This window comes from Polistes canadensis, unplaced genomic scaffold, assembly GCF_001313835.1.
Source record: "Polistes canadensis isolate GaletaPanama2010 unplaced genomic scaffold, ASM131383v1 scaffold_44, whole genome shotgun sequence".
NCBI classification, from domain to species: Eukaryota; Metazoa; Arthropoda; class Insecta; order Hymenoptera; family Vespidae; genus Polistes; species Polistes canadensis.
Genome location: NW_014569591.1, coordinates 16172 through 72641, shown reverse-complemented (window position 1 = coordinate 72641; position 56470 = coordinate 16172). Strand labels below are relative to the sequence as shown.

The following is a 56470-nucleotide window of genomic DNA, read 5'->3' as shown; positions in this document are numbered from 1 at the left end:
AATATTAATAATAATAATAATGAGACGATGACTAGAATGATGATAATGATAAAAAAGAGAAATAATGACCGGGAAAAAAAGAAGATAGGAAAAAAATTTTGGAATATAACGCGGGACTTTCGGTACGCACCATTTTTTTTTTTGTTATGCGAGCGATAAATAGATTCTTTCAATCGGTCTAATATATATATATCTCTTTCTAATACCTCAGGGGCATCGCATACAAATGATAAGGATTTTGTTAACCTTCTATAACAGAGTTATCTCTTTTTGTCTCTACACACAAAAATCATATAATACCAAAGTTCGGCTTTTACTTAAACTGATAGACAGTCGGGGCCAAAAGTTTTGAGATGATTTTCATAATCCATTACTGTTTTTCGAGATTTTTAAATCTTTCAATTTTGTTTTCATATTGTAAAAGAAGAGTTGAAGCCTAGCTTGTAAAATTACAAGCCTAATTATAAGCCTAAAGAGTCTCGAAATAGAGTAATTCATTTTTTAAATTACCTAGAAAAATGTCTGGCCCAATTTGAAGAACTTTTAGCCCACCTTTTATAATTTTATTATATTATAACATTATAAATTCACAGCTTATACTTAAAGTATACGAAATATATACATATATGTATATACATATGTGGCTTCACAGTTTGCATGCCGTTATAGAAGGGTTTAATATATTATTATAAAAGAATAATAATTTCAATTTGTTTTTTCTCATTTCGTGGCACGTGAAAACGTACACATTAAAAGAAGATCTCGCTTTTGAAACTTGGCTTGTCCAATGATATATGTATACAAAGTGATTTTAAACTTTCTACGTGATATTAAAAGTCTATTACTTCAGCTCGAAACTTTTTTTACACTCGCATTGGGCTTGGTAGTCTTACAATCTTAAATAAAAACAACAAGGAAGTTAAAACTCAGTTTAAAAAGTCTCGTAAAAGAGTGTAATTGATTTTTAAAATCACTTTTGTGCCACATAGAAAGTTTAAGCTCACCGTGTGTATATACATATGTCAGTACCTGTCCGAAGATTTTGTCAATTAGCTTTGAATATACACAAATGGAATAACAAGATTTAAAACTTAAAAGAAAGAAACAAACAAACAAAGTAATTATGACAATTAAAATGATTAGAAGGGCATCGAGGCACGAGTTTTATCTCGAAAGTATATTTTCGAATGATTTGAATTGGTCGTCAAATTCGTATATATACACACGCGTCTTACAATATATATATATATATACATATATATATGTATGATAATCGACCCATTCGAATGTTTATGCTTTTATTTTTTAAGAAAAGAGAAACTCGCAACCTCGAGTTCCTAACGATAGCAATAAAAAGACAAAAATCCAAAAATACGAGCAGAAAATTTCAAGTTTTCTTGTTAAGATTGTCAATTCGATCAATTAAAATTATTCGACGACGAATGAGCGAAATATTATCGTAATTTGAGAAACACTGTGGTACGGTGACGGAGAACGATTTTGAGAATAAATAGTTCAAAAAGAAAAAAAAAAAACAACAATTTTAACAAACAAAAAAAGACAAGAAAAAGAAAGAAGTAATTAAATGTATGATATTAATTGTGTTTCGTTCTCGTTCAAATAAGAACTATTTAAATAACAAAATAAAAAAAGATACGAAGAAGAAGAAGAAGAAGAAGAAGAAGAGATAATATCAACAACAAAAATAAAAAGATCGTTTGACTATTCATGGGAGAAAAAGGAAAAGAAAGAAAGAAAGAAAGAAAGAAAGAAGACACCTGAAATTAATGATATAAAAATTAAAAAAGAAACAAAAAAAAACAATCGGTATCTCTTATTCTATAAATGTTGGCTATTGTTAAATGTTGAAAATATTGTTCTGCGGAGAACTTGCGTTTTTAGTTGAGTGGAAAGATGATTAATAAAGTAAATTGACTTTTTCGTTAAATCGAAATATATATAAATATAATAAATAAATACATAGTTACATATACAGAGATATTTCGATTTGCGTTAGTTTCGACTAGAGCTAAAGTTAGATCGACGTTGAATTTTAATTAGAATTTGAATTGTGTCACATTTTATACCAAATTATTGTGATCCCAAACAATACCTCATATTATTTATTTCAAGACAGAAGACGAATTTTGAAATGTTAGAAATTTAAATATATATCCACGTTTAAAAAACGAGGCTCTCCGCATTCTGATCGTAATCTTAACTATCAATAGAAATCGATATAGACGAGTCAGATCTATCGATTTCTACAATTAATATCACTGAGCATCCTTGGTCAAGAAAAAATATCTATTAATCAAAATCTCCCAATTTTTTTTTTTTCCTTTTTTTCCCTCGCTCTCCTCCCCTATTATCTTCTCTATCATCCCTTTAAATCTTTTCGTTTTACTTTTAAACAGCTTTCCAAAAGCTTATCCTTTCGCTTTTAATTTTTCCATTTCTTTATTATTCTTCTCTCCTTTTTCTTTTTTTTTCTTTTGTTTTTTTTTTACAGAATTTTCTAAACATGTACGTTACCACGTGAGACTCGAGAGAGAGAGAGAGAGAGAGAGAGAGGGAGAGAGAGAGGGAGATTTCATGTTTCTCGAAAATATCGGGGTCCACTTATATTTTCTAAGCGTCAGAAAAACCGGAATTTACGAGAAACACGAAAAAAGCGAGGATTAACGTTACAGTGAATTGTATTTTATCTTCTCCCTCCTTTCCTCTTTTTATTCCACTTATATATATATATTTATTCTTTGTTTCTCTTCTATCTATATATATTCCTCTCTCTCTCTTTTTTTCCTTTATATTTATGAGCCCTTTCGTTAGCCGTCATAACCATGTTGAAGAAATACAAAATAATAAATATATATATATATATATATATAAACAAAAGAGAGACGGCCAGTGGATGCGACGCAGTGATACTTTCAGACAATACATTACAATTAATTACACTTATATTGGTAAATTAATCTATTACGATTATATAAAATAAAGTCAAATACAAAAGAATATACGATACATAATATATATACACATATACATATACGTTAACGTATACATATGTATATGTGTATGTATATATATATATATGTATATATAAATATATTCGATTTCGGTCAATGCTAAATGATTATTATCATTAACTAAGAAATAAAGTGTGCTCTATGTCATGGCGTTAATTATTTTTCTCTAATACTAATTATCTCGTTCCCTTTATATTTAATCCTTTTCCTTATTTCTTTTTTTTTTTTCTTTTTCTATTTTTTTGTTGTTGTTCTAAATATATTTCATGCGTTAAATGTTAAAAGATCTAAGAGATCATTTGCAGAGTTAACCATGCCCAAGAAGACATGATTTACTATCGTGCAGACCGCACATACATAATGCATGTTCTCTCTTGTTCCTATAGACACATAATTGTATGCGATATTACCCTAGGGAAGGGCCATTCCTCTTGTGGCACCTCGGTAACAAGCCATACCATCGGCATATCAACCTTGCCATTTTCCCACATGACATTACAACTTGAATATCGTAAACTTGTGCGAGCAGCACTAACATTCTCTCTCTCATTCTCTCTTTCTCTTTCTCTCTCTCTCTCTCTGTCTCACCCTTCCAAGCCCTTCTTTCTATTGTAATCCGCAAGATCGAGCCTTCGTTCTATTTTACCTGCTCCTCGTGAAAGAAAGGAAAAATATCGGCTTTCGATGCCCAATTACAGACTCGCATCTCTTCTTTATTTTTTTCATATTTTATCTATACGAATCATTTTTGATCTTTATTTTGCCATCATCGATCGATAACGCGCACATGACAATTTATTTCATCTATTAATTTTAATATTTTCTTTCTTTTTTTTTTTTTTATATATATTGATTTACTTATAATTAAAAATAGAAGAAAAAAAGTATTTAGAGTTAAATAGAATTATATATTGACTGGAATATGGGAAATTATAATGAGATAAATCGACTTTATTTTTTTGTTTTTCAATGAATTTTTTTTCTTGTTTTTTTCCTGTTTTTTTTTTCTGTTGCATCGTGGGATTTCTCAGCTTATTTTTAACTATAGCCAAGGGAGAAAATCGTTTTCTTTCTCTAACCTTGGCGACATATTTTATCGAAAGAAGAGGGTTAGGAAGAATAAGAAAAAGATGCGACCTACATACTTTGCCATTCTTAAGGGGCCCAATGCGCATTCGCGCATCTCTCAGCGTACGTACAGTCTTCTACTATGCTATCCCAGAACATGAGGGCTGTTTTTATTAACGTACGCAAAAGAGGGCTACGTAAGCGGCTTATTTCCTGCAATTAAAATGTTTCTTTAAATATCCCCACCTCCTTTTCTCTTGTACAACCCCCCCTTTTTCTCTCTTTTATTCTTTCTCTCTCTCTCTCTCTCTCTCTCTCTCTCTTTCTTGCTCTTACACCTATTTCATTGTGGATATCTCGAGTTTGAATTTAATTTAGCGACTTATTGTTGTTAAATATATGCGATCTCAATTAAATAGTTAAATTAACATTAAAACGTATAAACCGTTTACAATATAAATTATATTTTCTTTACGTTATTATCTTATTTTATTATATGATTTTTGAAAAATAAAAAATATACTTTTATAATTAACGTAAAAGTCTATTAAAAAATAATAATACGATCAAGAAAATTTATTATTAACAACTATTAATTTTGTAGACAATGAATGAGTCTGTTAAAAAAATTTGTAGAATCTTTAAGAATATCGATCGGTTGATCCTTGAGATAAATCTTATACTAACTAAAAAATAAGATATATATATATTTTTTCTCTCTCTCTCTCTCTTTTCCTACTTACGTTCACAAAAAAGAAAACACGGGTGGTCGTTTCGTCGAGACGTGACGTACTTAAAAGAGACAAATCTCAAGTTCTCTATATAAAACGCAAGATTTCTCCCGAGATAGAGGAAGAGAAAGAGAGAGAAAGAGAGAGAGAGAGAGAGAAAGAGAGAAAGAGAAATAGAGAAAGAGAGAGTGAGGAAAAAAAAACGTAAAGTTTCCTTCTGCTTGCCAATTTGCCGGAACATTAGCCGCCTGCTGCGCTGCTTCTGGTGCGTATATATACCTATACCTATGTACGAGAACAAATATTATTGACAATCACTCACAATCAGTTCGATGATTTAAAAAGATGGGGAGTGAGTATCGATGAGAAAAAAATTCGATCTTTGCGAAAGTAAATTTGTTTTCATTATTTCTTCTTTTTCTTTTTTTTCTTTTTGCATTTCTTCTATTTTTATCTCAAAACTCATAAATAACGAAATAAAAAAAAAAATGCGAAATTATAATATTTTAGAGCGCGGATCTGGAAAGCTGAAATTTTGCTGACAATCATTTTTTTTTTTTTACTACGATCTAAAGGCAACGACAAATCTTATCGAGATATTCTTCTTCCTCTTTCCCTCTATTTCTTTCTATCTTTATTTCTGTTAAAAAGGGCTTCTGCTCACTGAACCGTCCTTGCGTTCTTACTATTCGCGGGAAGGCTCCCCAAGGATCTTAACAGTGAGATATATCCATCGAGCAAGATTACACAAGTGCGTTTCCACGATCTTCCTCCGGTAATTGAAAAAGATTTGTTTTTTCTGTCTCTATCCTATATTTTTATCTCCTCTCTCTCTCTCTCTCTCTCTCTCTCTCTCTCTTTTTCTCTGTCTTTTAGTCATAAATCAGTGACCAGCTTCGCAAGACATTTACGAATCTATTCTTTAAATATAATAATAATAATAATAATAATAATAATAATAATAATAATAATAATAATAATAATAATAATAATAATAATAATAATAATAATAATAATAATAATAATAATAATAATAAAGGTGGGTTATATAATATAGTTGTTAATGTTATTTCGAATGAACGTCATTTTATTTTTATTTGGAATAAATGAGTGCGTTTTACTTGACTACGGTTAACAGTGCTCTCTCTCTCTCTCTCTCTCTCTCTTTCTCTCTTTCTCACTATCTTCTTTTCTCGCCCGTCAAGAAGAACAAATAAAAGTATTTTCTTTTCGTTTATTTGTTTCTTGTTCGGTTATTTTTTTTCATCTAGAAATACTTTTCCCTCATCTCTTTCTCTCTCTCTCTCTCTCTCTCTCTTCGCTTCCTTACTCTTACTCGCTTTCTTCTAAAATTGTCGATTAATAGAATAATCGTAATAGTGCGCGAGATAGAGTTAGCATCTAATTAAAATGATTACCTTTTGCTAATTATATATAATTATATTATCATGATACAATATAATTTTATAATACAGAATAAACGAGAGGAGGTGTCGAGAACGATTACGAGTGAAGAAAATTCGCGAGAATTAATAATGGTAAAAAGAAATGTATCCGCGATTTCTTTTCATATAATATTCTTCTTTTTTCTCTCCTTCTTCCTTCTTCTTCTTTCTTGTTTTTTTTTTCTTTTCTTTTCTTATTTTTTTTTTTTTTATAATAATGAACATTCCAAATCTCTCGCGAACAGCAAGAAGAAAGCAATAAGGATGATGAAAAATTGATCTTATTTTTCTTCTCTCGTTCGTTGGTTCGGGCTGAGTACGGCCTTCTTCCTAAGTCGGTTGAATTTAATTTGTTGGCGCTGATGGACTATGCATCTGTCCGTAAAATATACCTCGTGGACGACAAGCCGAACAATCTGATGTTGCTCTCTCCGTTGATTCGTTTCCTGTAAAGATTGACAAAAAAACAAAAAACAAACAAGATGAACGAAACTAAACAAATCAATCACGCACAATCTATCTAACGTGTTAGATCCCCTTTTAAAAATAGATCAAATATATATATACAGAAATATAGATATTACATGAAATCGTCGTAATTCGTTCGACTCTTTTTTTTCCCCTTCTTTTCCTTTTTTCCTTTTTTTCTTTATTTTTTTTTTCGAATGCTTATGAACAGTTACGTCAATTATCCGTTAGTCAAAGTACCTTCGTTCACTGCCAATGATCCTACATTCGCATTCACCACGAAGATACCACATCAATGTATCTCGTTATTTTCGGCTTACGCCTACTTTGTATGGAAAGACCGGTATTCTCGAAACAGCATATCGAAATAACCAATACAACATTAAATTCTCTCCAACTAACGAGAAGATCTCTGTACTTACATATTATTATATACATTCTCGATTAATATTCAAACTAAATGTCATCTCGTATATACTTTATATGTATTAGAAATAGAGGAAGAGGTAGAATTTGTTATTATTCTTGATAAAATATCTATCGGGTAATACATTCTTTTTTCATTAATTTCATTTCAAAAAAAAACCTATGTAATAATTTTATTCGATCTTTTGCTCGAATATTTATTTTTATCTCTATATATATATATATATATATATATATAATAAAATGCTCTGATTGGTTTGATAATAAATTAGAAAATATATTGATTTTAATACTACCCGTATCATTATGAAAAAAGATAATAATTTGACTTTAACCGAAGATAAGAATAAAATCGGTCAAGTTTTAGTGTCATAGGTCCTCATAACGCGTGTCGCGTTCCATGTTTCGTTCAGTTTAGATATGCGCAAGCGTGAAGAGAATCACGCCCCTTCCTAGCGACGAGAATCCACCCGCAACCCCTTTCCGTATTACCATTGCCCGAAACAGACACACACACATACACACACACACACACACGTGCAGAGATAGAGAGAGAGAGAAGGAGAGTGAAAGATCCACCCTCCGTCTGATATCAAGGCAAACCTCGTTCCCATTTAACACTCCAGTCGCGACTAATTACGCTAATTGATTGGAACTCTCTTTTCTCTGTCTCTCCTTCTCCTTCCCTATCTCCTATCTTCGTCTCTTTCCTTTGAATCAGGCTAATTACTAAATATCAAAGTTACACGCGTACCGATATTCACTAGGTTTAAGTACCAACCCGCATGGTCCTTTCACGGCTACTGTATCAAACTGTAATTTGGATCTTTCTCGTCTAACGGATGGTGGTAACGTTAGATCATTGCTAAAAGACATATTAGCTCTTTCTTTCTTCGATATCTCATTTTTCCGTAACAATATCATTCAATTAACTTTAACATCTATTTTCATATAGAAGGTTATTCTAATATATTGGTTAAACAATCAATATTGGTTCGTACCCTTAAGTATATTTAAGTGCCGATAAAATGATGCACCATTCCAAGTTTCAGGATTTCTTGTTACTATTGGTTCAGCTTTCACGTCACGCAGGGATCCACTTTCTTCAGCTATTTTCTCAGCTTCTCGTTCCTATAAATAAATTTATAATATTCATATTATATTTATATATTTCATTGATTTTTCATTCCAATTCTTTTTTTTTTCTCCCCCTTATTACGTTTATGAATGTTTAATGATATTGAAATATATTACTTCATCACCTGTCTCTAATTAAATAAGTTTTCTATTATCGTTATGATTAGATGATAGGAATGACCGAAGAAAATTTTGTTTGCATTAACGTTAAAGAGAGATGACTCGATATATGAAAGGGCTAAATGACATTGGAGAACTCTGTTATGCAACGATGACCACGATCGAGTTCCCAACACATATCCTGCTGGTTATTCTAACTTGAATAGGGACACGCGTTCACAGGACAGTTGAATTTACCTTGCTCGTTCCTGCTTTGTTTAATGTTTCCGCTGATAGAAATCACCGAATTACTTAAATTAATTCCCTTTTTGCTGCGCTGGAAAGTAAGTACGTGTGTGAGAGAGAGAGAGAGAGAGAGACAGCTTATGTCGATCGATTGTTGTGAATTATTTATAAAGACGAGTCACATCGACTCTTCTGTCCTCTCTTTCTCTAACTTTTCTTTTTTTAAGAGACAAGGGACCTTTGTCTTTACATCGAAATCGATATATAAGTGGATTAGTATTGCTTAGTAATGAAAAGTTGTTAGTTAAAAGTCAATCTAAATATAGGATTAAATTGAAATGATGATAATGACGCACAACGAAGTATATTATTTCGATGTTAAAAAAAAAAAATCAGAGGGAGATTTATTTTACCTCTCCGTCGCTTACTCTTTATATCGTGTGACATATTATTCGAGAAGTAGGGAAAATTGGAGGAAAGAAAAAAAAGAATATGTATAATTTTAACAGTAGAGAGAGAAAAAGACAATAAGGTTGGTAGGTATAGCGAGCTTGGAGAATTTTGCACGCGAGAATGCATTTTTAATAAAACTTTGATGCCCTTACTTTTCGACTATAAAACACGATCGTTATATTATCCTACGCTACCTGTAGATTTTAAACAATAACAATGTATACGATGAATAAACGTAAAAGAAAAAAAAATATATATATTTATTTTTTTATTTATTTATACTCCGTCCCTTTCGTGTTTGGACGGTTTCCGATACAATTTTCCTTTTTACAAAAATTTAAACAAACAACTATTATATATTATATATTATATATTCTATCTCAATACATTTAAACTTTTATATATATATATATATATATATATATGATCAATAATTCAAGAGAAAGGAAATGATGAATGAAAAGAAATGAAACGAAATGAAAAAAAAAAGAAATTAAATGAAATTAGAAATTGAAAGGGAAAGAATGAATGTATAAATCGTAAGAGGAAGGAAACCGATTGGAGAACATCTTAATCGATGAACGGAGGTGCTTACGAACGTTAGAATGGAGGTGGTAGGTAGGTTTTTGTCAAAGCATCCTAAAGATACGAAATGGTAGATGCACGAGTAGAGATAGTATACGTTCGAAATGACAGTCGGAACCGATTGTGTAGCGCGTAACATTACTAGCAGACTATAATAAAATATTCATCCTATCGTGCCGTTTACGTTGTCACGTAACACACGACGACGCTACGATGATTACATTTACTTTTGCCTGCTTTTTCGAGATATCGTCTAACGCAATCGTTTCGTGTATATATTCTTGACATTAAAAAAAAAAAAAGAAAAAAAAAAAAGAAGAAAATTTAATAGGATTTTTCTTCCTCCACCCTTTTCTCTCTCTCTCTCTCTCTCTCTCTCTCTCTCTCTTTTATTTCCCTTCTAAAAGAATTTTTATTTAATTCATTTCGTTAATCGACTTAAGACACGTGATTTAATAATAATTATCCAGTATCTTATTCACGATACAAATTCTTGTTTTTTTTTTTCAAACATTCAAGATTATCTACGTTTTGTGTGTATATTTATTTTAATAAGATATCTCTTATACTTGTTCTCGAAAAATATTTATTTAATTAATCGATTAAGAGACGTGATTTGATAGTTATCGGTCATAAAACAGCATAAACACCAACATCTTTGCTTTTTACGCTAATGAAATGAAATGAAATCAAATCAAATCAAATTAAATCACTTTAAAATCGAATAAGATGGCCGATATTTCGAAAGTTCCCTTGTGTATTTAAGAAGTCCGTGACATACTTCTTCTCTTTTTCTTTTTCACTCTCTCTCTCTCTCTCTTTCTTTCTTTCAAAGTTTTCATTCTCATATGAGCAAACATTAATCATCGTCCAATAGCTAATGGTTCGCAACGAGTAACTTCGCCGATGAAACTTTTATGCTGTTTGGGATTTGAAGTAATTAGGTATGTTTTGTGTATGAAAGAATAAGGGAGAGAGAGAGAGAGAGAGAGAAAGAGAGAGACGATTCGAGAAAAGGGGGGTCTGTCTATTGTCGAGTAATTCGACAAAGAACCGAGGTGGTAAAGAAGCAAGGGATTCAAATTCGATAATCGTTCTTCCTTCCCAAATATACCTATGTTTTTCATTTTATTTTATAATAACGTTTGATTAACGCTTTAAAGCCAAATTATATACCTTTTATTATAATTAATTAAATAAGTACATATATGTATTTATTATTATATACTAGTATCGCGATCTTTTTAATTCGTAACAGAATTACATACGAGAAGATTTCACCATAACGAATTGATCTATCAAGAGTAACGAATTCGTATCGTTACGCTCTTGGAGTAGTATTCTAAAAGGGAGTTAGAAGTATGGTTATTGTAAAGAAACATATGTGCTAAAGGATATATATTGACTCGAGTTATACCGACCACCTGCTTTTGATAACTACAAAAAAAAAAAACAAAAAGAAAGAAAGAAAGAAAGGAAAAAAGAAAAGGGGTATACAAAAAATAGATAAATTGTTAACACTATGGTTATCTAAAGTTTGAGAAAGAATATCTCGATTATAATCGAAAACTAGGGTATCTTTGGATTTTCTGGATTACCCTTGGGTATCGTTTGAGTGACAGATTACACGAGATTACTCGTATAAAAGAAGATAGAAATAGAAATAGAAATGGAGCTACTAAAATTCCTAGCATGTAGGCCTCGTTACGAATCACATTACGCGATCCTTGCAATCCTATGGTTGGAACGTGACGTATATCTACTACTCGTGTTTATCGCGTTTACGATAGAAACGAAGAAAGAAACAAGAAAAGGAAAGAAGAAAGATTGTTGAAACAATCGTCATCATTTTTATTCGAAACAAACTCTTATTTCATTTTTTTTTGTTATCCTCTATACAAAAACAATATCTTTATTTCATTAATATAGATAAATAAAAATGTCTATACGATTAAAAAAAAAAGAAATAAATGAAAAATAAAAGGAAAGAGAATTTAAATTAATTTTTCGTATTCTTAAAATGAATTTCTCGCAATTTGTAACTTCGTTGAGACACGGTAAAGTAGAAATCCTTAGCCATTTCCATCATTGAAATCCACCCCTGAAATATCCAACAATTCTCTTTCTCTTTCTCTTTCTTTCTCTCCCACTGATCCTATCCCGAAAGTACGTAAAACCGAACGAATCCCTGGCTTCAGAATATCGAAACCAGGAGAACCGAAATGCCGACATGGTCGTTTGGGGGCCCTCTACCTGACGCAGTTACTGCTGCTATCGTGTTGTGTTACTGCCGTTTCACCGGCCCATCCTCGCGTTATGGCTCGCTCAATTGTTTCAGCCCCGTTGATCCAATAAAGGATTACGGCGAAACAATTGTAGCGTGCAGAACCACCCCCATCTGCTGCTGCTGCTGCTGCTCTCGCAACCCTACCCCTCGCGACCCCTTCCCCTTTCCCATACACACACTATGTTCACCACTCGTTTTCGAACAAACTCGTTCCGTTGCACGATGGATTTTACCTAAACGGCAAAACTTTCCACCAACTCCTCCTCCTCCCTCTCTCTCTTTTCCATTCAACTATTCACTTTTTTCTTATCAACGTCGAAACGATGGGATTATCGATTTCTTTCCCCCCACCCACCCCTTTTATGTTTTTATTTCTGCTTTAATAAATATTTTATTTTCGAACGAGGGATGTGATTAAGAAGATCCTTTTAATGATCGAGATTTATTAATAAAAAAAAAAAAAAAAAGAAAGCCATAAAATCGGATGATTGGTTTGAGATCGGATCGTTGATTTTCTTGATCGGTAGGCGGACATTGAGTTAGTTTCGAAGCGAAAGTAGAACAAGTTGGAATCGAGAACGGGGAACTAACTGTTCGATGGGTGTAAAGTTAATACGCAATCGCATTAGTCGCATTGCTTTCGGTCGAACGATCTCGTCGACGAATCCGTGCACCATCGGAATTATGCCCGGGAAATTGATTATACTCTCGATAATTCCAGACTTATATGCTAACGTTATCCGTTATCCGTTATCCGTTATTCGTTATCCGTCCCCCCTTCGATATGAATCTAATTCTATTAAAGTACATACTCGTCACTTTGTCATAATATATTAACTTAGTCGAGTGTCTACATATTTTTCGACAATCTATTCATTTCTTTATAATATAATATATTATAGTATCTTTGTAAGAGAAATTATAATAAATTAGAAATTTTTGTTTAATATGAATTGCCAATAATTATTAATTCGATCATTATATTATTTGTATTCTATTTATAATAATTGTTTCTTATTATTTTTTTCTATGTTAAAAAAATGACTCTTTTATATCAAGACATTTTCTTTTATATCTTTGATAATATATGCGAAGAAGGAAGTTCATTACGAATCCTTCGTCGTGTCTATCGTAAACGATTTTCTTCAATGAATCGACAAATCTAATTTCAAACAGGATAGAATTCGATTGGCAGGTCTTGTAATCTGTTTTTTTTTTTTTAGCATCGAAGAAATGGTCTTTACTTCTTTTCAAAGAAACGATTTCTGTCATATTATCTACTTGGAGTTTCTGGGATTTTCACGTATTTTCACGACGCAATGCAAAAAAGATTGAATAAAAATACAAAATACAACAAATTCGATGCCCCAGTCGATAGATTGAAATCGTAACATTTACTTTTAATTACGTTTTCTTATCTGATTGAAAAGAATGTATTTAATAGGATAAATAGCTATAATACATTTTTTAACACTTCTTTTTCGTGATTTTCTCTACACAAGTAATTTTATATATACAGGGTGGTAAAAAAAAAGGATCCGATATTTGAAGGGGTTGTAGTATTCACCAAGACGAGTTAAAAATGTTTAATTAACATCGATCTTAACATGAACCCTTTTCGATGTAAATAAACTTGTATTATTTATGAGGGGGGTTCGACATCGTAAGCAATCTTTTTGACAACCTATTGAATGTACACGTAAGAATTAACTTATATGTAACGTAATTACTACATACACTTATATATTTACTTCTTTCGTTCACCGATACCTACACAAATTCTAATAATTACTATCATTAAATCGTTTTGTAAGAATTCGGTCTCCTCGGGTTACTTTTCCGAATTATCGATAATAAGAACACTTATTTGTAATAATTTTAATATACGTTTTTTAGTTTCTTTTAATTAATATCTATTTAAAAAAAGAGATGAAAATTCCTTCAATTACATTATCAGCCCTTCTTTAATACAAATAATAACAAATCTGTAGTCATCTTTCGTGATAAACTTAAAAAGATAAAAGATAAAAAAGAAGAGATAGAAGATATTCGTATTGGATTTGAGGGCTTGCAGGGCGGAGCTGGTCCGGACTAACGATAATAATTAAATCAACAGTCACCGCCCTCGCTTTTCATGGCGAAAGCTTCGTTTCATCTCTCTCCTTCGTATTTCGACACAACGAATTCCCATGGAAATTGAAACTGAATAAGGTGCGAACAAAACGTCTCGTTTTTCTTTCTCTCTTTCTCTTTCTCTTTTTCTTTTTCTTATTTTTTCTCTCTTAATCGTTGACATTTCATCGACCATAATCATAAATATGATTCGAGGACATTGCATTTCTTTGTAAAATGAATTGAAAATGTTACGAGGTTAAACGAATCTCTCAACGAGCATGAGACAGAAAGAGAGAGAGAGATAGAGAGAGAGAGAGAGAGAGAGAGAGAGAGAGAGAGAGAGACGCATACACAGACCATAATATAATATATACTACATACTGTATATACACACTTATATATATTTATATATATATATGTACTTAGTATGTCAGTTCAATTTAATCACAGAGTGTCCCGAAGGATTTCTCCCTTCGTATCTCCGGATAAAAGGTCAACTAGTGGCATTTCCAAGTAAGAAACTTCAGCTTTGTTCAACGACTCTTCAAAAAATGCCAGATGCATGTCTTTATTTAACGATTCTTTGAAAAGAGAAAAATAAGAAGAAGAAGAAGAAGAAGGAAGTAGATATCGCTTATGAGTACGAAGATATTTACATTATTCGGATGCATGCAAGAATCTTATTTATACATTCGTTTTCAATTTTTACTTAGTTTTAGTCATATATATATTTTTTTTTGTTTTTAGTATCAACAATAATTGTAGAATAATACCTAGTTGAATTAAAAATTCGGCAAGTGGATATATTCTCAGAATGTGATTTTGTTCTTCGTTCATAGGTAATATCCGCTTTTTTTTTTGCACGTATCCACAAAATTACGTAGAATTCTTGAAAATCCATTTTATACGGGAATGGATCAAACGATGTGTTAAAAAAGTAGATAAAAGAGGAAAGGAAGTGAGGAATTGGGATGGGAGGGTGGTTGTCCCGGTAAAGAGGGAGGAAACGCAGAAGGTCTCTTTAGGAAAGCTAATGACTCTCCAGACGGTCGAAGCGCAATTAAAAGTTGCGGTCTGAGCTAACTAAAACGAGTCGTACTTTGATTTAAACGTTTCCGAACCTACCACCCCTCTAACCTTCTCCGATTCTCTACGTGACGTTGCTTAATTGCATTTAAATGAATGTCCGATCTCGTGAATGTACTTTTATCTACAAAAAGAAAGAATAAGATAGATAGATAGATGGATGGATAGATAGAAAGAGAACGATGGAATGAAATCTCATGTATTTGGGAAACCTTTTCGTCTTCACGAAAGATGTAAAATCGTCCTAAATGTCCAAGATTAACTTTCTCTTTTTTTCTACCTCCTCCTTTTTTTTTATTAACGGGAGAATGAGAAAAAAAATAGATCAAAAAATAAAAAAAAATAAAAACAAAAACAAAAAAGAAACGTATATGTATATATATATATATATATACAAGGTACAGATAAAAGTTGCTTTCACAGATGTCCCGAAAATGAAAACGTTCGGAATCCTCTCTCTCTCTCTTGTGCGCGCGTGCTTCTCAGTCGGTCCAGCGGAGCGAGAAATAACTGCAAATAACGTTCGGGGATTACTTAGTTACCGCAACATCCGAGTTGCGGTCCTACTAACATAGCCTCTCTCTCTCTCTCACTCTATCTACCAATATATCGCTGTATATGGTTGGTCTGAGTAACTGGGTTTTCGCTACTCGTACATACCGTCTATCCGTCCGTCTCTTTCTGTGGATAGCTTTGTGACAAGGATATAGAGGAGTTCTATAGTAGATGGTACTACACGCGTTAACCATCTTCGACAGAACCACTGACTGACTGACTGACTGTGTTAAAGTGAGTTAGAGAGAGAGAGAAAGATAGTCGAGAAGGGCTGTGAATCTCTGCACAAAATACGGCTCTGTCCTCCACTCGACACGTTCACCGACAAGGGGGAATTGAAAAGCTGTCTGGCAATCCGGATGGCTTATCCAAGCCTATCTCTCTATCTCTCTTTCTTTCAACGTCCCATCCTTCACTCGCAAGGTCGATCCGTTTTCCCAGTTTCCTATGTTCTTTTCACTCTTTTATCTTGCACCGGACCCATCCTTTCTCTCTTCATCTTCTTCTTATTCTTCTTTTTTCCCTTTTTCCCCTTTTTTCTTCTCCCCCCTCGCCCCCCCACATACCCCGCACATACCCCGCGTGCCCTTTTCTTTTCGCCAATATCTGCATGTCCTTTGTTGATATTTTTTATCCACTTTTATCCTTTACTTTGTTATCCCTTATGCGTATATGATTGATGTGATAAGCAATTAAGATTCTTAAGGATTTCTTCTATCGCGAATGACTTTATTCAATTTGAATTGAAATATTTATAAACGATTACTAAGAATTAGTTATTAATTATTAAGAGTTACTCCATATAAGAGGAGACTTTTTAGATGGCATTTAAATGATAACGAGTCTGCTAGTATGTCTCCGTGTTCGACGATCGTTATCGCATGCAATTGTAGGATTTTGTCATGCAAAACTCATGTTACGGATCGATGAAAGAAGATTTTCTTTTATTATTGTCGTCTATTTGCTGTTTAACAAAATATATAAAAAAAAATAAACGTTATAATTTAAAAAAATAATATTTAACTTAATCGATAGATATTGTTTAACCTAAAGAGTGTACGATACAGTATAATATAGTAGGTATATAAAAATGAATTTTATCGTTATGACTGCTTGGGGTGGAAATAATATTGTTCATTTAATTATATCATTCTCTTTCTTTCTCTCTCTCTCTCTCTCTCTCTAGTAGAAATTTATATATACCTATATATCATCTAGGTGAGTCTATTACGGATCCCACCAATCGGCATCGCACGAGCCGTTGAGTTTGTAATGGTTACGGAGTATTTACTGACACAATAATTATCGCGATTGACGAGGGCTGCCGTACGAGCAGTCAGACCGCAGAGCAAATTCTAGGGACGTCGAGTAGTATTACACGGGTAGACATCCTCACCCCTTCTATTACCTACCTATCGTATCTACCTATAACCCTTCGTCTCTCTATCGAGCCTATGGCAACGTCAAATCATCGATTTTCTTGATAATTCTGATATCCTATTGAGTCAATTCCAATGATTATCTTTTTTTTTAGATACGTTCCATCTTTTTATTAGCTAACTATACGAATATATTTGAGCCTACGTTAATAGAAAATTAAAATTCATTTCGGTAATCAAAACAAAATTTTAATAAAAATAAATGAAATAATAATAATAATAATAATAATATTATTATTTTTTTGTTTAATTTATATTTACGACGGGTCAAGTTAAATAATTTTCTCTATTTTCTTTATTCCCTTTCTCTCTCCTTCTCTATTCTTTACTTCCTTTCTTCTTCTTTTTTTTTTCCCCCTCTAGAAAAAACACGGAGAACTCATTTTGTAAGTAATGTTGGAGAAAAGCAATTCGATTAACTCTACGACCAAAACCGTTTGTCCGGATCAAGTTACGCGAAGACGTCGTTCGTTTCGTTTACAGGGGAGCGTGGGATCTCTCTTTCTCTCATGAGTTGGGTGGAGTGTTCTATCGCTTCATTTACAACGTAAATATACTCCGTTATTAAAGTCTACTGAAACATGGAGCTCTCTTTATTCACCATCGAATGATTAACGATCGACGATCATTCTACGATCTCATTCTACATACTTCTCCATAAATAGTCTTTGTAACGTTTGACAAAAATATATATATATATATATATATATATATATATATATATGTATGTTACAAAAATGGAAATTAGAATAGTTGGACAGATCGGAGGACATCCCTTTGATCCCTTTAAAGTTGCGTGTTAGTTGATGGAGTAAGCGATTGTACCTACCCACTCGTATATAACTTTGCACGCACTATTTTACCACGATATTACATGCTCATCGACGAGAAAAGGGAAGAGAGAGAGAGAGAGAGAGAGAGAGAGAAATCCAAAAACGAAACTGGTTAAGCACGTTATAACATATTTCTAGCGTGGTCCTAAACTCAATAAGGATTGACACAGAGAGAGAGAGAGAGAGAGAGAGAGAGAGAGAGAGCGTGTCGAGTGTTTACCAGTTTACGTGCCGTGTACTACCATTTGTAACCTGTTTCTCCCTTGAGAACGTAACAATGGTCACGTGCCATTTAAAGTACACAAATAAATATCACACAATCGCGTACGTTATCCTCGATTAACGAGATGCTTTCTTTTAACCTTCAAGAGATTTGTTTCAGGAGAGAACTTGATCAAAAAAATCAAAACTATCATTGTGGATAAACTTTCTATTAGATAAATGAAATTATTCTTTTTTTCCCCGACAAAAGTTTGTCTCTTTGAAATATTTCTTTTATGCAAGCAAACGCGAATTAGATAAAAAAAAAAATAAAGGAAATTAATTGGAAGAAATGTAGGTACAATTAATTGACTCACCGTCTCCCGAGGTGGACTCCAACATTGAGGAGATGCATTTCTTCCTGTAGCATGATTACCAATACTAGAATTAGTAGCAGAATGTAGATTGTGAAGCGTCGCGTTAAGCGGAGTAGCTGGATCATCTTCCGTCGTTTCGATGTCGACCTCGTCGTCAGAATTTTCCTCTTTACTATTGGAATGAGCGTCTTGAGATGTTTCTTGAATAGCGAGTGCTTGTTCACTGATCGGTGGACCACGAATCACTGGTCGGAATGCGGATTGATGTAACGGAGGATTCATCGTCGGTATCAGGGGAGGTTCGGTTGGGCTGGAACCACTTATTGGTGGTGCCATTGGTCCTGACCGAAAAAATCAAATGTCAATGTTTTTAATCGATTGACAAAGACTGAAAATAGACAAATTGATGACGACATTATTTTCAATCGTAGGGATAAACCTTTATATTTAGTTATCTCTACCTACCTATTTGAAATTAGACAAAGGAATGACGACGAGTCATTACCTGGAAACAGGACCGGGCTCCTCTTAGCGAGCCAAGGTAAAGCATAGGGTGGAAAAGCAAATCCTGGTGTCTTGGCTACGGCTACGGCTGCTGCTTGTTGATGTTGATGCCAAACATAATCCATGACGAGACTCCTGGACAAAGGTAAAGGTAATTCCGGGAATGGTGGAACTCTCGGATGAGTTGGGGAAGATACGAGAGTAGAAACCGGCATGGTCGGCGATGATCTTGGTTGTTTAGCTGGACTAGGTGATTCTCGGGCATTCGGATTACTCAATAATCTCTTTCTGGTGCCACCATTGAACATGGCTTTAACATCTTCCCAAGCGTGTACCACTTCGTCCGGTGGATTACCAGAAAGTTTCATATGCCGTCGCCACGAATTAAAATTTGCCGCGTCCGGTTGTACGTATTTGTCCGACGGCCCGATTCTATGCGAATGGAAGATGAATTTGTTCGGCGAAAAGAATAGACCGCAATAAGCACATTTGATACATTTAGCTCGGGAACTGTTATAACGTGCTGGTAAGAACGCACCCCGGCAACCCCAGGCACACTCGTGGTGAACGGAGAATGCAAAATCCTCTGGTAACCTGCGATCAATCCCAACACTTTTCTCTTTTCTATATTTCTTTTCTAAATTCTGACCAAATAAGACAAAATAATGGCAAATAACAATTAAACGTACTAAGATAATTACTTACCTAGGTGGAGCGTTATCGCCAAGAAAAGATTTACAAAGCCTTTCAGCTTCTCTTCGAGTAATCATTCCGCATCTTCTCGAGGACACTGGCATTGCACCGGCACGACGAAGTATCTCTAACTGAACCGGTGTACATTGCACGCAAGTAATACCCAATGCAACTCGACGATTATGAATTTCATTATAGCTGAATTGCTTCAACAAGGTATTGCTTATTTGCGCGAGGCAGAGTCTTTCTTGTCCTTCGATGACCAACGAAACGATGTGAATCCCATAAAGCGATACCGTACCAACCTGCAACTCCTATTGTTTTAGATGTACCACGTCGTCCAAAAGCGATAAAAACTCATCGTTCGGGAGATAATTTTTCTTACTTGATTCGGCTTCGAATGAGATTGCGATTGAGATGACTGTGCTGTCGACTTTTGACTTCCGGTCAACGGTGGCATCGACAACACCGCTGGACCGTCCATCCTATAACCAACAAACCAGACGAAACAAGAAAGATTGCATTTTCTTATTGATGCATTTATTTATTTATTTATTTCTATCTTTTATATACAGAGCGAATCTTCTAACATGACGACTTCAAATAACTCGTAAGTTATTCGTTGTACGAAAAAATGTTTCAAACAAAAGTTGCATAATATCTATAAGGGGGGGGGAGTCATACAGTGCTCTTATCTCTTTTCATTACTTCACTTCTTTATTAAGATATAAGGGTCACCTTCAGTTTTTTAAATGGAATGTCAAATATCTTTTTTCTTCGATATCTTGACAACAGTTGAGTTATATTACCTACTCTTGGGGTGCAGTGTATTGTCTTAAACGACCCCTACAACTGTGTAAAGTTTCAAAATTATAAGGATTTATCATATTATATCAGGCACTTGTAAGATACTAAATAGACAGTTCATGTTAATTATTTCTAACATTTAACAAAGAATATGTTTACAGACATGACCACCTGTAATCATAAACAAAATCGTGTTAAGAATCACGTTGATTAAACGTATTTACCAATAAAAGATTAATAATTTGAAGATATTTCAATAATTATATATATAATCATTTTAAATTCTCCTTCATAATATCATTATTTAATTCAAGAATAATCCTTCATAAAATTTGATGATTTTTCGGAATTCGAAGAAAATTATTAGACATTACGTTTAATAATATAAAGTAAAATAAAAAAGTATGCTAATAAAATAATTAGAGCACTATATGTCTCCCTCTGGATAACGTGGAACTTTTATTTGAAACATTTGTTCGAATGACAAATAATTTACGAGTTATTTGATGTCGTAATGTTAGGAGACTCACCATTTATATATATATCGTATATACGTGCATATTTCACATTCAAACTAGTAAATTGAAATAAAGAGTTAAAGTAACTCACACCCATACGCGTTTCAACGCAATGGCGACTGGTCGGTATAAAAAAACGAACTGCATGGATGGGAGCTCTTGCTCTCCATCCCCTTTTCTCTTTCTCTCTCTCTCTCTCTCTCTTTATTCTTCCAACATTCCCTCCCCCACGCTCGTGTAATTATATTTATTACATTTTATCGATTACCTTGTCCGCTCGAACGAACGCAAAGTCCGCCGCCATTAAGCGCGTTCGCGCACATTTAGCTCAATTAAATCGGTTTCGTCGGATTGCCAGCATTCTCTGTTTCTCTTTCTCTGTTTCTCCCTCTCTCCTTTTCTCGTAAATTCATTTTCTCCGATTTCTCAAACGCGACTGATAGTTACAAAAAAAAAAAAGATTGTAATTTGTGAATTATGGAAAAGAAGTTTTCGAGAACGATCAAGTCACGTGACTTGTCTTTAAGAGAGATCTTAATTATATGATTAGATGATCCATTTTTTATTATTTTCCTATAGCTTTATTTATTCTGACAAGTATTATTAGATTTATTAGACAAGTATTGTCTGAAAATAACGTTTGATAATCTCGTGGAAAAAATTCATTACAAATGAAATATTCGCGTATGAATTTATTGAAAATTATGTGTCCCATATAAAATCATATATCTTTTATTTATTTCTAAGAAAGATACTTAGTATGTGTTCGAGTAGTCTTTGATAAAAATATCTTGTATATTTCTTTCTTGTCTAAAGTAATTTGTCTTATTTGATATGAGACCAAGCCGAGTTCCTTTGAAAGTAAGGAGGTGACTCGGTGCTAAACTTCAGTGTACCAAACAAGACTCAGTTTGCCTCTATCTATGAATAGAATTTAACGGTGGATAAAAGCTAAGATAGAAAATAGTAAAAGATGAAAACGGTGATAGGAAGTTTGGAAATAGAGATCCTTATCCTCTTAACTCATGAAGATGCCTTCGAATTCGGTGAAGAAGATGATAATGAAGATGAAGAAGAAGAAGAAGAAAGATATCGAATATAGCATAGGTTCTTCCTTGCTAGATGAACAAGATCTCCTTCCATTAATTTAACACTCGACGAAGACTTTATTGGGATTGTGAATTTTCTAAGGCTAAGAAATTAAGTGTTCTCTATTGGATGAACGAACTTGTGTGAGAGGAAGCAAGTGCCACGTCGAAAAAAGGTAAGGAGATAACGGGTGCAAAGGAAGGGAAGGCAGAAAGGAAGAAAGAAAGGAAGCAAGGAAGGAAGCAAGGAAGGAAGGAAAGATATACGAGAGAGAAAGAGAAAAGATATTCCCTCAGTGTTGATTTTAATTGAAAACGCTTCCATGAAGGTACACGTCGTGCTAACCGTTGTACGCGTGCGTGACTCCTCTCTCTATCTTCAATGCACAGAGAGAGAGAGAGAGAGACATGCACACGAATAAAGTGAATCCGCCGCAGTGAGGGAGAGAGAGAGAGAGAGGAAAGGAGGAAAAGGGGGGATGGTGGACGCCAGCAAACGTCCCTGGGGATGCTGGTACGCGGGGGTAATTCAATTTGACACCCCCACCCGCGCTTAAACAAGGCAGCACCCATCCAAAGCTCTCTCTCTCTCTCTCTCTCTCGCTCGTTTCTCCTTCCACTCCTCTCTTCGTCGTGCAAATTAAATTCTCATCCACCGTGAAACAATGTCGGTGCCCGACCCGGAACAACCCCCGGCCATCCCAGCTCCGGTGCACCCCCTTTATCCCTCCTACCGTGTCTCTTTCTCCTGTTCCTCCCATACTCTTATACGTATAGTCAGGTGTACCATCTGAACCCAATTGAAGCTCTTCTATCCTATTCTCGTCTCTCCTATTCGTATAGGAAGGGATCTCTGTTCTCTCTATCTCTCTTCATCAATCCACTGATCAGCGGTCGTATGGATCGGATTCGAATCGACCGCATTAATTACTGGCTACTTACAATTAGTTCGAACACCAAGATACATTGCTTCTATCTTTCTCCCACTCGATGTCTTATCTCGATATATCTACCTATCTATGTATGTGTATGTATATTCTATCTCTCCTTCATTGAAATTTATCTACTCTTTTTTTCACTGATCAGTCAATTTCTCTCTTCCTTCTTCTCTCTCTCTCTCTCTATTTCACTGCATATTATATAGATATAAGATTTAACATGTGTCATCGGTGATAATCCCTCGATATACGATGTCGCATGTGTATATAAACGTAATTATATATATACATATATATCGACATTCATCAGGAGCTCGTTAAACGTGGATTGATCAATCATCTATAAATGTTCGTTCTAATTATAACTGATAAGTCAACGATCGAATTTAACAAATAAATACTGTCTATGAATAAAATTTATATATATATATATATTAAAGCGACAGATATCACAGTGTTAACTGTTATTAATTTCTTGTTTTAAATATAAAATTAATAGATACGTGTGAAATACATATATATATGTTACCGTCAAAGCCGGAAATCAGTCATTGCTAGTAATTCTTTGGCATTAATATGAATGCAAAGAGCCTCCAGACGAAGTCGGAAATTGAAAAATTCCTCCAGTTTTTCCTAGGCATCGAACATAATACTTTGATATTTTATAGAATATCAATTTACTCTTTAAACAACGTTGAAAAGAATACATTCTCGGGCACAGACACACACAGCCATACGCAACTCCTACCCCCCAAAAACTGTTCAAAGAAATATCAGAGATTGCAATGCTATAAATTGTACAACTTTGTAATTTCTTTGGAAAGTTTTGGTACATATTTTTTATACTAAAAGTGAATAGATTTTAATGAAACTTATATTAAATTAAAGTACACTCTTTTTTCTACGCGTAGAATACTTTGTCGAGTTATAAATGAATCTGTAAAGGTTCAAAAAATATCAGAGAATGCAATGCTGTAAATAGTGCATCTTTGCAATTTCTTTGGAATGATGGCCAGGCATTGTTAACATTACCGGCCTTGGTTCCAAACCACCCCCGGCAATGTTAACAATGCCTGGCCTTAGGCAATGTGAACAATGTCTGATCCGCTAATTTTTCTTTGCCATTTTTTGAACCTTTGCAGATTTATTTATAAGTCAAATTTGTACTCTACGTGTAGCTAAAAGAGTGCACTTTATTTTACTATAACAATCATTAAGATGCGCTTGCTCTAAGTATAAAAAATATTTGCCAAAACTTTTCAAAGAAATGGCAAAGTAGGAAAAATTTGCAGCATCGCATTCTTTGCTATTTTATGAACCTTTGCAGATTGATTTATAACTCGACAAAGTATTCTACGCGTAGACAAAAGAGTATACTTTAATTTAATATTAGTTTCATAAAAATCTATTCGCTTTTAGTATGAAAATTATTTACCGAAACTTTTCAAAGAAATTGCAAAGATGCACACTTTACAGCATTGGATTCACAGACATTTTCTGCACTTTACATTTGATTTTCATAACTCTACAAAGTATTCTACGCATAGAAAAAAGAGTGTACTTTAATTTAATATAAAAATCATTAAAATCTGCTAGCTCTAAGTATAAAAAATATTTGCCGAAACTTTTTATAGAAATTGCAAAGTAGGAAAAATTTGCAGCATCGCATTCTTTGCCATTTGATGAACCTTTTCAGATTGATTTATTACTCAGAAAGGTATTTTTCGCGTAGACAAGAGAGTGTACTTTAATTTAATATAAGTTTCATTAAAATCTATTTACTTTTAGTATAAAAAATATTTACCAAAACTTTTCAAAGAAATTGCAAAGATGCACAATTTATAGCATTGCAATCTCTGATATTTCTTTGGAAAGTTTTTGGGGGGAGGGGTTGCGTATGGCTGTGTGTGTCTGTGCCCAAGAATCTATTCTTTTTAACGTTGTTTAAATAGTAATTTGATAATCTCTATAGAATATCAAAGTATTATGTTCGATGCCTAGAAAAAAGTGGAAGAATTTTTTAATTTCCGACTTCGTCTGAAGGCTCTTTGCATTCATATTAATGCCAAGGAATTACTAGCAATGACTGATTTCCGGCCTTGACGGTAACATATATATCAAACTATATCATTTATCCTATGCATGAATCCGAATAAAACGAAAGTTCTTTCAAAGATAATCATATTATAGAATAATCCATAAGATTCGTTTTTTTTTTGAACGTGTTATTTTTATCGATTAAATTTTGATACGTAAGAGAGAAAGAGACAGGAAAGTGCAAACATAAAAAAAAGAACGAAACAAGACAAAAAATAAAAAGAAAAAACAAATCTAGCGAATAGAAAGAGATGATATAATGGGGGAAAATAATTGTAACGTTTTGTGGGCGATATTTTAGCTCGCGAACGAAAAAACTCGGCCGTTTGTGACATATCCTATCTAACCGAATGCACATACGCATGTTGCAAAAGATGAAAACGAAAACGCGTTTTTTCCTCTCTCAACTTCGACAAAGAGAGAAAGAGAGAGAGAGAAAGAAAGAGGTAGGAGAGCAAAAAAAAAACAAAAAAAGAGAAAGAGAGAGAGAGAGAGATAGAAATGAAGTCGCGGAATATAAGCGTACCCGTGGGCTCGCAGATTATTTAAATGCAAACACTGTGTTGTAGCGAGGAGCATTGTTCCCCTCTCTCGGTTATTTTACAATTCAATCTGCGATCCTCCGCTTCTTTCTCTCTCTCACTCTATCTCTCTCTCTCTCTCTTTCTCTCTCTTTTTGCATCAGGCAGGCACCAGGTCCATGCGCGCGTGCGCGCGCACGCAAGGACCAAAGTGGAACGGGAAAATGCTTCTCGTTCGTTCGTTCGTTCGTTCGTTCATTCGTTCATTGTAACGTTGTTAAATCTCCGTCCTTCCATCACGACTCTATTCCCATTCTACATCTTTCTTCATCTTATTGTTAGTTCTAGCCGTCTTTTCTATCTTTTTCTCTCTTTCTTTCTCTCTCTCTCTCGCTCTCTCTCTCTCTCTGTCTCTCTCTCTCTCGGTAATTGTACACTCCCCTCTTTTGCATGATTTATAAACCCTTAAGGATTTCCTTAAATTCGATGATAGCTTTCCAACTTAATCTCAAAGTTATTACATTTATAATATCAAGAATTAAAAAGTAGATATATAATAATTACGAATGATATTGTGTAAAAGGTATTAACCAAATGATAAATTTATTCTAGTTATTCTAGACGTTCGTTATAACGTTTCTACAAATCCTTGTTTGTCTATTTTTCTCATTGTTAATAATAATAATAATAATAATAATTGTCATTTCTATATTTTAATATGGTATTTATCTTTATATATTATTTTTTTCAAGATGATATCGATAATATTTTTTAATAATCTCTCGAGATAATTATATTATACAAACGAGCAAAAAGCAAATTAAATTTCAAAATCATATATATGCGTGATGAATGATAAACGATTCAATGTAATATTATATATTCCTCGTTCGATAGGAAACTAAAAATTAAAACAAGAATTGTAGCGAAATTGAAACAAACATTTGTCTACAACCTTTTTTTTTTTTTTCAAATGATATTCTCGCAAAGTTATCCAAAAGTAGGTAGGTACGCGCGCGTTACGCGCGACGAAACGTTAAAACGATCAAATAAATACAAAAGGGAAATGGAAGGGTTACGTGTTGTAAAATTTCATTGGGATTCCCATTGTAACGAAGAGAGAAAAGAGGTTTTTGTAGAAGAGCGGCTTTGTCGTAGATCGACCGGCAATTATCCTGATGAAAACGTCTATCGCATTTTAATTCGTTCTCTGGCAATATACTAACGGGGGTGGCAGGATTTTCCTTCCCTCTCTTGTACCCTCTCTCGTACCCTCTCGTACCCTCTCGTTCTCTCTCTCTCTTTCCCTTCTCGTATACCGAGCTACCAACCCAACCTCTTTCACCATAATCATCATCCCTCCTACAGGTCTCGCGCGTCGCTCGCTTTCCCACGTTAAATGCAATGTAATCTACAAATTTGCACGCGTGCGTTGAGTACCTGATTGCCCCGTCGAGTGCTGATTGCTATCGCAAAGTCGATCGTCGATTTTGTGAAGTCATTTTGAGCGTTAACTAACGTTCCTGTTGACACTTTGCATATTAATCGGACACCACCTCCAGCTCCCACCTCTATTAAAACGTATCAATGATTTTAATTACAATTTTTTTTCCCCTTTTCGCAAATTTTTAAGAGGGAAAAGCGAGGTTGCGGGAGGAGAAGAGGACTGGTAAGAAAGAAAAAGATTAAAACATAGTTGAGATTTCTTTTCAAATATGATTGACATGTTTTTTTTTTCTTTTCGACTCGACTTTTCTTGTTTTGTTTGTTTGTTTGTTTGTTTTTTTTCGTTTGACCTTTAATCGATATTTCACATATCGACAAGCGTTAATACTCGAAAGCAATTGAATTCTTCAAAAGTAGTCGAATTTAATAGCTCAATCGAAAAATAATCCACCGATCGTCCCACTCACGCATACATATAAATCTATATATTCCTATGTACCTATATATGTATATATATATATATATTTTATTATACCGTGTGGACAAGAGAACGTTTCACGTTTTGAAATCTACCCTCTTTCTCTCTTCCCCGCTCTACTCGAATGCGTTAAACAACGCTGCAGGCCACCGGAATATCTCGAGAGGATTAAAGAGATCATACGTCGTCACTCGTGTCATCAATTTAATAATCGAAATGCACGCGTCCATAACAGAACGAAACAGTCTCTTGAGAAAGGAGCTTATCTCGATTATGATGTTTGGCTACGTTAGGAAAGAATTAAAACAATCATCGGACTATTTATCAACCCCTTCTTTTTTTTCTTCTTTTTTCTCCTTTTTATTTTTTTTTTCTTACAAGTGGATAATATTAAGACCTTTTTATCGTATTTTAAAAGAAAGAAAGAAAGAACGATTAAAATGATGTTTTAATTAAACGATCCAGTATTATCATAATTTGCGTGTAATTCTTGATAAACGAATTTATTATTATTATTACTTTTATGGTTTAAATGAAACACACAAAATTTAGATATTTGGAAATAATATAATCAATTATTAAATATTTCTATTATATAATAGATTATATATTTTTTTTAAATTTTATCTATTCTAAATATTTCAAGTTGATCTCAAGTACATATAAAAATAAATTAAAAATAATATTCATCTTATCAACAACACCGATTATTCTACAATAATGAATGTCATCGAATTAAAAAATAATATGTGAAAAGGAAGAAAGAAAGAAAGAAGAGAAAAGATAAGACGACTTATGTTAGTTATTTGTAAAGTTTTCCTTCCTTCGAGGGATGAATCTCTCGATCGGTTAATCCTAATCCAAACAGTTTATGGCATTTGTTCGCCGAGCGTACGTACCGTCGCGTATCTACGTCTGGCTAAAGTCTCCCCACGAAAAAAGAGAGAGAGAACGACCCCTTGTGTCCCGCGGGACCAGTTTACCCCTCTACCCGTGAATCGACTATCAATTTATTTACCAACGATCTGTTTTTTAAAGAAGCACTTTTTACGACACGTTCCAAAACACTGTAGACCGAACTTTTTTTCCAAGGAAAAAAAAACAAGAGAAAGTATCTGAATATATATATCATTACAAGACTCACTTCGAGATCAATAGAAAATTGATCGATCGTTCACAATGTTCTTTGATTTATAATTAATTCAACTGCGAATTCGAGATGCTTAAACTAAATTAGAGATTATGATAAAAATATAGTTTACGAAGAGACTATGTCAGAATGAATATATATAGTGTAATCATCCCTTAAAACATCACAAACATCATTATAAATATTTTTTATCGAAATCAAATATCATATTATATAAACCAATTATCGGTAGAAAGTAATTGAAGAACGATACTTTTTTTTATTTTTTTTTTAAAAAAAGAAAACAATATTAAGTAATCATCGAAAATAACATACCTGTATATTATGATAAATAATAATTCCCGCGTAGAGAAATGACACCACCAACAGCCCAAGAGAGAGAGAGAAAGAGAGAAAGAAAGAGAGAGAGAGAGAATCCTTGGAGGAAATGGAAGAAAAACAGAAAAGCAACAAAAAAAAAAAGAAAAGAAAAGAAAAAAAAAAGAAAAGGAACGGAAGAGAAAAAGTTTTCCAAAGAGAGAAAAACAAAAAAAAAAAAACAACAATTGACGAGAAAAGAAAAATATTCACCAGAAAATTATTTCTCACCTTTTCGATTTAATCTTTCTCTCCCTCTCTCTCTCTCTCTCTCTCTATCTAATTATTTTTTCCTTTGATATCACTGATTATTATTTACTACGACAAAAAAGAAAACAAAAAATATAACGAGAGAGAGAGTGTGGGACGGGATTAAAAAAAAAAAAAGGAAAAAAGACGGAAAGAGGAAAATAAATAGAGAGAGAGAAAAAAAAAGGCAACTTAGTTTTCGTGCACGAGAACAACGTAACAGAAAGAACTAGTTAAAAACGCGCGAAGAAATGCGAGGATGAGATTCGTAAGAGCGACTGGCCGCAAAACGTAGCCCGTTTTGCGTTACGTACTCCGGAAGACTTGCTCTTCATCCCCAAGTTTCATATCTCTCTCTCTCTCTCTCTCTCTCTTTCTCTTTCTCTCTCTATCTATCTATCTATCTATCTATCTCTCTCTCTCTCTTCTTGTATCTAACACGAAGTGTGCTCCCTCTCTCGAATCTCTGGCGAAACGAGGCCGGGGAGAGAAAGGAAAGAACCGCCCCCGAACGTGGCACCCCCGTGACAGCCAACCCCAATGTACAAGCTGGTTGGTAACGTGACCGAAGGCGGAGCTTCGCTCTCTTGGCTCTCTCGTGGGTGGCTCACCTCAGGGGTAACTACAAACACGTACTTACCGAACATTATTATCGTGCCCGCACTACTCTCGAGCCACGCGTACACATACATACATACATACATACATATATGCATACGCGCGTACACCTATATGTGCATTAGTATATACGGGGATGCGAATTCTCTTGATTTTCTTTTTCTCTTTTCTTTGTTTTTTTTTTTTGCATTTTTCTCTTTACGTATAGGTAGTAGTAACTCTTCTTCTTCTCTTTTTTCTTAGATTTTTTTCCTCTTTCTTTTGGCTTTTGCTAGACAATTTTATAATCTATTTAGTTTATAGTAGTTTTCTATGAATTTTTTTGTCAAGCCTTTAATTCGTTAAACGTTTCTTTTTCTCTCTCTTTTTTTTTGTAATATCCGATTGATTTTTAAATTTAACTTTGAGTTTAATCATTAAAATATACTATCCTTATGCACTTCGCGCATTTTTTKTTTTTTTTTTTTTTTTTTTTTTTACCATTGTCTACGATTCGCATTTAAAATTATATAAGTGATACACGAGTTTTAAGGAAAAATCATACAACAACAAATTTATAATTATCCGCGCAATGGAGGCAACGGAGTGCAAACGATTATATGTACATAATTAGTTGTGTTAAATGATTTTAGATAAAAAAAACGGTCAATACTTGCGTTATTAATTAATGTGGACGAAAATAAATATGTTTTTTTTTTTTTTATTGTAGTAGTTTTCCGCAAAGTTTCGTTAAAGATAAAATTTGACCGTCTAAATCGTTTCTCTTCGGCGAATACGTTCGCCCCTTTTTAAAATTCCTTTTAATTAACTTTCGAAGTCTGACTTTCGTTAATCCTAAAGACCTTTAAATAAAATCGCTTGAAATTTTTTTAATCAATCTAATTCTTAACCAATCGCGAATGAACAAATAATCTGGGCTTCAACGTTATTCGTTATGAAGATTTATTTGAGTAAATTTTTCTTGTAATTTTTTCTCCTCGAACATTTTGCTTTCATACCTGAGTAGTTTCTCTTCCTCTTCTTTCGCTCTCTCTCTATTTCTCTTTTCATTCGTAAGAACATTTTATATCTGTAAAAAAAAAAAAAAAAAAGAGAGAAAATGAAAATAAAGAATAGGGAAATATTATTGTATTTCCTAAAAAGAGGAAATCTTTTTCTTCAGGACGGGACGACCCTTCTTCGGAACGAAACACCGTTTAACGAACCGCAAAAGAGGCTGGTGCAGTTTATACCCCAGTTGGCCATTATGATTTTTCCCGCCCTTCGATGTAATAAATATCGTAGCGCACCCCTGCCAATTATACGCCACTGGTCCTCGCTTTCCTTTTCTCCCGATCTCATCTCACACTTCCGATACACAAACGATAGACAGGAGACACAATGACGAGAGCATGGTGCGAACATAAGGTCGAATCCACGCGTTCGCTAGAGCACGCCCCTCTCTCCCCCGTACCCTTTTCTTCCCTTCCCCACCTCTCCCTCCCGTCTCTCCGTGGCGAGTCGAGTGTACGAGAAATCCGTGACTGCATTATTTCATTAATCGTCATGGTCACCCCTACCATAGTGCAACGTACCTATATCTTTTTACTACGTTATATCTTGTAGCAACCCTTAACTATCTGAAATTTTTTTTTATTATCTTTTTTTCTTATTGATAATATCGAACAGAATGAAAGAATAATAATAATAATAATAATAATAATAATAATAATAAGAATAGGATCGCGATTCTATTAATGATTCTCTCACAATTCCATTTATTATCTTTCTTTAATATGACGATCCAATTATTAGAGTTGCGGTGGCCGTTCGATTCTTCTTCTTCTTTGTCGATAAAATTAAGCGAGGTTTATCGTAGATCGTGGAATAACGATGCTCTCTCCCTCTCTCTCTGTTGGTGAAACGAGCTAGGTAACGAGCACACCCTAAAACCACATTGGCAATTCCTGATTGTAAGAAGATGAAGTGGTTAAACGAACTTCTCAACGGACTACCGAATCGTGGCCAGAATCACTTTGATGATGACGCGTGCCTGGTATTAAATTGAAATTCTCTTATTCTCTTTTATATCGAAATCCTGATCAGGATAACGAAGTATACCCTGGTATCTATAATAGATCCAAACTCGTAAAAAGCTCGATTATCTAGTTCATCATTATATTAACAATTAATTATGATAATAAAACAACGATCAAGATAATAATAATAATAATAATAATATAATATAACAATACATTGATATATTGATCATATAATTACTCGAATTTGAGTTTCAATTAATTCGAATAGGAAAAATATAAACCGATGGACAAGTGGCAATGTATTTAAAGAAAAGTCAAGATTAAACTGGTATCCTAGCGGTTAAAAAAGAAACGTGTCACTTGGCGTTTATTTGCATAACAAGATCGAATTTACTCGGTGGTCCCGTCCCGTCCCGTCCGTCCGTCCGTCCGTTCGGAGGCGACGATGCGTACGAAATTTGGCGCGAGAAGAAGAGGGTCCCTTTCTCCTAATCGACGTGGTACTGCGATCCTTCTATCCGCCTCTCCTAACAGAGATAGACATATGTATAGAAGAAGAGAAGAGAGTTTCGTGCATGCGTAAACGTCATAGCCAAGTTGGAGTTAGTACGGTACTAGTAACAACGGCATACTGCGCGGTCAATTAATTTAATAGCTCGACAGTTGTCGTCTGCTTCCAACCCAAAAAAAACCCACCCTCCCTCTTTCTCTACATCTTTTTTTTCCTCCGCTAGTATCGTTATCCCCGAGATATCGATGTCGTATTATTGATTAGAAGAAGAAGAAGAAAAAAAAATAAATAAATAAATAAATAAACAAGATAACAAACTCGTTGTACATTTACAGATTCGAATAGAGACACACAAAAATAACGACATACTCGCATAAAACCACAAATCAAAGGCTCTCCCGGCCGGTCTTGCGTTCTTCATGCGAGAGAAAAAGAGAGAGAGAGAGAGAGAGAGGAACGTAATTTCAAGTGGCAATTAAAGGGGAGGTAATACCGTCTAGAGTGTTTCTATGCGCGCATTTCCTGTAATTTCCTGTAATAATTGTAATCTCTCCAGGGCTGGATCCTCTTGACACTAATAGTCGAGGGATAATACAGATTACGACCCTTCTTCTCTCTCTCTTTCTCTCTATCTCTATCTCTCTATTTCTGTCTCTCATTCCTTCTACTCAACTCCTTTCTTCCTTCCTTCTTCCTCCTTCTTCTCGGAATATGTCCTCCATCCTATTCCCTTGAATCTTCTCCGCGAACGTGTTTGCCACTCGAATGCCAATCCGAAACAATTCCGTAGCAATCGCAAATCGGTTTCCCTATCCTGGTCAGCACTCTTGTACGAATCGATTCTCGATTATTTTTTCCTCTCTTACCCCTTGCTTCTTCTTCTTCTTCGTTGCTCACGAATAGAAGAAGAATATATTTTCATTCGAAAGAAAAACGCGGTTATACCGTAGACTTCTTCTTCTTCTTCTTCTTCTACTTCTTCTTGTATTTCTATACAATTTTATCCGTAAAATTTGAAGCTTCATCTTGTAATAAAAAATAATAGTAATAATATTTTGAAATTGTTGACTTAAATTGAATCCAATCGAATATGGTAACGATCGATTAATTATCCAAACGGTTACGATTCAGTTTATGATCTTTACAAAACACAATCCTCTCCAGTTCGTAATAGGGTCGTTGTATAACGCTTGTGAACCTTTACTTTCGAGTAGGGAGAGAAGGGTTTGTTGTTACACTTAACACTTACCTAGGGTGCTTTCGAACCAGCCCCTCTTTATCTTCTTTTCTATTGTCCCTTGTATGCTCAATTGTAAGAGGAGTTTAGATTTCTCTGATAACGTGTTCGTTTAATTGCGTATAACCTCGATTATGATTGCAATTATTATCTTGGATAATTGAATGATTCGTTTGAAAAATAATGTGAATAGTAAATGAAAATGAATATATTTGTAATAGAATCAATTTCAAAATTTATGATTGGTAATTATATTTTACAATTTAATTATTGAGAATCGAATTTTCCGATAAAAATATAAATTTAAGTTATTGTACCACGCAAGTTTGATCGTTTAGAAAAATAACGACGCGATAAGATCCTAAGACTCGTAAAAACGATTAGTCAATTGGAATTTCTTCGTAAAACATACGCTATGAAAAAGGAAAATACCGGAATGATGACTTGGTCATTGTCGTCGTAGTCGTAGTCGTCGGGACCGACGTATTTACAATTTTGTCGTTTCGTTCCAAGTCCGCACGTAAACGTCGGTAATAGGGCTCGTCCACAATGGAATATAACCATCAATAGTGAATTATGTGGGGCACGTGCTTCGACGTAACTATAAAGAGATCGAATAGGAACCTTTTGTCCACAACGATTTTAGCGATGTGCTTTAGACTTGCCTCGAGTTTCGACCCACGTTCTATCGCTAACGTAATCCTAAATATCCAAATAATGGCTTTATTATGCGGCTACTATTATGCGATTATTATTATGAGAACCACATTCGTCCTCGTCCGATTCTATTTTAATCTTTGACTTGAACATATTTTTTCTTTACAATACAAAATATTATTACTTACAGAATCTTAGTATTTGTAATAATCAACATATCTTTTGTTATTTAATTTATTAATATTATGTAACAAAATTTATTCAAAAAAAAAAAAAATTCTAATTAGCAATAATTTATAAAAATTGTACTATTAAACACTTCAACGTTTCCACCTATTAATTATCTACCAACAGTATTCTACTCTTGCAAGAATAATAAAAATTTTGTTATCGTTAACAGTTGCTCTAACGTTGATAAATACAAAAAACCTTTTCATCAGCAGAGGAATCATAAAGATATTATTGACTGATAAAAAACTTTAATATCGATGGATCACCGTCACCGCAAGAACGCTGGTAAGGAAGCTTAACAGCAGAAAAAAATGGATAAGTGCTCTCAATTACACACTATTTGCTCAATCAAAATCTATGATTGCTCACTTTAATAATTAATTATTTATTTAGTTATTAATAATTGAAAATAGAAAAATTTTGTTTCCTAATTCTAAGCAAAGCAACGAAGTTTGCAACAGCAGAAGAAAATTAATAAGTGCTCTTAATTGCACACTATTTGCTCAATTTTATTTTATCAAATATTTTTTATTTATCGTTAATTAGTTGAAAATAATTATTAAACTTGAGTGGGAGATATGTTATACACATGCGCAACCACAAATTCAAGGCGCAAGCACATTTGGAAAAAAATGAAAGTAAAGTTGGTATACCTGCAGGGGATATATATTAAGTTGATTTCCAAAGTAACAACCTATAAGGTAGTGAAAAGAAATAAGTTAATCGTTCATAATGTATAAACAATAGGTAAATATTTTCATTTTTTCATTTTTTTCTGCTGTTGCGGTTCTATGCCAACTTTTTTGCGGTGAAGTATATAGAAACTCACAAGTCTCCTTTTTTATCTACCCAGCATCATTTTTGTTACCACCGGGACCACCATTAGGCGATAGTATGTACTTAACGCGATAACGGTACAATCCTATCAAAGAATACAATATTGATTTGAACACCTGGGCACATGCATAAATGAGAACGCAGAAAGTATTTGTACTTTTCCTATTTCTTTATTTTTATATATTTTATGTATATGTAAAATCACGCGCTTCAATTTAATTTCATTACAACGGTAAATAGAGATTTGTGATAAAAATAAATAAAAAATTCAGTTGAAAAGTGCATCTCTGCGAACTGGACGATTTGTATGTTAGGCTATTGTATCACTTGATTGTATGATTAATATATTTTTCTTTTTGTTACAGGTGATCATCGTTGGATTTATCATCTACTCGTTTTGATTTTTTTCTACTTTTTAAAATATATATGTATAAAAAACGCATTTCTGAAGGCACACAGACGTATTTAGACACTAAAAATTAAAAATAATTATTTTAAATTTTCTTACAATATAACTATACTATATATACTATCGAAAAATATTGTATTCTTTGATAGTATTGTATCGTTATCGCGTTAAGTACATACTATCGTCCAATGGTGGTCCCGGTGGTAACAAAAATGATGCTGGGTAGATAAAAAAGGAGACTTGTGAGTTTCTATATACTTCACCGCAAAAAAGTTGGCATAGAACCGCAACAGCAGAAAAAAATGAAAAAATGAAAATATTTACCTATTGTTTATACATTATGAACGATTAACTTATTTCTTTTCACTACCTTATAGGTTGTTACTTTGGAAATCAACTTAATATATATCCCCTGCAGGTATACCAACTTTACTTTCATTTTTTTCCAAATGTGCTTGCGCCTTGAATTTGTGGTTGCGCATGTGTATAACATATCTCCCACTCAAGTTTAATAATTATTTTCAACTAATTAACGATAAATAAAAAATATTTGATAAAATAAAATTGAGCAAATAGTGTGCAATTAAGAGCACTTATTAATTTTCTTCTGCTGTTGCAAACTTCGTTGCTTTGCTTAGAATTAGGAAACAAAATTTTTCTATTTTCAATTATTAATAACTAATTAAATAATTAATTATTAAAGTGAGCAATCATAGATTTTGATTGAGCAAATAGTGTGTAATTGAGAGCACTTATCCATTTTTTTCTGCTGTTAAGCTTCCTTACCAGCGTTCTTGCGGTGACGGTGATCCATCGATATTAAAGTTTTTTATCAGTCAATAATATCTTTATGATTCCTCTGCTGATGAAAAGGTTTTTTGTATTTATCAATGTTAGAACAACTGTTGACGATAACAAAATTTTTATTATTCTTGCAAGAGTAGAATACTGTTGGTAGATAATTAATAGGTGGAAACGTTGAAGTGTTTAATAGTACAATTTTTATAAATTATTGCTAATTAGAATTTTTTTTTTTTTTTGAATAAATTTTGTTACATAATATTAATAAATTAAATAACAAAAGATATGTTGATTATTACAAATACTAAGATTCTGTAAGTAATAATATTTTGTATTGTAAAGAAAAAATATGTTCAAGTCAAAGATTAAAATAAAATCGGACGAGGACGAATGTGGTTCTCATAATAATAATCGCATAATAGTAGCCGCATAATAAAGCCATTATTTTGATATTTAGGATTACGTTAGCTATAGAACGTGGGTCAATTATCAATTAATTAAACCTATACAATATACAATGTAACTTAAATAATCTTATAAGATGTCTACTAAGAAATTTTACATTACTATCCAATCGCTATTTAAAAATGTACGAGATTACGCGAGGAAAAAAGAAGATTTAGCTCAAAAATATATATATATATATATATAAAGTAGAGAGAAAGAAATAAAAAATATTCCCAAAGAGTTCTCTGAGTTAATCCAATAAAGAATTATCTACAGACCGTTGATCAGACTTGAACATTCCACGTGGACGACCTACGTACCGTGTTCGTAATCGTTGAACGAAACGCGCCAATGAAAGAGTACAATGAAGATCAAGAGAGAGAGTGAGAGGGAAATAAAGAGAAAGAGAGAAAGAGAATTTTTGCATTGTAGTAGATTCTCACCCCTAACTAAATACCTACCGGTGTAGTGTCACGCCTCTAACACAACTCCCTAAATTTTTTCTCTCCTTTCAACCATTTGGTTATTTCTGGACACGTGGAATCGTTGAAAGAATCATTTGTAGTGGTCCTCGAGCGAAGAGAGAAGCGTGCTTCCACTTCTTCGAAAGAAAACGAATGAAATGGAAAAAGATGTGTACATGTATATAATATACACACATATAAGCACATGAGTAAAGTGACAATTCGACAATCGGACAATTCGATGGTGGTCTCGTCAAGAAAAGAAAAACTTCAATGCTCGTTAACGTTCCCGTTTGAATCTTTTCCAACTATAGGGAAAAGGGTTGGTGAGATCGGTTAATCCTAGTCCTAAAAGGCCTCAATTGTAAATATTGATACCAATCGGTCTGAAGCAACAATGAGGACTCATCTCATGTGCAACTACTAGCATGTCCATCAACTGGGGATTTTGAATATGGGGAACCACTGTCAAAACAATCATTAACATCTTGCAATAAACGATTTTGGTCCCATCCACCTAGCTTCGATTTGATGATTTTTCCTTTTGCTCCTATCTTTCACTTTGATCTGTAGACAAGAACATTGACGACGACAACGACGATGACGACGATGACAACGATGACAACGATGACAACGATGACAATTAGGCGAATACAATACGCACCCTAGCTTTTTCTATATACCTATCTCTTAATAAAAATTGATATAAATGCATAAGAAAGAAAGAGACCATTTAAAGAAAAGATGAAATATTAAATCCTTTCGTCTCAAATGAATAAATAAATTACAAAGTATTATAACATACAAAATGACGTGATTGGTAATGAAAAGTATAGTAAAAAGGATAAAAAGGATAAAAAATAAAAAATAAAAAATTACCAAATTTTGGCGATTCGTTCGAGTTCTAAATTAGTCGGTACATTATTCGATTGTCTTTCAACGTTTGATGATACATTTCCCGTATAAACAAATCTCTTGCCGGTTGGCACTTGTTCTAATTCGTATACGCTGTTATGTTGAGCAAAGAAATCCGCTTGAAGGCGGGTAACCATGATACCGACACCTTCTATCACTGCCAATAAGAAGCCGCCGAATGTTGCGCTACCTAACATCGATGGTATGCCAGTTCTTGCTGCTAAAACGCCCCCGGTCAAAGCGCCGCTCATTATCGAGTTCCATGGGTCTTCCTTCGAACGACAACGAATCAACGTGCACTCGAACGCTGAGAATAGGCCACCCCATACTGCGAAGTTACCGGCCACTTGAGGTCCTCGTGTTTTAACCGCAGTCAAACCACCGTAAAGTCGTCTTCGAAAGCCTGATGGAGCGTTACGGAAACCAATAAAGCTCTGAAAATTTTGTTTCCATTTTAGTTTCCTTTTTTTTTTTTTATTCTTTTTTTATCCTTCAACGAAATAACATTAGTACTTTTTACTTTTATTCTATTCGTTCAATTCAAGTTGTTAAGAAGAAAAAAAAAAAATGAATTTCGGATAAAACTAATATAATTAATGGGAAGGGATTTGATGAGGTCTTGAATTTACTTGAAAAAGCGAGCCTCCTATCAAGCCCATAGCAAATGCACCCCCGCAATCGTCGATTACTCTCCAAGGACAAGGTTCCCGCGTATATTCCATCTTTTTCTATCAACTACCTTTATATTACAAAACGTTTCGATCTTAACTTCTTCAAGGATACACGAGAAATCGAGCATGATCTCCGAATGATATATGCAATCGATAATCTTAATAATAATAATAATAATAATAGTCGAAATAAATGTAAAATAACCTTAAAAAAACGTGTCACTTCTCGATCTCGCGATTCGATTTTGTCAATCTAACGACAAGTTCGTACGTTTGGATGCATTATCTCGAAACTATATTATCATCGATGTAATTAATACATAGGAATAAAAAATTCAATATGTAATCGTGTGAACATTCTTAAGGGGCACACCTAGTATGACTGCCTAAAAAAAAGGTGATTTTTAGGAATTTTTTTAAAGAAAACTACTGCATGAAATATTTTAAAATTTAGAGGATATATTTATACATAATTAACGAATATTCACTAAAATTTTCAAATGAGAAAAGGTAATTTTCAGCGAGTTATTCGCTATCTCTTAAGTCACTAAAAAAAAAGGGCCTAAACGGCTGCAATGATTCCGGCCTTCACCGTGGATAAAATAAAAAAAAAATACTGTTAATCTAGAAAGTATTTTCTATACAATGACCTAAAATTGTGAAAAAAATGGCAGACTTTTAAAAAAAAAAAATCGAATTTTGCTCAAAATTTTTATGATTTTTTGGCCCGCCAAAATTACATTTTTTATACAATCAAAAAACTTTTAGGTCATTGTACATAATATATAATAATAATAATAATAGTAATAATAATAATAATAATAATAATAATAATAATAATAATAATAATCATAAAAGGAGAAGAAGAAGATAAAGTAAAGTATTTAATCGTCGGACCATTAGAAAGGGTAACACGATTCTTGATCTGCTTCTGCGGGGGATAAATAGAGAGAACGTGAGCATCCTAAGTGAATAATAAACATCATCGGGGGTGGAAGAGGTTGGTTAGATACGGCAGAGGGTGGTTTTTATTTGAGGGTGCCTTCGCGTTGGTTTAAGGTGCCCATATTGGTCCCCTAGCAAAAGCCGCAGGCGTTTTTCCTCTTCTACGTTCTCTCTCTCTTTCCCTTACCGAATAAAATTCGCCTCCTACCCCATCCTTCTGCTCCTGCTCTTCCCCCCCCCCTCCTCCCTCTTCTTCTTCTTTGTCCTAGTCTCTGGAATTTATTATTCCTTTGCTATTATACGATGATTATCTAACGCACTGTGCTCACCACCGTTTGTAATACGAGAAATAAGCATGGAGTTTCGCTTTGGACGATGGATCCGATGACAAACCGAATATAAATCGATCGTATGTATATACATACGTTATATACCGTCATACTAGTACTACGCTATAGTAATCACGATAGAACACACGTTTCACGCCTTTCAGAAACACATGTTCTTGCATCTGTCGCGTGTTTCGCTACCAAATTATTACATTTTATATCCAATTAATATCTATCTTCGTAAACATAGATTGTCATTTTAACTAAACACTTTCTATAGAACTATGAAAATAAAAAACTTCAAACAAAACTATACAAAAATGAAATAATTAATATGTTTTAACATAAACAAAATATATATCGATATGAATTTAATATGATACGAATTAAATGTCACTTTTGTAAACGTAACACCATCGTACAAAAATATGTATTTATAAGATCACATAATTACTTATTATTTTTAGATGTTTTTTAACTACTCGATGTATTCTATAACGTAAGAAAAAAAACTGGGTGTCTTCTTTCCTTTCTTTTTTTTTCGTCAAATTGAATCTCAGAGACTACGACGTGGTTTATGGTATGCAAATTGGGTTCGGCCCGTCCCACCACGACCACCCCTTTCTTCCAAATCCTAATCCAATCCGCTTTTGCGTAAAGCCTACCTGCTTTGCCTTCCTGCCTGCCTTTGTAGCTAAGCGAACGCACGAGAACGAAAGCAAATACGGATCGACCGATTTTCCGAATGATTTTTCGACTAGTTTCACAAGGATCTAATCGTAGAATAATTTTAACTAGATATCTCCTTATATTTTCGTTCAAGAAAAATAAAGACAATAAACGAAATTTTATTTAGAAAGAAATACAAATTCAGTATAAAATCTGTTGCCTCACATTTGTTTTAATTATTTAATTTATTTATATAATATTCATAGATATAAATAAGTAGAATATGCATATATACAGGGTAATATTCACGATAAGTAAAACACTTTTAAATATCTCCGTTAATTAAATTCGTATAAAAAAAAAAAGCTTTGAGTAAACAGTTGCATTATTGCAATTAGGGAATCTAATGGATGAAATAATTTTTTATCGATTTCATAAAGTTATCTACGTTTTTTTTTTTAAATGGAGCTATATATATTTTTGTTCTGAGATATTCTTGTAGAGGATACAAAAAAAAACCGAATAAAAAATCATTTATTTTCGAGATATTTAAATCGAAAAATAATTAAAACATATTAGATCACACATTTATATTTCAATATAAACACTACTGTTTCTAGGAAATTTGTACTAATTGCATAGGCTACAGGTGCTCAAAATGGTGACCGTTTGTTTCAATACGTAATTGAAGTATTTTATCTAATTCACTATGCTCATTTTCTATTTTTCGTGATGTTATCGATTGACATGTAGCTAGAACATTGTAACTGTAACACTTTAAGACATTAAACGTAGATATTTATACAATATAATATAAACAAGTAGAGTATGACACGTTTACGATATACATACACCTTCATCTAGAAAAACATTTCTACGTCTGACGAAATAAATTTTCCTATCTGTTAATTATAACTATAATATGGACAAAATATAAAAAATAATAATGGGAAAATAAAAAAAAAAAATATTCTAAATGATAGAGAATAAACTGTTTATTTACGGTATTTGGTGATTTTAGGGCTCGGAAAATGGTCGCTTATAGGTCATAGCTCACGGGACAAGCCCTTTCGCTTTTCATTATAACGAACGATCGAAAAAGTTATCCTCCCTCTTTGTCGTTTCGAGGTTCACATAGAAAACCTCGAGTATTGTTGCGGATCGCCACGCGACAGCTGTTCGATGGTATCGATGTCCTTTCGATTTAACGATCTTTCGAAAGATATTGAACTACCCTTTTGTCGATGATCACAAGAATGATCGCAGGGATAATCAATCCTTTCATCTTTTTACTTTCTTCGATTTCTAAAGATACTTCTTTACTAATAAATTCCAACCATGTTAACATTGGCAACACAAACATACTTCGATTAATACAATATTAACTTTATTAGATAATATTAAACGATATCAATGATTATGATAGTACAATATTATTATTATTATTATTAATATCTTCAACGGGCTCGTAAAAAGCATGTAAATAATTTTTACATACTTTCTTAGCACGAAATCGAGTAAATTAATACTCGATTTCATCGATACTAACGTGAACGAAAGAGAACACAAGAGGAAAGATAATTATATTAATTAGTAACATTTAATTAGGTGAATTGAAACCGATGAAACAAGAAGACCCTGGCCTAATCTAAATAAATCACATATATAAAAATCACATATATATTGGGAATCATTCGTGAGCAAAATCAAAGGTTTTACTTATAGTCGCTTGTGCTCATTTCGGACCTAAAAAATCTACGAATACAACCAGTAGTCCGTGCCAATATTGAACCTTTCATCTTCGGCATGATTGGGCACTGAAGGAACTTTGAACTTCAACACTTACTCTACTGAAGAAACTTCTGAAATGGCTCTAAAACACTTGTCCCCTTCGCAGTTGGCCGAATAATGTCGTGAAGTTGATTAAAATTGGATGAATTGTTGAATCCTTAAATCGATGACTTGTTGAATCGTCGAATCGATGATTAATCTGTAATTAAAAATACAAAATGAAATTAATTATGTTTCACATCATTCGAAACCTTTTTCATGAACGTAAACCACGAATGAAGAAAAGCATGATTTAAAAAATGAATTTTAGAAAGAGAGAGAGAGAAAGAGAGTGAAGTACTCTAATTAAGATTAATTAATTATTTTTAAAGCAATCAAACTTTATCCGATCGATATTTCCCCGTTTCTACCCTACCACCCAAATAACAAGCTCCCCTAAAAATCTTTCACTTTTTGTTTGACTGGAAAATTTTCGTTACCTTACAAAAAAAAAAGAAAAAAAAGAATGATTGATCAACGTTCAGGTAAAGAAAATTCACATCCAAAAGAAAGCAACATCGTCCAAGTTTCGAGATACAATCGATAGGAAAAGTTCTAGACGGCTGTCGCAACAAATTCAAGTGTTTTCATAGGTTTAGACGATTACTATGATTACAATAGAAAAAAAGCCAGTATGAGGTATGTGTTTAATTCACTCAATGCATTAGAAAGCGTTGTATACATATAAAAACGTACACATAATAAAAAGAAAAAGGGCAAATCTTTTTATTTTTTTAATGAAGAAATAAAATATATATATATAGATATCGTATTGAATATCTTTTAGATAATGCACGACAGATGAAAAGCTGCGAAGCTTATTGTTAGCTCGAAATGTCCTCAACGACGTGGATCCAAGTTAGGATGAATATTTCAAAAGCGAATTCGCCCATCTCATAGTACGTTTAGCAAGAGGAGGAGGTGGAGGAGGAGGAGGAGGAGGAAGAGGAAGTGGAGGAGGATTGAACGAATATCGTTCCCTCAAAGAGCATTTGTGTAATTTATTAACGCGTAGAGAGGACTCTCGCGGGGATGAAACCCCTTTTGTCGGTCGTGCCAAGCGCTTAAGCGGTTGGTTCTATCCAAAGTGAGTTATCCTATGATATCGCCTTATGTCCCGACAAAAAACATCTATCCTTTCTCTTATGTACTAGTAAATATTTATATACATATATATATATATGTTTACATATATACTTGTGTACTTGTATACTTATATTCTTGCAAATATATAGTGAGATTGGATAAAAATAATGAAAGCATGCACTAAGTTGCAGCACGTTTTCATTATTTTGTTCAACCCCGTCCTGTTACGTGTATCTAATGTAAGTTAAGCAAGTCGATCGATTCATATACAATACATATATAGTATAAAGTATATAAGACTTGCTACTTTATCTTATACTAACTTTGATTCTCTCCTGCTTGATACATTATACGAGATCCAAGGGAACGTTTAGCCCTTAAGGCACACATAGTTATTAGCTCTTGGATCGATTCTCTCCTTCCTTACATCTTTGCATATACTTGCTTTACTAAACTTCTGAATGAATGCAAGTAATCTTACAATATAATATTACATAGTCAATTTGTGCGTGCATGTATTTACTTTTATTTACCTACCCACACCCTTTACCAAAGTAGTAGCTGATTCGTAAGAACAAACAACGAACAAGATAACCAATGTATGTCTAATATTATATAAACATAATGATTTTTTATATATAACAAAATACACTTTATTAATATCAATATTTCATTATTTCTATATAAAAATAACAATATTACAAAAATAGTTTAGAAAGAAATTAAACTGCATGATTAGAAAGAAAAAAAAGAAAGAAAAGAGGGAAAGAGGAAGAACTAAAAGGGGGAAACTAAAGGGAACTGAAATGACAGAGGTGGTGAGTCGACAGTAAGATTAGAGCAACGAACGGAAGAAGTATGCCAAGAGGCAAGAGAGCGTGTTCCATTGTGTTAAAAGAACCAAGGAGTAAAGCAATAAGAAGTAGAAGATGGAGAAGAAAGTGAGCGGTTTCTTTTCTCGAGTATGGACCACCACGCCCATACTTGAATTCACTGCTACAATGACCACTGTTCCGTGACAAAGACTAAACAGGCAAAATATTGGCGAAAATTCTATCGTCATGGTATAGAGACAATTTCTAAGAGAGCCACACGACATGAATGAATAAGGGGGGAAAATAAGAAAGAATAGTGAACTTTTTCAAATAATATCTTAAATCTAATCTATAAAGAAAGTGGAAGAGAAAGAGAGAGAGAGAGAAAGAAACCAATAATCCTGTTACATGGCTAAACGGTCACATTTCTCTTATAAAGATTCGATGGAATCAAGAAGGTGCTAAATAAATTTTTAAGGACTTCCGCTCCGTTTAACTACACCATTTATATGTATAAGGGTAGAGTTCATAGACGACATAAACTAAATTTAACAATACTAAATCTTGTTCCGTTTTACTATCTCTCTCCCTCCTTCCTTTTTCCTATGCACGTGACATACTCTAGAAAAACTATTATGGTTAACCACAAAGAACTTGTATGATCTCGTACCAAAGCAACCCCATTTTCTACCTATTCTCTTTTTCCCTCTCTCTCTCTCTCTTGGACTTATCCCTAAGAGTTTTGACATACTTCGTTAAACTCAAAGTAAAGCATCGGCGACACCCTGCTGAGATAGTTCCTCTTACTTGAGTTTTCTAGTGGCAACTCGTTTATTTCGCGTTTTCTCGCGTGGTCGCCTTTTATCATACTTCGGAGTACTCGATTTCTTATTCGTGAATGCTTCTTCTATCCGATTATCAAATCAAAATATAAATATGTTTCTATTTAAACAATAAATGGATTATCCGAATATAGTAACCTATTTCAAATGAAATAAATAACTAACGTTATGTAAGAATCTAATACGAGTGCGAATTAGACAATTATATAATATATCTATAAACAAGAATAATATTATAGACGAAAGGAAAATATGAAAATCTTGATGCCGCAGTAGACGTTAGCACAACGTTCAGAGAATTTATAAATTATGAATATTTCAAGAGAGAATGACAGAGGCTTTTCGCGAAACTGCTATTTTCCTATCTCGGATGCAATAACGTCGGCCAGTGTAAAAGGGATGCTTAGGAAACAGGATGGTATACGACGCTAAAACGAGAGCATCCCTTTGAGACGAGCGTCAAAGCTAATGGACTCAATCTCTCCTTCTCTCTCTCTCTCACACTCTCTCTCTCTCTATCTCTCTCTTTCTCTATCATCCTCTCTATCACTCTTTCATCGACTGTAAAGAGTAACTGAACTATCTTTTCCTCTCTCGTTGTTTCTATCTCTTTCTCTCTTTAAGTCTTTTCCTACCTTTTCGTTCGAATAACTCGAAAGCGGAAGCCTCGACGAATGTTTAGTAATAGTTGATCGCAAGCTCGTTATCACATACATAGTTATAAATAAACTCATTTTTGTTATTAATTTTGATAATATAAATACTTCAAATACTTACTCGAAGCTAATTTAGACATGAAAAACATAAAATACAATCGAGATTTTGTACCCCGATTAAAGAATAAACTGATAATAATATTCGTGAATATTTGATGATTACAAATATTAAAACTATAATATTTAATAGAGCAGATCGATGTAAATCAATATTTATTATCTAATTAAAATATGTAATAAATTGATAATAATAAATGGAGTTAATAAAAAAAATAAATGATCATTAATACAAACAATTAGGAAAGGTAGAGTCAATGAGAAATATCTAGATCTCTGTTGTAGGTATCTACGATAGCACAAGCTGACAGGAGAGTTTGAAAACCGATTAGGAGTGTATATCGAAACACGAAAACGAGCTGGACGCCTTGCAACGAAACCCGAAAGCTTCCAAGTTTCAGCTTATACGGGACCATGACGTTTATTAAACTTCACCATGAGATCTCCTGCTATCTGCCATCTAAAATACTTACCTATTTGCTTTCAATTAAGAATATAAATTAATATTAGCTAATTTTCAACTATATTCATATTTAATATAAATAAAATTGAGAAAATATATGACAAATAAGTAAGTTAGAGTAACTGTTGAATAATAGAAATAAGAATAAAGAAGGGGTGGGAAAAGGCATATATTATATCTCAATAGACGAAAGGTAAGAGAGAAAAAGAGGAAGAGGAAATCGGAGAAGAAGCTGTCAAGGGAGGTCCATGCATCTGGCACTTACTACCTATCCCAGGGTGCACCACCCTCGATCGTTACACTACCTTTTTTCCCACAATGATGCTCCATTTTGTCACAATTATCGCCATTATTCGACACGGGGAGAGCATTTTAGTTGGAGCTCTGTGCACAATGGACTCGATATCTATATACGTTTTCTCCTCTTGTATATGTGTGTATACATATCGCGTAATGGTGTATACGTGTGGATGATTATAGATAGATAGATATCTGTGAGAGTGTACGTATAGGTATGCAGGGATGAGTATATAGATATGTGTAGAGAGACAAATGGATTGCTGACGAGGGAAGGTGAAGAGAGGCAAACTCGAGTGGTCCAACCATCGATTCTTCCCTGCGATCGAGTTTTATTGTGTTTTGACAGCGGCGAGTCTGGTTTCGTGCAACCACCATAAGATTTATCTATCTATCTATCTATCTGCTCCCTCCTCTTCCTCTTCCTCCCCCCTCTCTCTCACTATCTCTCTTTCTCTTCTTTTGATTTTTCGCACCGCGAGCTACTATTGCCTATAGGATCCTTATCCTTGGCAAAAAAAAAAAATAAAAAAAAGGAAGGAAGGAAAAAAGAACTTTCTTTTTGCCTTCGATCTTTTTTTTTTTCTTTTTTGCTTACCGATCGTATCCTAACTGAACCAAAATATAGAGTTACCGGTTCATCGAGATTATCATCGACGGATAAATTCGTCTCAATTTCTCGTTATTTCGAGAAAAATTCGAGTAGCCTTCGAAATCTATTATTGTTGAGAATCCTATTTTACGGGGGCGTGTATATATAATAGTTATAGGCATAAGTAATTCTACATCGATCTATATATAGATATGTATACAAAAATATAGCTCGATCATTATATTTTTAAACTAAATGCAACGTGACATTTTTCTATTATCGCCAAAAAGATAACAATTTATCATAGAAATGCGTCAAACTCTTTTTTTTTATACATAAATAATTGAACAAACCGCAACTCAGCTTGACATTTCTCATTATCATAGACGAGAAATGATAACATTTGTCACAATATGTCAGAACCAACTGATAAATTCAATGCTATTTATATCTAGACGAAACTATTCTAGTTACATTTAATATACGCTTATTGTAAATATAAAAATATATATTTCGTAATTATATTTCTATAATTAACAGAAAAATGATCAAAATATTAACGAATCAATCTATCGATATACGTATCCAAATGCATACTTTCAATGAAATATAACTCGATAAATTCAAAATGCAACCCTTATAATATCTATTATCATCATCACCAAAAATATAACATTTCTCATGAATGTATCGGAACTATGAACCGATGAATTCAATGCAGCCGATATCTGGACGAAAACGAGCTCGTTACATTGCACCTAAGCGTATTGTATATCCGTCAAACGTGTACAACGCGAGAAAAGGCAGCACGTACGCAATAGTAACGGAAGACCGATGTCGATAGCTATAGAGAGAAAGAGAGAGAGAGAAAGGTAGGGTGGGGAAGGGGAGGGGTGGGGGTTAGGGCGAGAGGGTTTGATAAAAGGGGGAGAGAGGATCAGGGAGGTGAGATGAGTAAGGTATGGGATATAGTTGGAGTGTATGGTTGGGGGAGGGGAAGCTCGACCCGTGTTATTTGCAGCGAAACGTAACGATTGCAACTCAACGTACACACACACGAATGAACAACACACATACAACAACCAAAGATAGAAGAGAGCGGTGTGACACAATGTGCGCGCGTGTACGTCCATGCTGGTAGCCTTCGTAAACGCCATGTTGCATCTGGGTTGCTTTGAAAATAATGTTTTTGTGCAAGCCGAAACGCGGCAGATATGAAAGCAGCATGGCGGATGCTTACAAATAGTTGCAGGGCGGCACCTCCATATAAATGCACGGTGCGGCGCACTCCTCTCCTTCCTTTGTTCCATCCAAACTTAAAAGAGGGGAGAGAGTAGTCTTGGATGCAACTTTATATTTTCTCCCCTAATCTCCATCATTGGATTTTTTTTTTTTAAATATATACGACAGACACATATTTGTAGACAATTTGTTTTTTATTGTTCTTTCAAATTCAATGAGTTTACGATCATATACGTGTACAAAATTTTGCTTGCGTCTTTATTTCTTGTTTTTATATTTTTTTAGAAATTTTATTGATAATAGAAGAATTTGCTTTGAAGTATATTGCGTAAATACTTATTTACTATTAGGTTTATCGCTGTATTATGATCAGATAAGATCTATGTCTAACCGAAACAAGAAAGACGACGAAGGCGAACAAGTAACACCATGTTATCGCCATCGTCACCGTCACCACCATCGTCACCGTTGTCTCCGTCGTCTCCGGCATCGTCTCCTTCGTCGTCGTCGTCGTCGTCGTCGTCATCCACCCTTCGGACGGTAGGTATAGTTTATTAGGTATAGTTTCGGGATCAATATCCCAGCAACGATGGGCGTAGCCAAGTTGTTCTTGTTCAGCATCGAAGGGTCCATCTTACTAACGCCCACTTCGTTCCGATTGGTCGTTAGGTTCTAACCGAGAGTCGCTCTTCGCAACCGTAATATTCCCCAAGTTATACTCTGGGACAAATGGGCGGAGCTTAAATCCTTCCTACTTCCCTACTGGTGGGGGTAAAGCCAGCCAGTACCGTCATCCTAGTAGATAACCAAGCTGTAAATCATGGCCAGTCGGTCGTTCGAAGCGCATCTAACGACAAATAGGGTGCAAATTCGTGGAAAAACTAAGTCCCTAAAAGCAGTGTCACGAGTTTTCTTATTTATATAATATATATATATATATGTGTATAATATATGTATATATACTTGTGGATTCCTCTTTCTTGTTTATTGTTTCGTTCAAGTGATAAGAAAGAAGAGATCAAAGTTGTAGTGTGTATGAAATAAGGAAAAATTTAAGTGTTATCATTTCTCACCCTTTCATCGATGCATTTTTGGACTCCAAGGTGAAATTAAACGATCCGACCGATCGTCATAAAATTATTTGAATTCGATTTGAACGTGGGGGTGGATGGGTGGGGGGTAGAAGAGGAAGGAATAGAAGAAGAAGAAAAAAGAAGAGTAGAAGAATAATTATAAAATAATGTGTAGTAACGAAAGTCCACCACCAGCTAAGGAACCGTTGGCTGTCGGATTGGGTAATTCGATGGTCGGGTTCTTTCCAGGCTTTGACCAATATCGTCTTCATCTTTATCATTATGCCATGACTGAGAGATTACGTTTAGCGCAACAGTTACACCCTCAACATCCTGGGGTCGGTCATCCACCGTCGGGTTCACCAGCTCATCTTGGAATAGGTGCTGCATTTCCTGCTCCATTACCATTATATCCAACGGCAGCAGCAGCTGGATATCCGGGTCGATTAGCATTGTCCATGGCATTGCTACATCCTCATCATCAGAGAATACCAGAGGAACCTAAACCACAGCATAGTTACATCGGTTTAATAGCGATGGCTATATTATCGTCTCCGGAAAAAAAATTAGTCCTATCGGATATTTATCAACATATATTAGAACATTACCCATATTTTCGTACGCGTGGTCCAGGATGGAGAAACTCTATAAGACATAATCTATCGTTGAACGATTGTTTCGTCAAATCGGGTAGGAGTGCTAACGGTAAGGGCCACTATTGGGCTATTCATCCGGCTAATCTCGAAGATTTCCGACGCGGCGATTTTCGAAGGCGTAAGGCCCAAAGAAAGGTACGAAGGCATATGGGTTTAGCGGTAGACGAGGAACCAGACAGTCCTAGCCCACCACCCTTACCGGCTACACCACCACCTACCGCATCGGCATTGGGTCCACCCGTCGCTTCTCAGCAATTAACCGGAATTTGGACGAGCCCTGCGCCACCTCCGCCCGGCCCGCAACCGCATTCCCATCATCACCATCACCACCACCATCATCATCATCAACAACAACCGCAGCAGCAGCAACAGCAACAGCAGCAGCAGCAACAACAGCAGCATGTGTTTCAAAATCGTTCCATCAGACAATCCTCGTCTCTTCAACCATCGAGAAAACGATTGTTCGATGTAGCTTCCCTCTTAGCGCCGGACGACCAACATCATCACCACATCGAGTCAGATTTAAGGCTACCCAAATCTAGAAGATTCAGTTGCAGCGAAGACGAATTGCACGATTTGCAAGAACAAGAACAGGAACAAGACGAAGAGGTCGACGTAGACGTCGACGTTGACGTTGTTGAAGGCAACGCTCTCCCCTCGCCTACTGGGACACCCTCGGCTAGTCCAGAAGCCAAATTGGTTTCGCCTATTGCTGGCCATTGGAACGATCGGAGTTTGCAAACTGGAGCTCAGCAATTACCATCCCTTCATCTTCACAATCACGTACACGTTAGGAATTATTACGTACCAACTAACGCCAGTAACGCTTCTGGCGTCTAATCGAATCTCAAGTGTGTCCAAACCATGTTTATGCATGTGTGTGTGCATGCCTGTGTGCATGTGTGTGTGCATGTGTATATGCATTTGTGTGCGCGCGTGCTGGTCATCTATCACTCTTTCTTTAACGACATCAGATCTCACTAAAGTATCGAAAAACATCGTGATCTTCATCGATATTCTATTCAGACGTTTGATTTACGTCAACAGTGCAATAAGCTCCTATCTGTTTGTCAAGATCGATCAATGGAGCTTGGTGGTCTCCTAAAAAAAAAAAAAGATGAAAAAAGAAAGAGAAAGAAGGATGTCAAAAATAATTCAACAAATAAACTAAATTAAAAGTTAATTTAGAGTGCGAGAGGAATCTATATAGGTACAATTGTAAATACGAAATCGAATAACGCGATAACTTTGAGATCTCCTCTCGAATGTTTAAAGTGTGATATAAAAGAGAAAGCATAAATTCGCATAGATATACGTAGTGTATTATAAAAATAGACATTTCTTTTTTTTTTTTTTTGACGTACTCCAAAAGAGAAAAAAAGAATTTATCTTCTGTACAAAGAACCTTCGTATAACTTTCCCGTTTGTATGTATGTATGTATGTATGTATGTATGATAAGTGTGTATGTATATGTTTATGTGATTGGATATCGCTCAACCAGTGTCTAGCGATGAGAATCATTATCGCCATCGCCATCGTCCTCATCCTCATCATCGTCGTCATCGTCGTCGATATTAGGAAGAAGAAGAAAAAGAAGAAAATGAGAAGGAAATATAACTCGAAGTTATAAACGTAGAGAGAATGTTTTTTTAAAAAACAAATTCGATGTACTTGGTAACACGAGTTTTTCGTCGATAAATTGTCTCTCGAGAAATAAAAAATGGAAAATAAATAAAGGATTTGAAAGTGGCACGATTGCGAGTCTAGAATGATTAATAAATAAATACAATTTAATAAAGTTTCTGTTCCCATAAAGAAAAATAATAATGTATCAATGAATTTTTTTCTTTTCCATATACCTAATACTTCTTCACCTAACAATTTCTTCATTTAATTTAACAAGTAATTCGACTTTAATTGTTTTAATTAAAGTAATTTATAAAAATCTTATTTATATTCATAAAATATTCATCGGTCGTTCGTCGTTGAAAGTAGTTTACTGACAATCTACCGATTAACAATGGTAACCGTGGTAAAAGATAAAAAAATGTCGATGTTAGAACAAAAATTAGTATGCACATATATTGAAGAAAATGCAATCAGAATCTTATGACAAAGTATCTGAAAGTACTTCCTTCTAACAAAAAAGTCAAGTTTTTAAACTCGTTTTACATATAAAATATGTTCATTGAAATACGGATTGCAAATAAAGAACGTTTATCGCGTATAATGCAGCAACTAGTATAAATAAGAATAAGAATATTTAATTAAGCATCTACCCAAGTAACTAACTAAGACTTGCTATCGATTACCTAGACCCAATACTTATATACTCATTTGAATACTTAGTTACTCATAAATATTCAATGTTACATTGGATAAAAAGAAAAATTCCTCTAACGAATAAAAATACAGATATTTTTGTAAGTACTTCCTTTTTTTCTTGTTATTTTGAAAGAAAATGTAAATTCGATCATTTGAACAATAGCCGAATCCCTACAGATTATTTCTTTCTTCTCCACCTTTTCCAGGTTTTAAAAAAATAAACTGAATATTTTAAAGAAGCTATTTAATCAAAATTTCTTTCATTTATATTTTCCAGGAAAACGAACAATTTATCTATTTCATAAACAGGATATATTTGTTTACTGCAAATGCTTAGGGTAACATTTTTTGAATTATCCTTCTATTTATCTTTCTATTTATCTTTCTAACAATAAAAAACGATACAAAGATTAGTAAGTTTCTTTTCCTTTCTTTTCTTCACTACGTGACTTATTTTTTTTTTAAATCCCAAGAAAAAGAAAGCCTATGAATACAATATTTATTTACTTGAGGTATTAAAAAGATATTAAGCTATTCTAAATCAACAGGAATATACAAATTTAGGCATAAAAATATACTCAAATAAACAAAATATATAGCCGACATGAATTTGCTTCCGAATTATAAGCGTTTTTGTTTTATAGTAATTCTTATCAATCTGATGATTGGTCCTTTAATTGTTTACAAGTAACGCTTCTTATCTCATGCACAATTTTCTGGTCTGCTATGTAAATACTATTAGACCCAATCCAAGATCAGTTCCATTGCTGACCATTTGATCGAATCAGTTTTTCTGAATGGACATTAACTGGCAAATCATACAGTTTATTTTTAAGAGAAAACTTGCATGAACTATTAGAAAACGTATCGCTTAATGTCATCAACTGTACGTGGTTTATGCATGATAAGGCACCATCAGATTTTAATCGACTATCGAGACAGTTTTAAAATGAGAGATTCTCTAATAAATGGATTATTCGTGGATGACCAATTAATTGGCTAACACGATCACCTAATCTAAACCTATAAGATTTTTGCTAGTGAAAACATCTATAGTCTTTGATTTACAACGCACCAGTAAACGATGTTGAAGTACTGCAATATCGTATTCAAGAGTGTTGTCGACAAATTCAAACAACATGTGGTACTTTTAAACGAGTGAGAAGATCTATGATCCGACGTTTGAAAACTTGTATTCAAACCGAAGGTGATCACTTTGAACAGGTTTCTATGAAAATTATTAAATAAGAGGTTTCACATAAAAACTGCTATAATTCGGAAACAAGATTACGTCGAGTATATGTTCATGTGAACTTTTTTTTTCATGCTTTAGCGTATTTAATCTATTCCAGAATTTATTCTCACATATTCAGAAACACTCTGTATATTATTATACCAAAAATGGGAATTTGTTTCGATAGATAATAAATTTTAACTAATTATTGTTATTATTATAGTTAAGAATTTCTATGTTTTCTACCAATCGGTATATCAATGATCAAAGTTAATTAGGTTATAGGTAGGTACTAGCAATATCAATGAATAGAAAAGCTCTCTCGAGTATTTAATCTCGTGAGCGTATTATATACAGCATCCTATTGTCTTTCGGTTCATCAAATGAAACCTTAGCTAATTGCTAAGTGAGTCGTTCCAGCCAAATCCTTTGTGGGACACGAATGACGATAGGAAACCCGACAACGGAAACGAAAGCAATTTGTTAAATATTGCTTTCGACGATATAAACGGCGCAAACACTGGACCCATAGTAATGCTCGATTTAAACGAGCATCACTATTCTCTCCTTGCATCACACAAATCATAACTAGTTGATTTTCTATCCATTTTCTCCCTTTCATATCGTCCACGTTTGCTCTTTTATTTCTTTTCTATTTAACTTAACATAGACGAAGTATTCATTTCATGAACAGACCACAATTTGATTTTATTATTTTTTTTATTTATAATCGATAACTTTCAAAACGCGAAAGAATGTAACTTTCGAAAAGACGTTGGAGAAATAAAATGAAAAACAAAAAAGGAAAAGAGAAATTTCCCAAAGTAGACTGTATAGGTATAGATCAAACGAAACGTGAGGGTGTTGGAAAAACATAGAAAGACGTTTGTTCGGTCTCGGAAGAGTACATTCAAACTATGCAAACTGAACTCTAGTTTGTTGTTTTTAACCATTCGTTTCCCCTCTCTCAGACTTTCTCGGTCTCTCTCTCTCTCTGTGTCAATGCATCTCATCTATCTATATCTAGAGTTTTCGAATATTTAACAAATAATAGCGTTGCATCGGATAATGCTATAGTAATTCAATCTAATCCATAATTCGAGATCAATATATGGATCTTTCTAAATTAATATATCGTCTTCTTTGCCGACGGCTATAGATAATGATTAAAACGATAATTCAAAATAATCAACTATAAACATTTCTTAACTTTTCTGTTACTTGCGCAAATCTATCATTTCTATTTATTATATACGAAAAAGATTTAGCTTATTTATATGATAATATTCAAAATACAAATATCAAATATAATATAAATACATATATATTTCTCACAAATGCAACTATACACTTTCGAAATATCACGATAAATTCATTCAAAATTGAATAATCAAAATCGATGAAATCATAGAATATTAAGCATCATTTTCAATATACCTATCCAAAGAAAACCCGAGGCAATTTAAAAGCGGAAATGTTACATATCTATCGAGTTGACAGATGATACTTATTACCTAACTTTCAAAGTAGCTAGATTTAAAGGTAAAAGTAATATCGAAGCATACATTTTAAAATAGGGAGAGAAAGATAGAGAGGGAGAGAAGCGCACTCAATTTCGAGGCAAAAGGACAAAAAAAAAATAAGAAGAAGAAGAAATGGAAGAAAGATCGTAAGGACCTATCCTAAAAATACATTGGTGAGTAACCTTTGAGAATAGGCCTTATAAATGGATTATTAGGCGTCAGAATCGTCACACCTGAGCCAAACTTCTACCGTCTGCTCGAAACGAGCACTCAAGAAGAAGAAAAACGATTGCTATATATGTATGCATATGTATAGATCGAATACATACTTAAACTACGTCCTTTTGAAGGACCTTCTCTAAATTCCAACGGAATCTCACAAGGAGTAGAACGAACGGCTAATATTTTACCTGCCGGGGGAGAAATATGTTGACCGACTTCACAATACATTTGCTTCCCTATTGAAATTAAAGTATAACTTAACTATTATAATTAAAGTATAATATCAACTATTTATAATATATATA

At 33.9% G+C, this 56470-nt stretch overlaps 2 protein-coding genes and 1 pseudogene across 4 annotated transcripts; 1 reads left to right on the top strand and 2 right to left on the bottom strand.

Moving 5' to 3' along the window:
• Positions 1-6431: 6431 nt before the first annotated feature.
• Positions 6432-29237, bottom strand: LOC106785050 (SKI family transcriptional corepressor 2). Of its 3 annotated transcripts, none has more exons than XM_014745191.1 (7): positions 29139-29237; positions 20166-20265; positions 19793-20094; positions 19089-19681; positions 18584-18924; positions 8172-8301; positions 6432-6722 (listed from the first exon to the last, which is right to left on the bottom strand). In XM_014745191.1, the coding sequence occupies exons 2-7, from the start codon at positions 20262-20264 to the stop codon at positions 6622-6624; spliced, it is 1566 nt and encodes a 521-aa protein (XP_014600677.1). In that variant the 5' UTR covers position 20265; positions 29139-29237; the 3' UTR covers positions 6432-6621. The 3 variants fall into 3 exon arrangements, with proteins under 3 accessions (XP_014600677.1, XP_014600675.1, XP_014600676.1); XM_014745189.1 differs by lacking the exon at positions 29139-29237 and adding an exon at positions 21197-21263; XM_014745190.1 differs by lacking the exon at positions 29139-29237 and adding an exon at positions 21197-21263 and having other exon boundaries at positions 19793-20085.
• Positions 29238-38072: 8835 nt separating this feature from the next.
• Positions 38073-39299, bottom strand: LOC106785022 (annotated as a pseudogene).
• A 10831-nt stretch (positions 39300-50130) lies between these two features.
• Positions 50131-52659, top strand: LOC106785025 (fork head domain-containing protein FD4). Its single transcript, XM_014745122.1, has one exon. It carries the CDS (start codon positions 50372-50374, stop codon positions 51698-51700), a length of 1329 nt encoding a protein of 442 aa, XP_014600608.1. The 5' UTR covers positions 50131-50371; the 3' UTR covers positions 51701-52659.
• Positions 52660-56470: the final 3811 nt, after the last annotated feature.

Bases quoted from the DNA above. Each gene is read 5' to 3' on its own strand.
- LOC106785050 (XM_014745189.1), bottom strand. From the start codon at position 21,252: ATGCAGTTCGTTTTTTTATACCGACCAGTCGCCATTGCGTTGAAACGC. The intron at 19,682-19,792 runs GTAAGTAATTAT...GATTGATCGCAG, and splicing joins GGCGATAACGCTCCACCTAG to GTTACCAGAGGATTTTGCAT. The intron at 8,302-18,583 runs GTGAGTCAATTA...ATTTATTTATAG, and splicing joins GGAGTCCACCTCGGGAGACG to GAACGAGAAGCTGAGAAAAT.
- LOC106785025 (XM_014745122.1), top strand. From the start codon at position 50,372: ATGTGTAGTAACGAAAGTCCACCACCAGCTAAGGAACCGTTGGCTGTC.